The sequence below is a fragment of the Rhinolophus ferrumequinum genome, chromosome 17, assembly GCF_004115265.2.
Source record: "Rhinolophus ferrumequinum isolate MPI-CBG mRhiFer1 chromosome 17, mRhiFer1_v1.p, whole genome shotgun sequence".
Lineage (NCBI taxonomy): Eukaryota > Metazoa > Chordata > Mammalia > Chiroptera > Rhinolophidae > Rhinolophus > Rhinolophus ferrumequinum.
Window position 1 is genome coordinate 10,716,877 of NC_046300.1, and position 60,948 is coordinate 10,777,824.

The window sequence follows — 60,948 nt, forward strand, 5'->3', positions numbered from 1 at the left end:
ACTAATCTCATCCTATAGTTGGTGCCATGGGGTTCTGAGTAATTCAGAATATTGGGGTACTTTACTATCTGGAGTTGTTGGGACCTTCCTGATTTATGAGAATTTGGCATTTCTCAAAAATTGAACCACTTTGCTTTTGTTGGCTTAGTAAAAATTTACAGCACTAGGGCTATTAGATTACATTGAACCAGCACGGCTCCAACTGTAAGTATGAAAAATACAATTCCAGAGAGGGCAGAGGCCTCAGAAATAATGGACCAACAAAATGTTGGCAGCTTCTGGAGCCACTGGTGCACAGGGTCAGTAAGGCCTCTGAGGCCAGCAAAAGCTAAAGATAGAAGGGCTTAAAAGGACGCAGCTTTAGAGAGGTGAGCAGAAATGGTTTCCAGTCAGGATATTGACTACAACCTATATTTGGTTTTCATCTCAGCTAAGTTTGGGGCCTCATTCTCTAAAAGCAGTACAAATACCACTTTGGTGTTTGGTTTTCCTGCATTGGTTAATTCCTGCTGACATTTCCACAGTAAAGTGAAATATCCAGATTGCGGCATGTGGCCACCGCAGGCTGATGGTAAGTAAGTACAGTCATGATGCAAGCATGTCTTTCAGCAAGACAGGCCTGCACCCAGCCACGTCGCCAGCTTGTACAAAAACAACACTAGAAAACACTAATCCAGCAGTTCCACTTCTAGGATAGCCGTGGAAGACCCTACTGGGGACAACCCACCCACTGGTAACAATTATAAACTGGACAGTATCAAGAACAACCACCCGAAGGCACTTAGAGGATGAACAAAAGCAGAGTCAGGAAGGGGCTTGGGAAGTCAGCTGGGATAAAAGGAGTACGGGGTTTCCACAGCTCATAGCCTGAGAGAAGGCCATGACTCGGCCATAAGGTGAAAAGGGGACCAGGACACTGGTAGAAAACCAGCAGTCTTTCTGGCTTCAAGAACCAGAGGGCAGAATTTAAGGCAAGTACAGCCACTGCAAAATGCCGAGGGGCGAGTCCTGAAAAGGAGAGAGCCAGGGAGGGGCACCTCAAAGTCTGAGGATAATCTGTGAAGTTTCTGGCTGGCTGTATGGAGCAGACTAAAAGCTAAGGATAAAATAATTGAACTGAGATTTCAGCTGCCACTAAAAAATAACATTTGTAGCTTGAGTCCAACCAAATTAACTGTTTGATGCACCAAGCTAAAAATGGAGCCCTATGTCAAATGTGTTGGCCGGAGTGGGGTGGGGCAGTGCCTGTTGAAAATGTCCAGGCCCCGCCCACAGGTCGGCAGAATCAGACTCTCTCAGTGTAGGGCCTCAACGTTGCATTTGTTGACAAGCGACCTTGATGACTGACATGCTGGTGTTTGATGCCTGCTGCTCTGACAATTGGCATAGAGAACATCTCAGGCCCACAGTTTGCTGAAACAGGCTACGCTTGAGGGCACGGTGTCTGTCTTGGGCTGCCAAGGAAGATATGTCAGCTGCCCACATCTTTGGTGCGGCCACGCGAAGCTGAGGTCATTCAGAGTGAGGCACAAAGCAGATGCTTCACTCCGGAGGATCATCACCGGAAATGTTTTGACATCGCAGGAGGCCACTGGGAGACCCGACAGCTGTCCGTCAATAGTCCCTCCTCTGCCATCTGTCACTCTTCATATCCCCTAGCCCTGGTATCCCTCCCACCCCGCGGAAAGCAGCATTTCAAGCCTCACATAGAGACATGTTCAAGATCTGCTGGAGTTTCACCCATCCGCAGAAATACAGCAAGCTGATGGGCTGAAGGTGAAATACCAGTCCTTCCTGTCTGGCGTCTTGGTGTCACCATTTGTTTCCATTGCTATAACTTCTAATTATAAAAAACACTTACAGGTAAAACTAGGAAACAGCTCAGCTGAACGTGCCAAACAGCAGGTTGTAATGGACTTGTGCCCCCACCTTTGTCACTGTGACTCACACGTCCCCCCATTATCAAGGAGGAAATGGGCCCAGTCCTTTAGCTTTCAGACCTGTCTTGAGTCACAACGTGGCAAACCTGATTTAGAACCCTCAGCCTTTGCATCTGTGAGCCAAGTGACCCCGCTCTCAAAATAAATGCAATGTTCAATAAGGAGAAAGTAAGCTTGGGTTAGTCTGAATTTTCAAACAATTAATGGGCATTTCATGGAAACCTTTTAAGCCTTGAGTACAGAGAACATATTTTTAAGGATTCAAATATTTGGTGCAATAAAATTTCTTACCCATTCATTTAGAAAACTACTTGCTAACAATGTTTTCCTATTTTAAATCTAGGAGCTAATCTAATTAAGTGATGCTGAAGCCAGGCCACAGCCAGAAAACAGACAAATTTAACCAGTTCTAATTTAATATAACATTAATTTTTTTTTTTCTCCTAAGGAGAGTTTTTAGAGGAAATAGCAGGAGAGATATGGTGATGCATTTGAGATGGGGAGAGAAAGAACAGAGGTAGAGCTTAATAGATATAGAAAAATATATATTCTAATTCAGGTGCCCGTTTCAACAAGTTTAAGCAAAAGAAGACAAATGAAGAGGGCAGTTTTGTTACGGGTCTGTGTTTGTTAGAACAGAGCCAGACCAGTTATAACTCTACAGCACAAGTCTGATAAGTAGATTACCGAGGCTTACAGACTTCTTACTCTGAACAACTGCCCTTCTTCCCCCAGCCCGGGTCTGCACGTCCACAGATACCACCACAGCTGGCAAGTCCCTTTAGTTCCTTTCGTACCTATTTCGTATTAACCAAGATTCTGTCCTGTCTTTTACATGGTTTCCATTAAAACGTAATGAACGCACAAGGATCCAAACTTGACAAAAGCATATACAACAGAATTGTCTCTCTTCAAAACTAACCGGTTAACACTCATGCAAATGGTTATCCACCCTAAAATATCTATTTGTATGCACGTGCCTATCTTTATATAACTCCACACACACACATACACAAAACTCTGTATGTATTTATATATGTATGGGTATATACATATATGTGTGTGCATATATATATGAAGTACTATTCTGAATTTCGCTTTAGTTTTTTTTTTTTCATTAAAGATATTTTGGAAATTTTTCGTATTGTCACTCACTTATAGATCTACTTCTTTTCCCAGCTTTATTTATTGACATGTAACATCAGTAAGTTTAAGGTGTAGAATGTGATGATTTAATCTACATCTGTATTGACATGTATCTCATTTTTAAAGCTGCATAATACTCCAATGTATGGATGTACTGGAATTTAATCAGATATGTTGTTGGGTTCCAGACTTTCATTATTTCCATCTTATACATGTCTCTGCACATTAGTGTGGGTGTTTGTGGGACTGAAAACTGGAAACAAAACCGCTGTGTCAAACGGTGCAAAGCACTTACCATTTTACCATCTATTGTAAATCCCAGGGGTAACAACTGTTGCCATTCCCACCAATAGTACACGAGATTTCCCATTTGCCCTTAGCCTTGCTAATACATCACCCCAGCCATTCTCTTGCATCATCACCATTTCCCCCTTCTCTGCTGGGTTATTCCTAAGGATCCCCCTCCAGCTACTATTAGCCACTTGTTTGCTTCTTCTTTACTCCCCGCCAAAGCTTGTCCCTACCGGCAGCCTCCAGTCACTCCCCCTTTTCTTTCATCTTTAAATTCCTATTATGGAAATTCTTCAGCATGCATAAAAGTAGGGAAATAAAATAATAAGCCCCTACGTATCTATCACTCAGCTGCAACATAACAACCCAAGTCTGTTCATTTTATCTATTTCTTGCCCCCTGCCTTTTTTATTCCTGGAATATTTTCAGGTAAATCCCAGTCATAATTTCAACCGTGAATACTTTAGTATGTATCTCTAACAGGTAAGAGCTTTACACAAACAACAAATGTAGTCATTATACCATTATTTCGCCCAACAAAATTATTAATTCCTTGGTATCATCTGATACTCAATGCGTCTTAAATTTTTCTCCAATCGTCTCAAAAAATTGTCTAAGTTGGTTTTCTTCAAATCAGGATCCAAACAAGTCATTTAAGTTTTTCCAATCTTTAACTCCCAGCATCACTGTCCTTATTTTACACCTTCCATGTGTTGAAGAAACTGATTTCTGTGTCCTATGGAACTTCCCACATCCTGGCTTCAGCATGTTAACGTGTTCCTCAACTTCCTGTGTTTTCACAAAGTGATCATTGGATGTAGAGGCCTGACTCGATTCGGGTTCAATTTTGTTTGTTTGGGGCAGTAATTCATCATGGCTGGTGTTGGGGTCTTGCTACCATAACACGTCAGAGGCACGGAACTTCGGGTTGGTTCTTTTTCAGTAACGCTGAGATTGATCAGAGTTAGGTGTTAACTTTAACCATCCAATAAGACATTTCCCATCAACTTTTCACCTAATAGATCCATCATTTGAGCAGCCTAGATCCATTATTTCACCCCAAGTGACAAAATTGGAATTTCTGAATCCTATCATTTCTCTGGCATTTCACTGTGACTCTTAAGTGAAGAACTTTCAACTATCAGGTGAACTTGATACACAAAGTAGTCAGAATAAATGCCTCAATTTTTCAGTTAGAAATTTTCAAAATAATGGGTTGGTGCTCTAGTAACTTCCAAAAGAGACCGATAGCTGTTTTCTTTTAAAGTGTCAGCATGACCTCATGGATTTTTATATATTTCATGTTTCAATCCACTATTCTTTTTGGTGATCAAATTGTTCCATCTTTGGCTGATGGGAGTCCCTTCTAGATGCCTCCTGGGTCCTTCTGACATGACACAACTCTGATTGCTTCCTTGCTTTCAGACACAAGATGGTCCAGCCTCATGTTGTCCTCTTTCTGCCCCTTCCAGTGGGACAGTCTTGGTACCTGGGTGGGCCTTACCACCCGGTTGAGACTGCTTATAGGCCTTTGCGATGGACAAAGCTATGCAATATGTGTCTTTCAGACAGAGAAATATAGATTACTGGTATTTCCCATTGAAATACACAATTACAGCATTTTTACTTGGTTTTAGTCTTTTATCTCTTTTGTGCTAAAAGTCTTGGCTCTGAATTCCACTAACATAATAAATATTTGCTTTATCATATATAAATACAGTTTCAAAATGATAACACTCATATATCATTGCCAAAAATAAAAATACCAAGTGCAGTTTAAGATTTCTTTATAATTTTTTGGTTTGTAAGATATAGTTCATTAGAAGAGGTCAGACAAAATGCTGGGCTTTAAAGTCACTTGAAGTATTAATAATTCTTCTAAGTTTGGTTATACCCCAACTTGATAGGCAGTTAAGTTTTAGAGATTTTAGGGTTTTTTTAATAGAAAACACTGACAGAGTCTCAAAGTATAAAGTATAAGATACAGACCTAGTTGCCATCCCTGTCCAGCTCCCTACCACCACTCCCAAGGGAACTGATTTATTAGTTATTGGTATAACTAATCCTTCCATTGCATTTTTAAAAAATAGAAGAAGATGCGTATTTGTTTTTTTCATTTGTCTCCTTTCTTACACAATAGGGAGCGCACCATAAAGCCTATTCTTTACTTCCTCTCTCTGGAGGTAACTCCAGAACAGTACACAGAAAGTCTTCACGTCTTTTTACAGCGAGGCAGTATTCCATTGTATGGATGTACCAGTTTCTTCCATCAATCACTTTTCAATGGAGATTTGGGTGGCGTCCCATCTTTAGCTGTTATACTCGTAAATAGTGCTGTGATGAAGATCTTTGTGCATACACCATTTCATATTTTTGCCAGTGCTTCTCAGATAGATTCTTACAAGTGAGACTGCCTGGCTGAAGGATAACTCATATTTAATTTTGCTAATTATTAACAAATTCCATCCATAGGAATTTGTACTTTTTAGAGTACCCCACTGTCTCACCAACAATAAAGTGGCAGATTTTTCCCAATCTGACAGGTAAGAAATGATGTCTCAAGAGTTTAAATCTGCATTTATCTTATGCATATCCTCATATGTTTAAGGGCAATCTGCATTTTATTTTCTATGTACTGTCTTTACTTTTTAACTTTGCTTTTTCGGTCACCCAAAACTCTTATTTTCAGTTAAAGATATAAATGTTTCTTTTATTACTTCTGGATTTCCAGTCACAGGAAAGTTTTCCCCACTCTGAGTTTATAAAGGAATTCTCCTCTGTTTTCTTCTAGTTATTTAGGTTTCATTTTTACAATTGGATCTCTGATCCATTCAGATTTTATCCTTGCGTACAGTGTAAGAAATTGATTCGACTTTTTCTTCCAGATAGTTAAAAAATGATGTTGGGACAAATATGGTTAAGTCTTTTCCTCCATTATTAATAAGGTGCTTCCTTTATCGTATATTAAATTCCTGGACTTTCTCGATATTGTTTATAGTAAGTTATAATATTTAGTAGGGTTATCCCTCCTTCCCTAACTGTTCTTTCCTAGGGTTCTTCTGACTATTGTTGTTTATTCTTTCCAATACCTTTATACAGGAAAAAAAATATCTTGTTTTATTGCATCTAGTATGCCCTTCAAATATAAACATAAATATATTAAAAATATATATTTAAATGGCAACAGTCCAAAAGTGTTTCCTTGATAAGATTCTGAAACCAAATCTAGACAGAAATTTTTTTTTTTTAATTAAGTTTCAGAAGAAAACAGAAATCGTACTAAGGGATATGTGGACACAGATAAAGCCATGTATGACGGTCACGGCCCCTCTGAATGCCAACCAGTGTTACTGAACACTCACTGGGTCCATGGTCCTACAACTAGCATAAACAGACCGGGCCATACTTAAAACTCAAGAAAATATACAGCAGCTGTCTTTTTGCAACTATCACAGTAAAATTTATTCTGTAAAATCAAGTCAAAGTACATTGTGCATAATTTAGCAAAGATCAAATACTGTAATAGATTAAAAAAAACATTTAGCACCCACTGTATTTTGAGGAATTTGAGGATTGTAACTTTCTCTGCTAGCTCCGTCTTCACAAAATTACATATACTATAGGCCAAGGTAAAATTTAACTTTTAAAAACCCTCCTGTACAAGTGAAAACTGTCATTAGTCCAGCAAAGAATAATTAAGAGAGACTGGACAACCTGTCACACAAAAATCTGACCCAAATTACCTGTATAGAGTTTGAATCTGGCCACCCAAAACACTAAAAAATAAAGGCTTCTTTTGTTCTTAAGGTAGAGAAATCTGACAACACAGAAATCTGACAACGCCTTGGCTCTCATGTTTCCTTCTGCACTGACCTACTTCATCTGACAAGTGAGACATTCATTGGGAAGCTATCTGTCATGCTTCAGTGTAATTTGTATAATCTGCCTATTCGTCTGTAGGGGAGATGTTGAAAATAGAACATTCGGTATTTTTGGCAGTTAGTCAACAGTAATACAACCTTACATCTCTTAACCACTAGAAATTCCCTGATTAACCATTTTTAAAATGCAGCAGTCAAAACCAGTAAACCATTATTGCTCTAGGTTCACTTTTTTTTTTTATTTACATAACCACCTTTCTCCTAGACAAGCAACATTAGCAAAACACAAGGCAAAAATGCCTTATTGGTGACAATCCCATTCAATTTTCAGAGGGTCTTTTCAGCAGCCAGTTACCACATAGAACTTATTCACATTTTCGAAGTTTACCTCATTTTAAAATAGCAAAAAAGTACTACACTGATGGTAGTCATTGTCTAATAGTTCAGTCAACCTTATAGAATTTTTGTAGTATGACTTCAACTACGTATATTATTTAATCAACATAAACCTCTTAAAAAAACCCCAAAAAACCCAAGTGTTAGCTCATTTCTGGTGCCATGAGACGTAATAGCACAAGCTATTTTTATATTTTAGTGGTTAAAATATAATCCATATTTAGCACCCATCTACAAGTTAGATGTTAATGAAAATATATGATTTGGCTTATTAGAAGGTAACAGTCTTCAGTGAGGAAATCTATTCCTTTTGCTGCATCCTGGCTCATAGAAAAGAATATACTAATGGGGGGAGGGGAAGGACAGACTTTTAGTTAAGGCTTTTCAGTACCTGAATCACTTAAGTATTAATACCACATTTCACTAGAAGTGTAGAATTATATCACACCAGAAGGTTCCAAGGAGCTATGCTGCTGCAGATATGTCAGGATGGATCACATTTAAAATGCTGAACATGGCTTTGCAGCCTTAAGCAGAGAACAGAGGAAAATCAGAAAAATTAGTGCTAGTGATCAATTCCTATCTTTTTAACCAAAACGCTGTCTCCCCGCTCCATTTCAAAAATGAAGTAAAGTATGCTAAACAAGCGACAAATTTTTACATAAAAACAGTGAATTTTGATGCCCTGTATCAGTTATTAGACAAGGTAAATACAGGCAGACAAAGAAAATAAAGTGCACCTTTACAGTATATAAAATAATAGACTCAGAAGTCACTTTTTAAAATAGGCAATATAGACTGAAACATAAAAGTACCTGACATAGCAAAGTTAGATAGTAATTTAAAAAATTCAGTTGAAAAATTACCATGTTTCAGTACAGCAGAGGGACAAACCACCTTTTATTAAAGCTATTAGATTTGGAGACTCTTGCATGTTTCGACTTTGTGTAGGAGAAAAGAAAGGCATTGCTCTAGAAAGCACTAACTGGTTTAAATGTGCAAGCAGCTTCACAAAGAAAACATGTGCAAAGTGCAGTCAAGGACACTGCCTGCTTCTCTCGTATTCCTTACTCTTCACCGCAGACTGAATTATTTTATGGCCGAGGAATTTGTCAGACAGCAGGTTTTCTCACGTCCCCTTCAGTCCACAGAGTCACAGATCTCCTTCACTTTCTGGTTGAAGTCTTCCGGTTGATCTGCGTACACATAATGCCCTGCCCCGAGAATGGCCTGGGGAAGGAAAAGCAGTCAGGTGGTGGGTGAGTAAAGGCCTTTAATACAACACAATGACAGAAGCAAAGACACTTGGCAATGAAAGTGAGAACAGCTGTATAGAAATAAAACATAAAAGAATAAGCAACACTCTTTTGTAGTAACTAGCTATTAGATATTTCCATCAAATGAAAAATCTGAGAACAAAGAAACTATCTATTGGACCTTACTAAAATTTTAACATGCAAAAAAATAAAGAAACCATTCTAAACTGAGCACTAATGACAGGGCCAGCAGATGAACTGAACAGAGTGAGAATGTGCTGCTTTGTGAGGTGGGAGTCCACCGCGGTGCTCTCGGGCCTGCCCCTCTGTCAGTCTCTCCCACCTCGAAGATGCTATCGCTCCAGGGACAGGTGAGGCCCCTAAGGAAGGCAATTCATTGTGTGGACACGAAGATTTGTGTGGGTCAAACCCTACCACCATCACAAGTCACATCAGATTTCTGACTGAGGCTGCAGGTACAGCTCAGTCAGGGATGTGAAAACACAGGGATGACATGAAATCTCACTGAAGACACAGTAACAGAACAGACTTGATCTACAACCCAAAAGAAGCCACACACTTACTATCGTCTTCACGTATGAATGCGGTCGTAACGACTGGATGCTGGTGCCAGAATTGCCATCTATGCAGGACCGGGCACCATAGATGACTGAAACTGGAATGTCAGGATGCATTTTACCAATCCGCTGGAGCATTGGCCTTTTTGCCCATCCATAAGGAATAGTCATATTTTTGAACGCTGTCTCCCCGCTTTAAGGAAAAGGGGGAAATCACCTGTAAGACTTCTGGGGGTATGTACCACATTCCCACCTCTATTAAAACAGACTCATATTTAGCTTCTCTCCCAGGTAAGTAAAACCTCAGCTTAAACAGGAAATAATTTACAGACCCCACAGAAGATATATACTTGTGATATACCCTACAGAAGACACAGGCTTTTGTTAGGTAAATAAACAAGGATGCTCAAAACTCAAGCTGATTTTTTAAAAAGTCCTCTTCTAAATGAAAACATGCAACCCTAACTCCCTATCATTAGATGACTAAATTTCCTGTGGAGATAGTTAAAATATGGTTTTTCACTGCTTTTTCACAGGAGGTTCATGGCACTAGCTTTTTACCTACTATGGCAAAGCCAATACCTAGATAAGAAGAAATTCAGATTAAGACTTCTTTGTGTATTGTTTATATTTTTTTTATTTTCTGCATATTATGATGTTTGACATCTTAAAAAAGCCTTTCTGGCTGGAGAGAGACTGACTCCTGGAGCTAGCCAATTCTTAGAGATGGCAAAGGACTCAACCAGAAGCATGCCTTTGATGTGGAAGCCAACCAATCCCGAGCCTGTAACTGGCCCACACTTCCCAGGAGGCACCAGTCCTGTGCCTTGGTCATCCCAGGGCCAGGTACCAGGCAGAAAGAGACAACCCGGTATCTTCGAGCCCACAAAAATTATTCTACTAGCCAATCCCACACTGTTCACCCTGCCTGGCCTTTCCTGCAGATCCCAATAAAGGTGCTGATCTAGACTTTGCCCTAGCCCCCGTGTCCTGCCACCTGCCCAAATCTGGCACTTCCTGTGTGACCCCTTGGCATTCAGTGACCACCCTTCTCTAGGACCTATGACTATAGTAAACTGTTGTTTTGAGCCTGTCCCGTGTCTTCTCTTGTGGCCACATCGACTGACCATCACATAAAAGAACAGAGAACACTGTGCAAGCTCCCAGGATGGGTCCACTGTGCTGTTGTTTCTTCTTCCCTTGCAGCCCTGGCCATAATTCTGAATTGCCTTTTATGAAAACTTCAAGTTCCAACACAAGAAAGGCTACCCGGGCACAAGTCATCATGAAATGTGAGTAAGTGAAGAATAAGACCATGTGGTACCTGGGACAGACCAGTAACAACTGCTGGAACAAGTCAATAAAGTGTGTAGACCTGATCCACCAGACCCAACTGCCTATGAGTCACAAAGCTTCAGTCTCCTGAGGATCCCAGAGCTTTCCAGCCTCCCTCACCCTTGACAGAGAGCCTCTAACATACTTTATGAAAAAGACTGAGGCTACAGCTACACCTCCACAGCTTCCATGGCCTCAATCTTTAATAAAGCAGGTGTACATATTCTCTGCCAAAAGTGGGAGGGCAGGGGAAGAACGTTAGGGAGGCTGCTTCTTTATCTAACCTCTCAGCCTTTCACCCAAGTCTGGGTCTTAGGAAGGATGAGGTACCACTTCTATGTTTTAAAGTGTGGGCCATGGTCCCCCTATATTAGAATCATCTGAAGCATTTGGTATAGATGCAGCCCAGAACTGCGAAATCAAGTCTTAGAAACAGGGCTCAAGAACCACATTTTTGACAAGCTCCTCCAGTAATTCTGGTACAGAAAGAAGCATGAGAACTGGTGTCCTAACCTTCATACTCCCTTCTTGATCCTCTCCCTAGCAACTCGAGGGGGTTGCCTTTCAGGCTCCTCCTAGCTCCCCACCGTCTCCAGGCTCTGTTTTCTCCACTGGTTCCTTACACACAACATCCGTAAGTCATATTTAGAAAAAAGAAAGAAAGGAAAGAAAGAAAGGGAAGGAAGGAAGGAAGGAAGGAAGGAAAGAAGGAAGGAAGGAAGGAAGGAAAGACTTATCTCTCAACTCTCTCTACCTCCTAGAGATGCCCAAGGCCAATACTTCCTCAACTCACCCATAAGCACTTTAGGGGAAGAAAATAGGTCGTGTTTTTTAATCTCCCATCAGAATCCAGTACAATGTTTTACACAGTAGGTACTCCATGAATAGATGAGTAAATTAAGAAGTATTAGTTAATTACCTACTTGTCCTTTTAAATTTAGTCATTTAACTAGTGATAAAAATCTATTTCACGTATTTTCAGAAAAGAAAAGCCTAAAACAAAAGCACCGTCAATGCCGAAGGACAACCTTACCTCGGAGTCTGCACATTACAGTGGTAGATGTATTCCGTGACAGTATCGTCTTCAAACATGGAAGCATACTTCCGTTTGAAATCAGGTCTTAAACGCTGTACTAGACTTAAACCTATTTAACAGAGAGTGAATGTTGGAAATTACACGTATGTTTTAAATGATAATGAACTTATAGACTAATATAGAAAGTTTTAGTGTTTGCTTATATAATGAGTATTATGTGCATACATATACACAGGTATTCAAATACATATGTCTTTTAGGTGGAAAACAGCACATATCCCAGAAGCTGCTCTTCTCAAGTTCCCCAAGGAAAGCTTAAAATAAGAATTAAAGAGTGTCTCACACTGACTTACAGATGTGCTTTAGTTAAAAAACATGTAAGTTAGTTTTCTAAGAAAATAAATTCTTTTAAACATGGCAGGTAAAGAGAGCAGCTCGAACATAAAATTAACTTATTAACTTGTATTTCTCCCACAATTAAAACACATTACCATCTAAGGAAAGTATTGAGATGTATGTATTTCTGTGAAAACTTAGTTCAGAGTTTCTGCGTGGGCCCCCGGCAGTACTCCCTGCTGAGCAATCCACCGTGGTTCCTATGGTCACAGGGGCGAGAGGCAGGCGCGAGGCCCCCAAAGGAGAGGATGAAGAGCAGGAGCCACGGTCTGGTCACTCTTTTCCTTTCTGGGGCCCCAGGCCTGGCCAGTTTCCCTTTCTGCTATCACTGCCTCCTGTTCTAGCAAGGTCTCATCTCAATAGTGGCCTTCCTTCCTGTTTCTGAAGGGTCTATACAGCTCCATCAAGACTTTCTGTGATGCAGTTGATATTCTACGTTACTCCCCCCCCACCACATGCCAGCAATAATGGCAGGTATACCGCCTCCACCACCACCGTCTCCTAATTCCTTTTCATACTTCCTTTTCCCCCTAATTGGTACTTGTGTAACTGCGGTCAAGTAAAATCCATTTATATTTCAGGACTATACAGACTAAATAAAGCTCTTAAATAGTTCAAAGGAAGTCCAGGCACCTAAGAAAGAATGGCTCTACTCTGGCGGGGTGAAAAGACGGGGGTAGGAGAAGACTATCTATGGGAGCGTGGAGGGAGTGCCGTGTGTCACCAGTTCAAGCCCTGTGCCCTCTTCTGATTCCTCCCGTCCCACTGTCTCCATCCCAAAGGAGGGCATTAGGGCAAGGAAAGGCCAGGCCCGGGCAGAGGGGAGCGAAATCACGGTCACCTATGCAGCAGTCACTGCCAGCCGCTCACCCACCCTCCAAGCCTCTCTTCTTCTCTTGTTAACAGAACCTGACTCTGGTGTATCAATTAGGCGGCAGTGTGCCCAGGAAAGCAGTCCCCTCACTCCAGCCACTGGAAACAACCCAGGACTAGCAGTCACAGAAACTTATACTTTTGCTGGTGGAAGAACTAGGGGTGGGCAGAGAGATAAGGGGAGGCCTCTGGGACCTTCGGAGAAGACTTCCTTCCCTGACAAAGAGCACTGTGAAGAGAAGACCATTCTCTGTACTTGTCCTTGTTGCTCAGAGTGCTGCTTTGGGAGATGATGCTTCATGTTATAGCAGCCATGAAACAACTGTGAGGAAAAAGGTCAAGAGAATCGCAGTTCCGGGCCCAAACCCTAACACCAATGAACTAGCTACCGGGACAAACGCTGAAACCACCCGCCTCCAGACTGCCGGTGAAGGAAATGATAACGTGCCCTATGGTTTAAAGCACTTCGGTTTTCAGTTCCTTGCAGCTAAAAGCAGGGCTAACTGATGAGGTTATAAGAGGACAGGCAGAGGTTCAGACCATCCCCATCGATGACAATGAGGGAAGGGAACTCCCGCGGCTTTGGGTCTGAAACAGAGGAGTGGAAAGTCAAGTGAACTTAAATCAGAGACCAAACACTGGTCCCTGAAAATATGACTAGAAAGACAAATCAGGGGTCCCCAGAATCACTGTGGAAGAGGACGAATTTATCTTCTTAACACTCTGACATTATGGGGCCAGAAAGGAAATCTGTGAGTGTGATGGCGCGTGCTACCCCCGCCGCCGGCCAAGTCAGGCCCTGGGATCTGCAGCTGGATGCCATCCACTGGACAAACGCCCTCTAATGCTCACCAACAGGTCAGCTTGGCACTTCTGCCCAGGCCCTGGCTGACTGATCTCATCCTCAGTATTTCCCGCCTTCTCAGCTTTGCTAACTACCTGTCATGTTTACAACAGGAAGACTCCTCTCTGAGGAGAAGAGCCTGGTTTCATTCATCTTATGCACGGACTGGTACTTTTTAGAGGAGGAGGAGAAAAACTAAGGTTCAGTTTTTTTGGTTTTTTTTAAGGTTCAGTTTTTTGTTGAAGATTTTGATGAACAATGGTGGATCAGTCAACACTCCTTGACTGTTACTCTAGAAACATTTTGCTTTCCAAAGACACAGATGTAAGCACTCACCAAAGGGCCCTGCAATCCTGAGGCCAGCTAACGGGTTGAAGGGAGTCAGTGCTGCCCCCAAGGCTCTGATCCAAACTGGAATTGGTCTGTCTTGATCAGCAAGGTCTGGTCGCTCAGGAAAACCCCAAGGCTCCACTAAAATGAGATGATTAACCCTATCGGGCAAAGAAAAGATTTAAGTTCATTTGGCAGATTCACCCTAGGACTCTCAAGAATTAATACGATTTATAAAGTAAAGGTTGAATGAACCACCTTCCAAAACCTTCACATTAAAGAGCAGACTAATTGCTGAACAGGTCACATCATGCTCGTATCACAACTTTTGAGATAACTTTTGAGATCTGGCAGGATTTCAGAGATGTATGGTGGATAAAGGGCTTCATTTTTATTATATCTAAGGGAACCTGTAACTGTGTGACCATTCTTGAGAAATGGCATTTGCTGTCGTTGTTTAAGCTGCACTCTGGCAGACGATATAGATCACTGACCACCCAGAAAAATCGAATGGCTCCATCTATCTCAAGGCTGACACTGCAGAAGCGACTGAAGATTAATATTACACTCGTAAAATAGCTTCAGACACCAACAATAGTTATCTTCTATGAACCAATCATTCTAAAACTTTAAGAGATGTTAGGACTTTAGATGGGTTCAAAAGGACTTTAAATGAACTTTGTACAAACGTAAGGATAGTGTAGTAATACGGGCTGAAACCTGCCCCCGAGTTTGATTCGAGCGTGGAACAGGAACACAGCTACTCTGCCCTCGACAGCATGTTAAATCGGCTTTAGACGCTTCCTAATCCTTTCCTAATTGTCTTCCTGACTGAGCGAAGAGATAGAAAAGCTTCAGTCCAACCTCATATAAAACTGTTTCCTATCACTAATAGTTTTAATTTTTCCATCTTACGAACCCACTTCCTGGTAAGGGAAAGCCAGAACCATCAGCAGTGTTTCTATGGGGCTGCATCCCAGTATTACACATCATACAGATCCTGAACAGGGAAGAAAGGGTCTCCTGACACAAGACGATATTCAACCCAAACAGCCAACAAATGCCAGCAAAAGTCTCCGATGGGAGATCTGACAATGATTCTCAAGTCCTTTTCCTAAGTCATAATTGAAACAGAAAGGTGAAGAAACCAGAACATGGGCATAAGTGACTATTATTCCGGATATAAGATGTTGCATTATTTTTGCCAGCAACCGTAAGGCTGCGTTAGTAACAGCCCTTTGCTTTGCCTGCATTTCCTCAAACAGAGCTCCAAAGGCCCTTGAGGAAGGCTCAGTCCACTCTTTCACCTCCCAGATGAGAAGGAAGCTGAGCTGCCCTAGGTGACCTGCTCCAGGACGTAAAGCTAGTTAACGGAGACTAGGGCTAAAACCCGTATTTCCTGATTCCAGTACACCACAGTAACCGATGCCAAGCCACTCGGCAGAAGGCCCTCTCTCCTAAGAACAGGCCAAGCAACAGAAAACAAGTTTAACTTTAGTAAAACTTGTAAATTAGTAAAGTTTAAACAATTAGTAAAGTTTAACTCTCATCAACTCTAGGCCAGTCCCAAGGCTATACTCTAGATTTCACGGCACTGAGGAGATTTGTAGAATGTAACTATGAATCCGTGTGGAGATACGTGATACAGGAGATTTTCATAGACTTAGAGTGCCTTCACTGCTTAAAAGGTTTTTGTTTTTTAATTAAAGTTTATCGGGGTGACAATGGTTAGTAAAGTTATAGGTTTCAGGTGTACAATTCTGTAATACATCATCTATGTATCACATTGTACTTTCACCACCCAGAGTCAGTTCTCCTTCCATCACCATACATTTGATCCCTTTTACCCTCATTGATCAGCCCCCCGCCTTACCCGCAGGTACCCACTATGAGACTGTTTTCTAATAGTGTATGGATGGGAAGGAGGACGGAAATGAGTTTGTTTTGTCTGGAATGGCGGAGACGCTCTCTATATTTTGATTTCCTCCTGAATTGCTCTTATTACAGCGCACATTGAGATGTGAGGAAGGGGGAAGGAGAGGCGTGTCAGAGGTATGAGTAGAATCTATGAAACAGCCACCTAGTTGAAAACAGCAAAGACTCACGTCAGGAAACAGCTAGTGTTATTCACTATTGACTTACTTCCTAAAGAGAAAAATGAATTCCTTATTACAACATACTCTACCATAAAAGACGATTACATTTTTGTTATACATTTGTTATGGGATCTTGCCCGGTCTGCTCTAGGCTCTTACTGACCTGCTAACCCACGAAGGGGAAGGACAAAGGACGACTTGAGAGGGAGGAAAACTGTCCTGTATCTCTAGTTGAGTGATTATTTTGTTTTTGCCTTAGTTTTGGCTTGCCTTGTTTAATATGGATCTTCAAAATATTGTCCCTAGGTAAAAATGCCAATTTAACAAGTTATACAAAATATATACACTAGAGCAGATGACCTTTTTCTTTTTGAAAGAGTAAATTGCCCCACCAACTGTCCAATCCTGTGTCTTCATCCTAGCATGGAGCGTAACACCTGGCAGATGCTCAGTAAACATTTGGAGTGCTGTTTTTCCACGCGTCCTTTGTCTATAAGGATGTGAAATTTTACAAAGTATAATCATAGGGTAAGCAAAGGAGTCAGTCCAGTCTGGATTTTCAGGTCCCCAAAATGGCATTAGGACACCACAGTTATTTCTTATATTAATCTTGCAGGTCATTACTCAGTAGTGGTAATAAAATCCATTCAGAGTAAGAGTCAGTCTGATTTTTGAAAAATAAAACTATAATTTGGAATAGAAAAATATGTAACAAGCATGAGTATCATTCTACAAATCTGTTTCTCTCTCACACACACATACACCCACAGGAACACACACAATTATTACTGAGGGTTACGGTCAAAAACTTCTGAAACAATTTTTTAGAAGCTCTGCAACAACGTCTAAACTGTAGTTATATATCACCTGCTTCTACTACATGTGAAAGACCTCAGAAAATAATGTTAATTTGGTTGTAAGGATTTTAAATGAGATAGACCGCGCAAAGCACTTTGGTTGGTGGCTATTAAATAATAAATATCAAGTAAATGTTAGCTAGTTATAGTAGTAAAAATAAGAAGATGACTAGAGAAGAATTTACTCCAGGGAGCCTATGAAAGACAGCAGCTGGAACCATGTGAGCAGTGAGTAATTTAACGTTTACTCTTTAGGAAAGCCTGATCACAGGTTTTAGTTATTTAGTTATAATTTTGCACCAGACCAAGCTCCCTATCGTCTCACCTCCTTTTCTAGTGAAAAGATTATCTCCTCATTTGATAGAAGTTATTTGCTTTTAATGTACATCTAAACTATTCCAGTAACTCAGACCCTCCCCTCTACCATTGCACAGAGGACGGCCGGAAGGGATTGCTCACGTCTAGGGTTAAGGAATAGGCCTAGCCAGACAGCATGTGAGTCATCCTATCAGACGTCTTCGTCAAGAATCAGAGACTGATTCAAACTACAGGAAAAACAAAGAACCAATAGAGCTGGAACAAGAGAACAGCACATCAGCTGTGACACACACAGAGGCAGTCTTGTCCCGGTCAGCCATTCGCGTCGGTCTTGAGATGGGAGCAGCCTGCCGCGCAAAGGGCAAAGCGGCGGACGACACAACAGCTCTAACACGCTGAGACAGCGGAATCTGAATGCTAACGAGGACATGTACACCTGATTTTCATATGAGTTTTAAGTTCAGCCACCAGCCAGATATAACAAAACAAGAGTGATCAGACCAGAACCAAAGTGCACAAAGGAATTACAGGACCCACCATGGAACAAGGAAAGGAACAACAAAGGACCAGAAAGAACTCTACGTGTGCACAAACGAGCTATTCTCAAGATGAAGTGAACACCAGGTATTTCCAGTTGGGTCCAAGCCACTCGGGGAGAACGGGGCAGGTCCAGAGAACAAACTAAATACCTCCAACTTCAGATCAGTACAACAGCCTTTCTTCTCAGGAGGGGCTAACAAGAAATGCTCAGCTGAGCTCTGCATAGTCAGGGGACAGAGGCAGGCAAGGTCAAAGGTCAGATGATCTGAAAACCTTTCAGTGGAGAAGACAAGTGTCACCTAGTTTACTGTAACTTGGAATGGGTTCTCTTTGCTAAACACTTTCTAAGTTGATACAAGTTTCTTAGGGTCCCTTTCCTGAGTTTCTAACAAATACCTACAAAACACAGAGAGTCTTTGTGTGGGGACCTGAGCAGCCAAGGCCAGAAGGAAAGGAACACTAAAAGAAAAAACTGAGCACACAGATAAAAGAAAGGAGAGGGCATCTTCGGCTATTATTGCTGGCTTCCTCTGCTCTCCCTGCATTCCCACCTTAAGGTGATCAGACACTGCTTGATGGAGAAGGTTTTACAGAATGGCAGCCCGAGACACCTCACACAGTGAGTGGCCCGACTGTTTGTGACACAGTGTGCTAATCTGCAAGTGAAATTACAGGTGGCATCTCTAATTATTACACGTGTGCTAAGAGAACTGAGTGAACTATGGTCATTTTGGGGGAAGGAACACAGGAGGGGTTGTGCCCCCGGGTGGAGTAATCTATTAACCAGCTCCTAACGTCTCTGCCCACCAGCCAATGGCTTCTCCAGAACGGCCGGGCAGCCAGCCAGCAGAGGGCCTTTGCAGTTCCTGTCCCCACTGCCCAGAATGCTCTCCTGCTACTCCCCTTGCGACTCAACCTCAACTCACATTGCACTGCTTTACTACCGTACTGGACCCCAAGACTGGGTCAGGTCCTCATCAAGAGTTCTCACAGCACTGCCCACCTCCTTCACAGCCCTCGTCACCGCCGTCATGCTACTCATGGGACTGTTTAATTGGTGTCTCTTCCCCCAATGCACTGTGAGCCTAAGGGCACACAGTCACTCAACATTATTTAAACACAACCAATCTGCTGGAATTTAACGTGAGAGTATTTCATTCATCACAATATTTCAATAAAAGAATTATCTAGATACTTTCACATAAAGTATCATAATTGCTAAATACTCAGTTTTTCATCAGTATCAAGAATCTGGGGAAAATATGGGGTCACTGCCACAAGTTAGGCTAGAGAACGACTTTCATGGACAGAGGTACTCTGCTGCTTGTCGAGATAAAGCGCCCAGGCCGACCTAATGTATCAGAATTTAGAGAAAAATTGATCAATTTTAATTTGTTTTCTAGCAGAAGAATCCTTCTAAAACAAGTACATTAAACAAGGTACTTTCACTCTTCTCCTCAAAAATAAAATAATTCACGTCTTAAAAAATAAACAAAGAACAGAAGAATGGGGAGGCAGAGGAAGACAGAAATAGGTGTGGATTGGGACATTAAGTCTCAAGAAATAAAATGTTTCCCTCCATGCACTGAAACAACAGAAATTAAGAAGCTGTTGTTTTACTTAAGAAAAAAAAAAAAGAAGAAAAGAAGTGTTTGTTATACCTGAGGAGGCAAAGAAAAAAAGAACATTCTCAAAGTCCATTAAGAGAGGGAAAGAAAGAGGGAGGAGGGGGGGGGGAAGGAGGGAGGGAGGGAGAGGAGACAAGACACACGGGGAGGAGAGGAGATTCGTGGAATCTCCCTCGGCATCTGTCAGACCCTTTTCTCCATCCTCTCACCCCCGCTCCCTGCAAAATCTTTCTGAAATGCAACGATGTATGTTAGTCTCATGACAGAATAATAAAAATGGTACTTGTGGGGTAGGCTGTGGTAGGGGAAGGGGTTATAGGGAAATACTTAGACCCTCCTCTCAACTTTGCTGTAAACCCGAAACTACCCTAAAAAATAAAAATCTTTTTAAAACAAGGGTGCTTGGAGCAAGTGAAAGCTGGATAAGAGACATTCAGAGTGGTAGTTCCACACTTGCTTAGTTGATACCAGTAAAAGATCACCTGAAGCATATTTAAAATGTTAGGAGTTTGAGCACAAGTCGACTGGCAGCAGGCAGCACCAAACCAGAAGTGGTTGGGAGTGCTCCACACACAGGAGCCGGGAAAGACCGGCTGCATGCGACTGGCTGTCCTTGGGTTTGGATTTCATAACCGTGAGGCATTCACAGGCTTAGATTGGGGTTTGCTCATGCAGGAGAGCCACGGCAGGCTAGTGGCCTCCTGGTTTCATTCATTTAACACTGGGCACCCACCATGTGCCAAGCAGTGTTCCAACCGAACTTCATTTATGATATGGGATATCTGAGAGTCCAGAGAACCTCTTTATTTCAAAATTAACTTTTGTTTAATAATCTCCGTCATGCAGTTAAGAATATAAGCTTGACCATCCAACAAGCTCTGTAGATTTCCACTCAGTATTTGGTAGCAATCGGCCAATTTAAACATGCAAATTATTTCAAGCGTTCGCATATCCATTGATTGCTAATACTTAGTGGTTCTTGGTCCTGACACATTACTTTAATTTCTAGCATTAGGCACAAACATTCATAAATCACTTTCTATAAATGTAGTCAGTCAAAGGCAGGGATCACTTGCTTTGTTTTAGATACTGTGTTTCCCCGAAAATAAGACCTAGCCAGACCGTCAGCTCTGATGCGACTTTTGGAGCAAAAATTAATATAAGACCCGGTATAATATAATATAATACTGGGTCTTATATTATATTAAAATAAGACTGGGTCTTATATTAATTTTTGGTCCAAAAGATGCATCAGGCCTGATGGTCCGGCTAGGCCTTATTTTGGGGGAAACATGGTACCTGTTCTGCCTCCCGTATCATTCAAAATATGTTGCTATTCTCTTTCATAGATGATTTTGAAGTGGTCATTCCCTTCTGAATCAACTAAACCCTTTATTTCTTTAACTATTTCACAACTGTGACATCTCCAAGGGATAAATACCACACGATACACATACCAAACAGCTGGTAAGAAACAAAGGCAGCCCAACCTCCCTGGTGTCTTATACCAGAAAAGTCTCCACTTCTTTCTCTTACTTGGTAGGTGTCGGTCATTGAGAGGAGGACACAATTAAAGCCAGGAGTCCCAAAAAGCCAACGAGGAGAAGAAAATTTGGATTTCTTTTGAAAGAACAGTTGACAAGAGTATTACCCTCTAGCATAGACAGGAGTATGAACTCTCCAGAAAACTCACGTGCAAATGCTGAAGTTTAGATAAAGAATCTATAAGGAAAAAGTGGGCTGTTCCAGAGGAAGGAAATCTCAGGGACACAGGCCTGCTGCTCCACATGTCAAATTCTGTCCCAACGGCCCACCTAGAGTTACGCAAAGGGCCGCCTCATGGTGTGTGACGCTCTCTGAAAACGACCACCCTCCCTGGTCTCGGCCACAGACCTCAATGTCACAGGTGGTTGTAATTGTGGATTTAGAAATTAGTCCAATAGAAAAATACATTGGCAACATGAATGTGCTGATCTTTTTTGTTTTCCTCCAAAAGATGAACAAAACAAAAATGAGGTTTTCTATTTTCTTAGCACTGTAATGTGACCTCTTCTCAAAGTAGCAACATAATAATAAGAAGAAATAGCACAAGAAAAGGTAAAGAAAGGGGTAGATCCTACCAAGATTCTGAAGCAAACAACCACCAGTTCAATGACTCTGAAAAAGAGTTCTGTAACAATGAGGTTAGGGCACGGCGTAATCAAAAACCCTACAGGATACACTATGCAGATGCATTTTCTGTGGTTTAGAGATGAAGAAACTAAAGCTTAGAGGTTAAGCCAAAAGATAGCACTAGCACTTAGGTCTTCTCATTTCCAACCTGCGTTTCCTATCACAGCTTAGTATAACCTGGAAAAGGTTAGGAAAAACCTGCTGAATCAGAGATCTAATGACAATAGTAGTAAGCAATACCTCCACAACAGTTTTTACTTGTGGCTTAAATTGTATGCATTCTAAGTTTAACAGACTAGAAAGTCCTTTTTCAGGCTTTCTATCCATGTATAATAGGAAAATGCGTAATACTAGGAAAATCTGACTGCATTATTTCCGCTACTAAATTGGCCATCAGTTGTGACTATTTGGTCAATAGGGTCCTTTAGGAGAATCTTTCTTGTAAGGCTCAGATGGGGAGCTAGAGAGTAGCACGTGGGTGCCTGTTTTCTGTCACGAGCACTTACCTTGATGGGTACTTCAGTGAGTAAGCAGCAGCCAAGAACCCACCCAGGTTGTGTCCAAGCAGGATCACTTTGTCCAGGCCGAGGGCGCACCTCCACTCTTCAATGGATTCCACGAACTGATTCTCCACTTCTTCGGCGTCACTGTCAAACCTGGGCCTGCTACTTCGCCCAAAGCCCAGCAGGTCAAAAGCATAGACGGGTCTATCGGTGCAAAGGTCTCCAAAATTCAGTGCCCAGAGTCCAAGACCTCCTCCAAAACCGTGGAGGAGGACAAGTGGAGTCTTATGGGGAATATCGTGAGAGAACTTCAGTGTCCATATTTTATTTCCATTAGATATACGAACAGGTTCTTTTTTGTATGCACAGGGGACACCTAATAAAAACATAAAAGATAAATTCTGCTTAGCTTCACTACTTCTGAACAATCAGAAATTCTCAGAGCAATCAAAAATTAAGAATCTAGAAATAATCTGGTGTCTGTTCATATGATTTTAGCCTTTGTCATCCCTAAAACAAAAAAGTATATATTTCATTGAAGCAATTCTTAATTACCATATTTTACACTTAAGCGGGAAGATCCATCTCAGACAAGTCTCAAGTACCTGTGGCCAAGGTGTTCTGTCAAGTCATGTAAGCTCTTTGGACGTCTTTCCACATCTATCAAATGAGGGTACTACACTCCTAGAACTGGAGGGGAGCTCAGTGTTCACTGCATCCGTTATGTGCAGATCGCTGGCTTTGCAGACAAAAAAGAATGCCACCTTGACTTTGTCTAACACTTTAAGATTAAAGCATTGAAGACTGAAGTTCAGACTTAAAGAAAGATTTTTCTCTAAAAAGTAAATCATGAATCTAGGGAAGGATTAACAGTATCTGTATTGAACACATAACTGCAATCTTAAATCACTTCCAAGTTTACTAGAAGAAAGGAGGCAGAGTATGGATGAGACACCAGGTAGTGTCAGCTCAAGTCCAATAAGCTCCCTAGAAAATGCAAATAATCACAAGTTTGTAGACAAAAACTCTTACTTGCCTTCAATGCTGTGGGATTAAATACTTTAAATCTCACCCCCAAATACACTGAAGATGAAACTAATTTGAAATTCATTCACATCAGATGATTAACCAAAAGACTACACTGTAGATGTACCCCCTTCATTATTTGTACATAGTCACCTGCAGTCAACAAACACTGGCGAACTGGGAGTTTCTGCCTTTGAACAGAAGAAATAATCTCAGGTTTTGAACCCACATAGAGGCAGCAAAGACAAAACCCAGCATTCATGAGGAATATTAACAGAGCCCATGCCACCAAGTGGAGGGAAATGCCACCAGTTTAGAACAGGAGACGATCCAGCATTAGTGCGGAACCAAACCACGTCAGCATCCTGGACACAGATGTCTGCATATTCCCACAAAACCATCTGCGCCCTCCATTAGAGCGCTCACCCCACTGTATCTGTCACTTGCTTCCACATCTGACATTGGCCCAGGGGCCAATTCTCTCTCCTATTTGCATCCCTAGAACCAGCAGCAGGGAATCAATGCTTGTTAAATGCATGAACTGAGCATCTAGCACGCTTTTTCATCTCCTGACAAGAATTTGGTTGTTATTGAACTTTTAATGAGCAAAAAATACCAAGCTCAAACACACTGTGTGTTTACTGTGTCACTAGTCAAGGTTTGGGGATACAGATGACAGCATTAGCCAACAGGACATCCATAAACAAAGGTACACACGGTCACAGAATGAAAAAAAGTGAAGTCTCACTTTCCTCAGCAGCCAGCAGCATGCTGGGACCCCCGGCTGATGGGAAACAGACATCCAGACTCTGAGCGGTGCCCTCCGCCTTCCTCAGCAGGTTCTCATCACGCTCAAAGCTGAGTGGCCCTTTAGGCACCTAGATGCAGGGTATCAGCCCCTTCCAGTGCCATCCCTCCACCGAGGGGTAACACACGCCATGAATGAGAAGTTGGGGTTCAACTCCACAGCACTGATGCAGACCCCGCTGGCCTGGAGGCACAGGGAGGAGCCGTGCCCTCCACCCCCACACATTCGAGCTCAGCAGTTTGTCAGAATTTTATTTTAGCAAAGCACAATGACAACTTTCCCAGCTTTGTGAAGAACAAGACTACCCAAGGATATACAGTGAGTAGAAATTTATTTTCATCCTAAATCCATGTGAGATGACTAACTGTCCCTTCCTATGGATATATCCAGTTCTGATCACTTACTCCCGAATCATTCAAATCGCAAACCAGAAAGCTCATGTGTGGTAGAGGGCATGAAAACCAGCACCTGCACAGACACACAATAATCAGGTATGCCAGCTGCCCCTCTTAACCCTCTCCTCTGAATTGTTTCAGCACACTCAAACCGCACAATAAACACTGTTGCTTAGAAGTATACCCACAGACACCTGGAACACCCTGACACTACTAGTTTGGCTAAATTTCAGTGCCCATTACAAACAAACAAGAGACAAGGTTTCCACACCACTACAAATGCAGAATTCGAGAATCCAAGAATACTAGAACCAGAAGGAATTCATCACCCTCCCTCCACGCTTTACAGGTAAAATACAGGAAGCCGAGAGAAGTACCGTGCCCAAGATCCTGTACCCACCTGACGGCAGATCTGGGCCTAGACCAGGTTACCTTGTCCTGGTCCAGTATCTGTCCCACTCTACAAAGGCTACCTGCCCTGGAACACCTAGAACCTGTTCTCAAAGAGTAGTCTAGGGACTTCTGGGAAGCCCTGAACCCTTTTAGTAGTACTACAAGGTCAAAACTATTTTTATAATACTAAGACTTTATTTGCCTTTTCACTCTCATTCTTTGATGAGTATACAGCAGAATCTTCCAGGGATCACATAATAGGTGACTGATTACCAACCGTCTAAATGCGGAAGCAGGTATGAGAATCCAGCTGCTTTATATTAAGCCACACATTAAAGAGATTTGTAAACATGTAAACAATGCTACTCTTCTCACTACATTTCTGTTTGGAAACTAGTTACTTTCAGAAAACATGACATGTATTTTAACCTGTAATGGGTTTATTACTATTATTTTAAAATAAATTAACACATTTTAAATGATTCAGTTTTAATTTGGAACATGGTAAATACTGACAGCTATAACCTATTCACAAAGCTCTTTAGGGTTCTTACTAATTTACGCGTAGAAGAGGGCCCCAAGACCAAAAAGTCTGAGGGCCCTGCCTCCCCACATTTATGCACTGGCAGATGACATAGAAAAGAAGTTCTTTTGCTAACGACTAATACGACCGACTAAGAGCGACACAGATTCTTATCTTCAGTCTCAGGACAATGAGAATATTGGACCTAGTTTAGCAAACAGCTCAGTTAACTTACAAGAAGAAAGCCTTACATTTTAAAATGTTCTCTTCAGCTTCTTTAAGGTGTGATGTGGACGTGGGGCACCACGTGGGAAGCCAACCCGTTAGCCATCCTGACCTAGGGCATCAAAAACAAAACACAAACAGGTAAGGCAATGCTCTTCTCCACTCCCACCGGTTACATAGAGAGAAGAAAGGCAGAACAGGAAACACTGTGATGGTGAAGCGCTAAGTGGCAACATTCACCTAACAGGTACGAAACACTGGTCAAGCACTGGGATATTCGGCGTCAGCCTGTGAACCTGCAGGCAGATGGCAAAGCCCATCTTATCTTCAGGGATAGGCAGATTCCAAATACTCAAGCGGAGATTACAAACGGGCAGAACAAGAACAGACAAAGTAGGCATTCCCCAGCCCCCTGCCAGACAGCCTCTCATCAGGGCGGAAGTGCAAAAAGTTAAGACCGTGAGTAGGTTCATAGCAGGTATAAAACGGGCCCGCTCTGAGGGTTGAAATCTTATTAAAATATGAGATCAATACTTATCAAAAGACTTCAAGTCTCACGGTTATGAGCAGGACATACCCCTAACACAAATGCAGGGGACTGGCCCATGTACTATCTGCCTAGGGTGAATTGGTTAACAGTTAATGGAAAAGCTTTGGGTTCTAGCAAACAGTAGATAAAAAGAATGACCCAGATACCTGGCAGAAGACAGCTGAGCAAAGAGAAAGAGAAAGCAGGCCAAGGACAAGTGAGGAAAGGTGTGCAGAGGCTGGAACTGACATGCTTTGCTAGTAGCTAACCAAGGCGAGGACGGGCCTTCGCCTCCTGGCCTGGCATTAGCACCACAGACTTACTGTGACAATTTGGATAAAGCAGAGCTGTGGCAGCCATCTGACCGTGAGCAAGGGCTCAGCACATCACCAGTATTATTTAAAGTGAGAACTCTCAGTTGAAAGAGAAAAAGATGTAGAAGAAGAGAGACCAACTGCTGCCGCTTCCAGATGAGAGGTCTGGGCCTGAACCAAGGCTTTGGCAATAGAAATGGAGACAAGAAGAGGAGGCCGAGGAATATTTAAAATAAAACAGGCTGAAGGGTACGAACTTAAAACTAGAAGATGAATAAGTTCTGGAGAGCTAATGCACAGCAGTGATCATAGTCAACAAACTTCTGTTGTTTTAAGTCACCAAGTCTGTGGCAATTTGTTACAGCAGCCACAGAAACAATGCAATTGTTAACCTCAGAGCACACATCATGCACCTCCCACGTGCAAGGACACATGCCCTTTCCTTCCCTGGAAGCGCTGAACTGCCATATAATTCCGTATTTTACACTTCAAAGTCGCTGAGACGAGATCTTAAATGTTCTCGTCACAAAAAGGACACTATATGTGATATGAGAGAAGTGTCAGCTAGAGTCATGGCTGGTAACCATACTGCAATATGTAAGTGGATCAAAGGAACACGTTGCACACCTTAAACTTACAGTGTTGTATGCAATTGTATCTCGGCTAAAAAATAAGAAAAGAAAAAATCTAATAGAGGAAACAACAGGTGACTCAACAATGGTAATACATGACAGAAGTAATTCACTCCACAAGTATTTATTGAGCACTTACTATGAGGAACTATTCGAATCACTTGGGACATCCCAGCGACCAGAGAGAGTGATTACTTCTTTTTGAGGGGATCAGGAAGTTGCTTTTGAGCTTGCTCTTCATAGATGAATAGGATTATTTCAAAGGGAGTGGTAGTTCAAACACTTCCAGGGCAGGGCATGAGTCCATATACATAGGAAGTGCACAATGTGTGCTCCGAGATAAGAAGAAGTGCACTGTTTCAGGGGCTGCTGTAACAAATTACCACAAACTTGGTGGCTTAAAACAACCGCAACTTATTCTGTCACAGTTCCAGAGACCAGAAGGCTGACGTTAAGGAGCCGGCAGGGCCCTGTTCCCAGTCGAGGCTCTAGGGGACAATCCATTCCTCGCTTCTGGGGGTGCTGGTGGCTGCTGGTCCTCCTGATCCTGCGGCAGGGCCACTGCAGTTATCCGCGTCCGTCACCACACTACCTTCTTTCTCTCTGCATGTGTCTTCTCTTCTATCTGTAACCTCCCTCTGCCTTTCACTTGTAAGAACACTAGTGAATGCGTGTAGGGCCCACTCAGATGAGCCAGGACCATCTCACAAGTTTTAACTCAGTTAAAAGTCCACAAAGCCTTTGCCATATGAAGTAACAGTCACAGGTTCCAAGGATTACAACACGGACATTATCATTGGAGACCATTATCTTTGGGGACCACTACCACAAATAAATACATAACATGGAGTGCACTCCAAAATAATGTATGTAGAAACATTCAATAAGTGGTAGTTGACATTACACTGATGACGACAATAATTCACTACAATGATGTGGAATTAACTAGGAAGTAATTTGTAAAATGGGAGTTTTAACTAAGGTGTAGAGGGAATTCAAAGACAGGAACTGACAAAGAATTGTCCGTCACTTTGCATCGCTCCTTGCCTCAAAAAGGCGACTTCCAGATGACCTACAATGGAACACTCAGCTTTTCTCCGCCTTTCACTTTTGACACTCTGGAATCATTTTGGTCAGTTCTCATTTCCTTTTTGTTCAAGCCATACAATATTTCCTGTTCTCTTGATTCTTAGCTCTGAATATCCTTGGAATATGTATCTCCCCTTCTTTTCATGATTCATTACAGCTCTCACCAACCTCTAATTAGATCTCACTTTCCCTTTCATTTCATCCAGATGGCGGGATGGCGCCCTATACTCAGGCTCTATTTTCTTCTCAAGTTGTTACCAATTTCTTTTTTATTCATCAGTATTCTTATCCAACTGTAAGAACTTGAGGGTAAGGGCTTTGTGCTTACCAGTGCCTTCGCAGTTCCCATCCCAATACCTGGCATATTAATACACATTGATGAGATGAATGAAAAAAGTTATTGCTTCATCTGGAATGTATTGGTTGCAATGAATTACAAGCGGCTCACATGAGTAATGAGAGAATTTTCTGGAATGATAATGAAGTTTTCTATCTTAAGAGGTGATTGGATGACACAGATGTATGCATATGTCAAAATTCAACACATGAGCACTTTAAGCATTTCATAAAATTTTACAGCAAAAAAAGTAAAACAGGCTAAATTTGATAATCAGCTTAATATAAAGAAGGCATAATAGAGGATTCCTAGGTTTCTGTCTTAGGTGCCACTAATAACAGAGAAAGCATGAGTAATAGGTGTGAGGAGAGAAATGTGCTAAGTTTTAGACAGGCTGATCCAGCACCCAGCTTTTTCTAAGCTTTGTAGGCTCATCCTATTTCCCTTCCTGTAGAATTTCTCTGAGCATTATATATAACAGGCACTCAATAAATGTTTGCTGAATGGTTAAGTCACACACAATCCAGGGTATCCTCAGTTCAAGTCATCCCCATTTTATAGATGTGAAAACTGAGGTTCAGGAATGTTAAGCACCAGGTTCAAGAGTATACAGCTAGTAAATTAAGTGACACAAATAGAGATCAAAGCCCTTTTTTCTCAGGTGACGACCTTCCTAGAAATGTATGAGGAGCGGTCATCCCTGCAGGATAAAATCACATTCCTTAGACCTGCACAGAAGAGAAGATACATAACAGCCTACATTCCAATGAGGCTCTACTCTAGTGCTCTCTGCTGCCAGTTTCAAACCTTCTGCTTTAACAGGATAAGACCTATAGGCATCCCCCAAAATATTATATAATTTATCATCAAAGTATAATATAAACATAATATAAAACATTATCAAGATTAGCCTATTTGTAAATATATAAAACTATTTACAAATTATCAAGGAAAATCAATTCAAGGCTTCAGCAATAAATTTTTCAATTCATTCAACAAGTTTTCAATTGTTGGGGAAAAGCCATTAACAAGCAATTAAAAGAATTTCATGATCCTTAGAGCTTAAAATTTTAAAAGTTAACCATTATTAAGCTGGGCTCTTTTGTCCTTGACCAGAGATGGTCAAGTTCTACGTTTGGTCACAAAAATAAGAGCTAGTACCAAAAAGTTAGTTACAACTCAATCTCATCAATTTTCTTAAATAAGCCTCAAATCATAGCACAGTTCTTTGCCAGAGGGAATCAGAGGTCAGCACAAAAAAAAAAAAAAAAAGAAAATTAGAGTGAAATGAACTATAATCTACTATTGCTCCAATTGACATCATAGACATGTTGGGGAAAAGAAAACACAAACGCAATCTTTGTCCAGTCTTAGAAAAATTACATTCTCTGAACACCTACAATGTACAAGGCATTAGAGTTTAAAATGTTATATACCGGCCTGTAAAATAGGAATTATGTCTACAACTCATGACAAAACCATCTTTCAAAGGATAGGATGTCTTGTCCATGCATTCTCCCTCCTAGTGACGGGCATGACTCAAAGAGAAGAGGCAAAATAATGTCTGTACGTTTGAAGAGGCAAAATAATGTTTGTACGTTTGCAAGTCTAGACATTACATTAAAAATTAGGGCTCTTCAACCACAAGAGTCACTATGTAACACTCTTCAGATTTTCACAACAACCTTTTCTTCAAAGCAGACAATTTTTTCTAAAGTGGAATTTTTCTAAAGTATATTTAAACTGAAACATCTGTATTTAACAAAACATAGTAAAATATTTTATCTTCACTCTTAATGGAACTATAAAGATATATCTCTTCCCCTAAGTCCTGATGTTTCAGTTTTGCCTTTAAGCAGATGATAAAAGTATTTTATAGAAATGCATCTTCTACTTCTTTCTTAGAGATAATCTACAGGGTTGAGCACTATGCACATAACAGGCTCAATGGGACATCTGTAAAGAGTAAAAAGCAGGGGTCTATCTTTTCCATCCTTTAGCGGATTCCCTTTGTTCACAAGTTCCCACACTCTAGCTTGCCATCTTTATTGCTTCAACCCCCTAAAACACCCATCGAAACTCACCTCCTGTCTTTGGGGTAAATTAACCTCATCTTCAAAGAGGTGCTCTGCCCTTTCCACATGATCTGCCGTGTCAGTCAGTGTTGTTCTGCTTTTCTAGGCTCAGTATGTGTAAGACTAGAACTAAGGACACAAGACTGAAGCTTTATTCAGCCATTCTTCTGAGGTCACAAAATCCAAAGTGAAAATTAAATTAATGTGGCTCATCTATAAAACAGTAAACAAGATACAGGGATGCCTCCTCCTAGCTTTAGAAAATAAAAAGCGAAACTTAATTTCCCTATTTTATTTAAGCAGATAATCAATAAACACCATCATCCACTGCTGAGGCCCTAATTTCAGAAGTGGTCTCAGTGTCGGTCACAGTGTAAAGAAAAGCCATTCACTGGGAGAAGATATCTGCAAATCATATACCCAATAAGGGGTTAATATGTAAAATACATAAAGAACTCATACACCTTGGTAACAAAATTTCCAATTACAAAATGGGGAGAGGATCCGAACAGACATTTTTCCAAAGAAGACAAAAAGATGGCCAACAAGCATATGAAAGATGTTAATTGCAGAATTATTTACAATAGCCAAGGTACGGAAACAATCTATGTGTCCAAGGACAGATAGATAAAAAAGATGTGGCAGATATATCCAATGAAATAACTACACTCAGCCATAATAAACAAAGAATGAAATCTTGCCATTCACAACAATGTGGTAGAACCTTGAGGGTATTACGCTAAGTGAAATAAGTCAGAAATAGAAAGAAAAATACTGTATGATTTCACTTATATATGAAGTATAAAAAACAAAACAAACAAAACCAATCTTATACCATGTTTCCCTGAAAATAAGACCTAGCCAGACCATCAGCTGTAATGTGTCTTTTGGAGCAAAAATTAATACAAGACCCGGTATTATATTACATTATATTATATAATTATATTATATTATGTTATATGAGACTCTGTCTTATACTACATTAAAATAAGACCAGTTCGTGTATTAATTTTTGCTCCAAAAGACGCATTAGAGCTGATGGTCTGGCTAGGTCTTATTTTTGGGGAAACATGGTAGACACAGAGAATAGTTCGGTGGTTGCCAAAGGGGAGGAGAGTTGGGTGAAATGGGTGACGGGATCAAGAGGTACAAACTTCCAGTTATAAAAAAAAGTAAGTCATGAGAATGTAATGTACAATACATAGTAAATAATATTGTATTGCAATTTTTTTTTTTACAACATGAAAAAAATCACTGTAATGAAAAATCTAAAATGTAACATCTGGACATAACAACTGTTAGAATTTGGGTAATTTCTTAACAATTTGCTATCTAGGAATGTATTTCGCCATCATAGTTAAAATATGTTGTTTATACAAAATCTTTATAGTAATTCATTTTTTACATGTCATTGCATTATAAATTTATAAAACATAACTTTTAATGGCTGCATGGTTTTCCATCATTTGCAAGTACCTTAGTGTAGTTTCAAATAGTCCTTTGGTGCTGAAAATCAGACTGTTTTCATTGTCATAAATTATGTTACGATAATCATCGCTTCTCCTTGTGTCTTATTAACCAATCAAATGGTATGAACGTATTGTTTCAGATACATAAATTATTTTCTATAACGTATTGCAAATATGAAAGTTGCTAAGAAAGTAAATCTTAAAAGTCCTCATCACAAGAAAATAATTTTTTGTAACTATGTATGGTGACAGATAGTAAATAGACTTAGTGGTGACCATTTTACATGTATACAAATGTCAAATCAATATGTTGTACGCCTGAAACTAATATTATGTTGCATGTCAATTGTACTTCAAAAAAAGAAAGAAAGAAAGAGAAAGAAAAGCCACTCTCCACAGGGACTCTACCTGTCTACAACAGAAAGGCTTACCATTGTGCACCAAAAGCTTTTCTACACAATCCCATCAGTTGAGCGCTCATCTTATTAGAACAGTTGAGGATCCAAGCCCTAAAGCACCTAATCAAACATCCAAATAAAAGGAATCTTGCTTTATAATTTCTATAATAAATACAAAGAAAGGACCTTTCTAATGAGCAGACTTCTGAGCAAGAAAAGCTTTAAAAGCTTTTCTAGATACGGCAATTCTAGGGAAAGTCAAATAAGATGCGTATTAATACAGTTTATTAACTTAAGAATATGATTTTTAGTATCCTGAGTTTGAGAGACAAAACACCAAAAAATTTCCCTAAACTTTCTACCTAATCTTTTTTTTTTTTTTTAAAAGTATCAATAACATCGTACTTATGTCCTATGTCCTGTGCCATCAACATTTAAGTTTCCTGGTAATCCTTGTTTTCTCCCTAAGACATTTGACTATCTATAGTATTACTAAACCTGAATTGCACAATCTATAAATATTGTGAAACAGTGAAAGAGGTTTCAAAGTATTCTGAACAAAATATACAGAAATCTGGCCAATTTCCACACACTCTTGGCCACTCAACGTTTCTAATTAGGTTATAAGTAAAGAGGATTTCATTAAGTTACAATTTTGTTTAAAATGACCTCCATCCCTATAGTGGTACTGTCAAGGGAGAAAAATTGCGGTTATTACTGCTGTCTATAAGCTACTCTAAGCACAGTAATCTCTCAGAGAAACTATAAGATTTTGATTTTTATTATAAATATCCAAATTAATTAGAGGTATATTTCTCTGAAATAATTCCTCAACCAATGAATGACTGAAAACTTCCTAACTGGATATTATAACACTTGGGAAAATAAAAGCCTTCTTTCTTGGGAACTGACTTTCTAAATCCTACTCTAGGAAAAGAAAAAAAAGTCTCATACGACCATAATTTAAACGATTAAGATCCTGTTTTAAATAAATGATACTTAAATGATTCAAATTATCACTAATCATTAGATCAATGACAACGCAAGCCTTCTAATATATTTTAATATGTTAATTAACATTCTTTTAACTATTTTTCATTTCTGACCTGTAACTTTTAAAGACCCAGAGTTGCAAAATCAGTGTTTTAGACATAGCCATGTGCTGGTAATATTTTTTCCCCAATTGTTTCCTACCTTCTCTCATACAGTAAACAAAGCATCAAACATACTTAAAGAAAGCTACATGTGTAATTTTAGATTTACATTGTAATTTAAATTGCTTAACCAACCCAAATGACATTTCCTGTTAGTTCTAAAGTTCATCTACTAGATAAAGAAAATAAAAGCTAAAAATCCCAGTTCTCAAACTGAATATTTTTAAATAAAATCATCTTTCCACACAATTTTGTTTTGATTCACAATCAGGAGTGGAGAATTACAGAGCCATGAGGTTAGACTAAAAACCTAACAATATAATGTTTCTGAACCACTATTATACGTAATGTAAGTCAAATCTTTAAGGTCTCATTCAGAGATGTTTATAATTCTGATATGTATTATCTGGTGGTGTTTTTATTAAATGGACCATTAAATGAACCATCCCTGAAACTTTACAATCTTTTGTTAAGTTCTTTGTCACAGGACTGAAATCTGTACTTGCTGGTCTGTGATTGGCATTTTGGAGAACAGGTAATAAAACAGTGAAGCATGGGTTGGCTCATCCAAGGTCAACAAATAGAATCATATTCGCAGCCTCCCCAATATAATTTAAGTTCATGTCCTAACTGTTGTCCTACTCAAACTCAAACTTTGAATTTTTATAAATATTAACTTTTGATGTTCTTTGAATATCTTAGCATGAAAAAATTTAAGTCACACAGCTGCAAAATACATAATCAACTACTAGGTTTCTGATCTTAATGTTTGTGCCAGCATAAATTTACAATACTGAAATATTTAATTCAATAAAAATTCATTGACGCTTACTACTTATAAAGTTCCTTTAGATTCTACCAGACATTTGAGTAAAACGAAAGCTTTGTCCTCAATGAGATGACAAAACAAATATACAAATAACTATACTACAAAACATGGTAGAAGTGCCATAAAGAAAGTTTACAAAAATACCAAGGACCTTTAAAGAAGGGAGATCACTGTTTTGGGTCAGAGAAAAGAATGTGAACCAAGCCATAAGGAAATGGAGGTAGCAAGGAATGTTTAGGCAACAATAAAAGATGCAATTTGGCACCCTGTGCACAGAGAGGAAATAGGACTCCAAGGATAGATGGAAGCCACAAGGCCTGCAAAGGGGCTTTGAACTCAGGTTGAGAATATATCACAAAGCCACTGTGTGTAGCTGTGCTGAAAACAAGATTGTGCCTCTTGGGGACATAAAAATAACTAATGAAATAAGCTATGTTGAGAACAGTGTTACTAAAACCTGAAATAATCCAGAAAAGAGAATAAGGAGGGTCTGAAGCAGGTGGCTCCCAGGTGACAGTAGAAATTGAAAGGTGACATTGTTCTTAGAATCTATTGGACTTGGTAACAGATACGGTATTCAGGGAAATGAAGGGGGGAGTCAATAGATCATGCCACAGTTCTGAATCTGGATGACCAGAAGAACCCTACTGAAAATACCATAATAAAAACAGGGAAGTCAAAGGGAAGAATTGCGCTTTTCGTATTGTTTGGTTCAGGAGAAAGGTACAAATAAGATCCTGGTCTGGACATGCTACATTTGCGGAAATCAGGTGCAAACATCTGGCACACAAGAACTATAGTCAAACTCTAATGTAAATCCAGTAGGGGGCTGATAAACCCACTGGAGGGGAAGAGGAGAAAAAAATCTCTTAGTTACAGCATTTGATGATTTCCATGGTGTAAATACTACCATCATGGCTGATTTCCAGCTGCCAATGGGTGGCAAAATTCCTGAAAATTTAGTAATGGCTGTCAGTGCAAGCTAACTCCAGCACACCACAGCAACCCACCTGTTTTATGGCGTACTCTGCAACTGAGCAATTCTGGGACAGCTTTCCTCTATATTCAACTGATACTTAATTATTCTCTGCCACAACCTTGCAGCAATTCACAGAAGTCTACCCTACTCTTGTTACACTTAGCTTTCTCAACTGTATTGCAACTGAAAAGGGTCAGATGTTGAAAGCCAATGGCTCCCAGGCATGCCTGTCTTCACTGAGAGAATCACAAAGGAAAAGCGAAGAATCAGATGCTTCACAAAACCTTCCTCAGACTTTTCATAATTGTTTCCTTTGTTAGTGTCATCTCTCCATTTAAACCCGACATGTCTTAAGGATAGGGAACTTGATTCAAGAGTTCTGTTTTCCCACAATCCACTTGGCTGTTGGGCGAATTCAACTGTTGATTAACCAAAAACAATTTTTTTACAAGAGAGCTCTGTGTCAATGCAAGGATTAAATAAGAAAGTGTCAGCAGAGGAAGCTAAAGAAACAAGGACCAAACATCCCAAATGAGTTCCAATCCTAGTGAGACGCAGCAGAGATATGGGGAAAGCGCCTTAGACTAAATCCAGACACTTGGGGGCTCCAATTTAGCCCTGCTACTAACTAGTGGGGTGCTAGTCGCCTTCCAGTTGCAGGTCCAACTGAAAAATGGGAACAGCACATCCGGTCAACCATAGCTTTAATATGAGAATGTTTAGAGAACACTCAGCAGGAGCAGGTATTTGCTGTCCTGCTTGGTACAGTTCAGGGGCCACACGAGTTTGGACACAGGACCCTGCTCAAGTGTATTGCCAAGAGTACCAAGCAGGCCCACCTCTGTCATGGGGCTATGGCTAGCCAGCTGCTAAGAATTTTTTATAGTCTGTCTCCAGTGACCTCCAGCCATCACCCAAAGCCACAAATTCTTCAGTTATACATGGACTCTACAGCCCCACAACAATAGGGAGACCAAAGAGTCCACCTAAAAGCAGTCTCAGAAAGAGCCAAAAATGTTGTGACAAGCTAGACGGTAACAAGCTACCAGTCAGGTTCCCACTTGTGTCCACGTGACATTCAGCATCTCACCTCAACAAGGAAGTTTAAAAACAAACCAAAACAATGGACCCATTCATCATATCAACAAAACTCAAGGGATAATCTTGTTTTGTAAAATTTCACAGTCCTCCCACATCTTTCCAAATACCCCTGTCTTCCTGATACTCCGTATAATCTTTTAGAGTATGTTTCACATGCAAATTTATCCAGACATTTGAAGTAGAATTATTATCAAAATACCAAACATACATAGATGAAGACAAACGTTTATTTACTCTCCAATATAAATAACTAGCCTCGAGAAATTAGGGAATAATGTTCCTAGCAATTTAATTTTTCCACTTATTCACTATTATTTGTCTACTGACAAGGGCATGAACTTACGGGTAGAAAAGAATAATTGAAACTTAGTATATTTGTATATCAAAAAGCTTCACCTTCGACATCTGTCCTCCAACTTCCATCAACTTTTCTACATCTATGTGTCTTTTGAGGCACAAACTCATACACACCGTTTTCCAGTAATCCAGGACAGTTGAAAGCAAAGGGAGCTCTCCATTTGAAAGATTATTAATTCTGAACTTGTTATCCACAGCGTGTTAACTCTCCGTCTCTAAAGAATCTGTAGATTACAAATTTTCTGACACCCACAGAGCCACTCTCCAACCCCTTTCCTTCCCGACGGGCTGCTCCTTCCCCGGCCTCCCTGCCGCGTCCCGCGGCTGCAGGGTGAACCCGGGCTCCCCGTCTCCCAGCGCCCGCAGCAAGCGCCGCCCCTTCCTCCGGGCTCTGAGAGGCTCGGCCCAGGCGGCACTTTCGTTCCGGTCCCAGGCTGGACGGAGCGCAGCGCGGACCTGAAGACCGAAACCACGCTCGGAAGTGGACAAAGTGACGGACAAAGTGGCCGTTGCCCGTGACTCGAGTCAGGTGCAGGGACGGCGGTCACTAGCGCGGGGACAGGGTCCGGGGCCGCCGCTGCACCGAAAGAGACACTTGGCGGACGACGCGCCCGGCTCTGGGTGCCGGGCCACCCTCGCCGCCTCCCCGCGGAGACGCTTACACAACAGTGCGGCGACCCCTCCGCGCGGGGGTCAAGCGGCCTCTCGGTGCGGCCGGGGTCAGATTCAGACACCTCCTGCGCCCGGCGCCGACGAGCGTCCTCCCCGGACCGAGCGGGCCGGGGCTTCTCGGGGCGCCGCGCGAACCTGCGGCGGGGGCGGCCGAGGGAGCGGCCAGGGGGCTTACGAGTCCCCGGCGCCGCCCGCCGGGACCCAGACCTGGACCCTGCCCGCGTGGAAGGCGCGTGCCCGAGCCCAACGCAGTCCCGGCCGCACTCACCTTTCGCCAGTGTCCTCCTCCTCCGCCGCCATGGCCGCCGTGCTGCGCAAGCGCCGGGCTGTGCCTCGTAGCCGGCTGACAGGCCGACTGGGCCGCCTGGGCCGCCGCCGCCCTTAAGGCCGCGGCTGCCCGCGCATGCGTCACCCGCCCACTCGCACGACCCCGCAGCACGGCCGCGCGCTTGCGCGTGCCCGGTCAGTCTTACACACACACACACACCCCCCTCCAAGCCCAGCCACGCATGCGTCATCCGCGCGACCGCTCTTTTGTGGGCGCTGGGCGGGGCTGTCACCCTGGAGGAGCTGGTGAGACTCACCCGGCAGAGTTATGCAGTAACTGATTTCAGTAATGACTGCGTTAATGCATCATCCGCTGGGATTGACTCAGGTGCTGGGCACCGGGCAGGTACCTGCTAGTACCCTGGGACTGGGGCGCGACCTTGCCCTGGAAGAGCCAAGATAATATAGATGCTGCAATGGCGAATGGAAACGCCGAAATGGAGGTGATATATGGCCGTCCGCCCCCTGGGTAGCCAAGGGGAGAGGGCGACTCAGGAACCGTCATTCAATCGATATTCACTGCTCTAGACGCTGGGGTTACAGTAGTGGTCAAAACCAGCAACTTCCATCCACCGCGCGCTCTAGATACACGGGAGAGGTGTAAAGAGTCAGTGTTTAGGCACTTAAGAGTTCTTGAGGGGAGATCACTAATGTAAATGTCAACGTTTCTTGACCTATTTTGAAATCTTTTAGCCATCAGGTACCTCCTGCTTTTGTAATTATACCACTCCCTTACGTCCATCCATCTATTTACTGTATGCCTACTATTTGCCCACTCTGCTCCAGGCGCTGAGAAACAAAGGACTGAAATAGGAGTCGTGATTTTACGTACTATGCATTACTCTTTATTTTAAACGCAGTTCATTGCCCTCCTTCGCTAACTCTCCTCCCTCACTACACCCTCTGTCTCCTCTGAGCCTGGGTAATTCAGACTTCTCTTTATCACCCATCTGGCCCTCAGCTTCTCAGGCTTGTATAATTGTTATGGCTTTGTTGTTGTTATTGTTATGGCTTTTTTAATGGACGTTATTGAATATTCTTCCAACTACACCGGAAGTTCCTTGGGGATAGGGATGGTGATCTGTGATTTAGAGAAAAAAGCCACTCATGTAATCCCTTATGCGTAGTAATAACTAATAAATATTTTTATGGTATTTGATCCAACTTATAAGTATTTTAGGGAAGACTGGGGCATATAAAAACACTCAAGAAATTCATGGTGTTGCCAGAGACTTGTAGTATGTCTGCAGAAACTGACCCTCTACAGTCTCCACCTCTCAGATCATATCTATATTGAGGGCACCTCCTTCAGGCGGTTGTTGGGGACTCTACTGTTTGGGATACAGTCCAAACCCAGTGATACTGAAACGAAACCCAAGGATGTGGTGGCAAGTCCTTCAGCACATTCAGAAAGTTGGGCTGGCATGCATGCACCCCAGAGATCTTTGTGGAACTGGAGCTTGCTCTTAGAGATGCCTATGGCGACTGCACAGTGAGAGAGAGGGAGAAAGAGAGAAGGAAGAGCGAGTGTGAGGGAGGTAAGTAAGGGGAGAGAGAGAGAGAGATCAGTGCCCCATTTCCCAATCCACTTCCTTTTGGTGACCTAGTAACCAATTACCTTGAGTGAACAATACTTATGTTGGCAGATCACCAGAGACTACTCTGAACTCTCCAATAAGATAGTCAAGTGTGATACTGAACAAGGCAAATATATTATGTGCTCTGCCTCCTCTACCCCACGGCTGTGCAGTCCAGAGAACTGAATGTTCTGCCATTATCTCATCAAGATCAAGTGTACCATAGGTTGATGACTGGTGCTCCATTGGTTTCAAGGTTGGCTTTAATTTCTAGTCCCCCAACGGTGATTCCCCAGGGAAACTAATAAACAACACCACAGCCGTCACAGAGGTCTGGTTTATCACCAATCTGCCAAGGAAGAATTTGCAAACCAGATTGAGGGGAAGGGCACGGAGGGTTTTCTGAGGGTTTCGGTGGCGTGGCTGCCCTCTAAATGCTTATAAAGTGCTGTAATTCAAGTGAAAAAGAAAGTGTGGCAGCGAGGTAATACGAAGGACATGGTAGCTAGGTCAAGGGAAGGGCCTGGATGGACACTGTGGGGAGAGAGTCCCAGAGAGCAGTTTTCAGGCTCTCGGCCTCACGGGGAAAGGTGCTCGCTCGATTATTAGATGGCCATCAGCTGTAATCAGATGGCCATCCGCTGTGGCTGGGTGGCCATCAGCTGTTACCAGTTAGCCATTAGCCACTAGTATAACTGTCGTGGCTGTGCTGGGGGGTTCGTTGGTGGGTGGTTGGCAGAGAAGCGGATGGCGGGTTGTGAATCATGTGGATCCTACTTCCTGCGTCTCGCCTGGCTGTGCCAGGGAGACTGGGGCGCAGGAAGACCCCTTGTTGAGGTAATGGCAGATGTTTGCTTTTGTGTCTCTACCAGCCGCCACCCAGACTACAGTGGTATGGACCCCCCATTCATGGCTCCATTGGTGTTCCTTTTTGGCCTCACTATTTCGTGCGTTCTGGTGCGGGGAGCGGAAGCCGAGACCCTGCATAACAGACATCAATGACCTATATAACCTTGGGTCGGGGGGTGGAGGGAGGAAATACACGATTAGGGCTTCTCAGACTCTAATGTGCATGCAAACTTCTGGGGAGCTTGTTAAAGTGCAGATTCCAACCTGTCGTTTCTGAGGTTGGACCTGGTGCTCTGTTCATTAATAGAGATTCTCTCTTTCTAACCAGTTCCCAGTCAGCAGACCACCCTTTAAGTAAGAAAGCTCTAGAGCAGCCTTGTCCACTAGAACTTCCTGCAGTGATGGAAATATTCTAAATATAGTAGCCACGAACCATGTAGCTAAGGAGCGTTGGAAATTTGGCTAATGTGACTGAATTTTTAATTTTAAGTAACTTAAAAAACCCACACGTGGCTAATGGCTACCCATGTCGGACAGAAAGGTCTAGGGCTTGTCCTCCTTATCTGTGAAAATGAGAGTGTGAGACTAGATGATTTCCAACATTCTTTCTGGCATTCTGTGGTTCCAAGTTGTTCTTAAGGTGTGAACGCGGGGTGAGGGTAGGGGATTGACATGGGGACAGATTGTTAAAGTCTGGAGTGAAAAGCATGAAGGGTTGAACGCTCCACCATGGTGGGGTTGGGGAAGAAAAGCGTGGTCCCCTAGGGGCTGGATTCTAGAACTCAGTGGTGGAGTTGCCCTCTGGAGACAGGAGACTCCAAGTAGCCAGTGAGTGTCGATTAAACTCTCAGAATCAGATAAAAGGCCTTCTTCAGCAAGATACAAATTCCAGGCCATAAAGGAAAAGAAATTAATTTAACCAAGTCCAAATTGACAACATCTCTGTGGAAACAAGACACAAAAAAACACAATACAAAAATATGAAACAAACCAAGGTTTAATATCTTCAACATATAAAGAAAACTTGAATAAAAAAATAGAAAATAGATATAAAAAAATCCTTCTCAGAGGAGAAAAGTCTCACACCATAAACAGCCACAGGTGCTCACACTTATCTGTGATCAAGGGAATGCAAATTCAAACTATGATGACATAAGTGAGAAAATTCATGGCAGTAAAAATTGGCAAGAACCTGAATCGATGAGGACTGTTTCTCCCTAGTGGATGGGAATGCCAAGTGATACAGCCATTTGGAAACAGCTGGGGAGTCACCTATTTAAAAATGTAAAATTAATGTACTCTCTGGTCCAGCAATTTAACTTCTAGGAGTCTGGTCTTTCTCGTGTGCACAAAGAGACACATAAAAGAATGTCTCCTTCAGTATTCTAATAGCAAAAAGAAAAAAGAAAGAAAGGAAGGAAATCAATAAGAATGCCCATGAACAAATAAATTCTGGCATGCCCATAACATGAAATACTGTGGCAGCAATTAAGAAAAATGAGGTAAATCTATATGTACTAATATGGAAAGCCCTCCAGAGCATATTGATGTGTAGAAAAAGCAAATCCATAAAATATGAGCCAAAAGTTGATTCTTTGAGAGTAATAAAATTGACAGACTCCCAGCTAACTGATTAAAATAAAAAAGAGAAAAGAAAAGAAATTAAAAAAAGAAAGCACAAATGAACAATAACATGTTTGGAAAAGAGGATATCACTACAGAGCCTAACAACATTAGAATGATGATTTGGCAGTATTATAAACAGCTTTATGCAAATACATTTGACAACTTAGATAAAATAGACAAAATACTTAGAGCACACAACCTGCCCAAACTGACAAGATAAACAAGAAAACCTGAATAGCTCAATATCTATTTTAAAAAATTGATTATGTAATTAAAAAAAAAATACTACCCACAAAGGAAAGTATTTTTTCAAAGAGTTAATTAATCACCCCCTATAGTGCAGTAAGATGGCCACAGATTCTTTGTCACTTCTCCCATTGAGAGTTGGAGTCTATTTTTCCTCCCCTTCAGTCTGAGCTGTAATTTGTTTGGCCCAAGAGACTGTGACAGAGTGATATTGTGTGATTTCCAAGGCTGGAACTTAAGAGATCTGTAGCTTCCATGTTGACTAATTCATATACTTCCTCTTGAAAGTCAGCTGTCCTGGCAAGAACATGACACCACCATGCTGTGAGGAAGCTCTGGTCGCCACGTGGACGGAGAGGCCAGGTGGAGAGCACTGAAGCACCAGACTTGTGAATGAAGCCTTCTTAGAATTTCCAGGCCCACCTTCCCCCACCTGATTGAGTGAATGACACCAACCAACACCATGTGGATTAAAATCTACCCAGATGAGCTTAAATTCCTGACCCACAGAACTGGGAGAAAAGAAAGTGGTCATTGTTTTATGCCACTGTATTTTGAGGTAATTTGTTATGTAGCAGTAGATAATTTAATCACCCTCGTATCATATAGTGATAACCCTTTACCCCACCGATGTGTAATGCCACTATTTCATATAGTAAATTATGTAGCTGATTTATTGAGTTCAAGATTTTTTTCACAAATAGTTTTTACTGTAGCTTTTTATTTTGAGGTAATTACAAATTCACCTGTAGTTGTAAGAATAATATGGAGAGATCCTATGGATCCTTTACCAGTTTTCCACTGTGGTAACATTGTACAAAACTACATACAGCACAATATCACAACCAAAATATTAACATTGATAAAATAAAGAAGTAAAACATTTCCATCAGTGCAAGCCTCTATAGCCACACCCACTTCTTTCCTGCACACACAACCCCTCCATTCTTATTCTCTCACATACCTATCTTCCTACTGTTGGAACCACTACAAACTATGGTGACAGAGGAGGAGACATTATGCAACTCTCACTCTATGTCACTTGTGATCTTTCTTTTTCTCTGATGCACCTACCTTCTTCCATCTCTTATATACCTACCTTCCAGCTTACTTTCCTCTTTTGCGGTGGTGTGTTGTGAGAGTAGACTTTCTGATGAAAGTTTTCATTAGAAAACGTGGTTGTGACTGACTCCTTTAATAGCAATCTCCCCCATCAACATAAGATCAAAAGTCAGATAGTCATAACAGTGAAATCATCCCCAAGCTTGTACCAGTTGCCATTCTGATGTCCTAATACTTTTCATAACTCCTTAGGAAATCCAGACTTAGAGAAGAAAGTTGTAGAAATGATGGTCCAATTTCAAGCTCAAATGCCAGTGGAACTGGGGACAGAAGAGAGAGGAAAGGAAGCGGTCAGAGGGCTAGCATTTAGTTGCCAGTCATGTCCGCTGGCCCCTGAAAATTTGAAGTCATGATGATTTGGGGAGAGAATTTTTACGGTGTCCCTTTTCTCCACCTCATATTTCATTTGATTACAATAGAAGAGAACTGGATTTTTATTTTCAGTAGAATCAGTGTTTTTAAAAAGGATATTTCCCACCATATTTCAGCTCTTTTAACTTTTTTTGCTCCTTCTGGTTGTTTTCGTCTGATCAGTGCATGCTGAAATAATAACCAGCTTCATAGATCAGGAAAAGTACTGCCCTCCAAAATGTTGACATTGAAAATGTCAGTTGCCTTTCTGTGTTTGAACTTCCAAGAGCAAAACCCATCTATATAGTCATTATTTATATCACTGAACATTTGTAGCAGGTGCAGGTTTATACAGTAGCAGACAAAAAGTGTTCATACCCATAATTCCCTCTGACATTAATGTCGACTGTTTATTCACCCCCTCACCATTTTGAAAATGCATCCTTCAGTTTAATACAGCTTATTGAATATCCGTTCTGTTTAGTCTGCACTTGTGGCAGAAAATAAACAGCAATTGGTGCCTTGGCTCTATAACATTTTCTGACAAGTGGGAAATATCTGTTTGTGATGCAATACATACTTGGTTCTAAGTAATTCAGCAAATTGGCTTATTTAGCTTTAGCCGTACAGGGATGCACAGAAGGAACAATTTTCACCCATCATTGATTCCACACTGAAATATGTTATGAGTGTCTGTGCCTGCAGCTGGAAGAACTTTGTGGTGGTAAAAGTGAATGAGCAGTTAGTGAAAAGGCTGTTGTAAATTGGTGCAAAACTAGCAATGATCTTGTTGCTTATGTCTGTGGCTGGAGCTGGCTCTTCTAATGAGAGTCTGTTGTTAAATATTCAAGAATTTTGTGAGCTGGATGTTAAACCTTGGAACTTGGCCATTGGGAGTATTTACACTACAGAAATTGACCATCACTTCTCATCAGGGATTCTTTCTTTTGAGAGCTGGTTTGCCAACACACCATTGCCTACTCTACCTCAGAGTAGGAGAGTTACAAAGGAGATGGCAGGCAAAGAAATTAAAGTTTCCTAGGGAAAAGTGAATAAACATAAGTAAACTAAAATTACACAAAGAAATGGACGACAGAGATATAACAGCTTTCTGTACAGGTACCCAGGTATATAGATAAGCACATTGAAGCATTTGAAAGATAGAGACCTGGTTATTAGATAAGTAAATATGGTAATAATTCATGAAAGTTAGTCTCAAATAAGGCTTGTTTTCTTTTAAGTTGAAGTATGCAGCATAAATCATAATGGTGATCATACAGTAAACATACCCACATAAGCCCAATTCAGATTACAAAACAAATTTTCTAGAAGCAAAAGGGACATTCTGGTAGAAAGTAATAGAGAGGGCAATTCAGGCAGACGTGGTACAGACAATAGGACTTGCAGGTCTGTAACACAGTCTGAGCTTCAAGAATGTCAGTTGGACATAACCTGCTCCGGATTTTTATTTTACTTTAGTAGATGCTGCACAAATCAGTTTATGAAGACTTTTTTTCTTCATTTTTTGATGAATATACACTTAATAGCTAAATGTAGGGTTTTTCTCCTTTGAAATTTGAAGGTGTTGCTTAGCGACTAGTCTTCTTAATGTAATCTCTGATTTAATGTAATTTCTTCAGCTGCCGGTGGGGGAAGTAAGCTGTGATTATGTATCTCTCGGGTTCAGTAGCTTGTGCAGTATGTATATTGCTACCGTGTTTCCCTGAAAATAAAACCTACCCCAAAAATAAGCCCCAGTTAAGATCTCAGCCAAACGGATGCATTTAGTACATTATGACGATGTTCCAGAAGATGACATGAATGTATTTGAATAAATGTAGATTGTTGTACATGAATAAATAGGACATCCCCTGAAAATACACCCGAGTGGAGCAAAAATTAATATGGGACCCGGTCTTATTGTCAGGGAAACACAGTATCTGCTACTTTTGTATTGTAACTCATCAGTGTCATTTAGACCATCATTTATGTACAGGTGAATATTCTTTTCTTGGGGAAATGGATGGAAACAAAAGTGACAATTTTAGTGATAATTAACATATCGCTAGATTGAATCTATCATTTTTTTGTCATAAAAGTTTATTTTTTCAGTATAATAAAACCTTTCCAGTAAAAATTACATAGTAGCATGAGATGACGCAAAAATGATTTACCAAAATAATTAAACTCTCAGTAGTGAACTCATCCGATAAGCCTAGTTCTCCTTCCTTGCCTCTAGCAGATCTTCCCTCTCACCATCTCTGAATCTGGTCATGGACCATTCGAGGAACATCAGCATCCTTGCCAGTGGCTACCGTTGGTTATATTTTTGTTAGTATGCTGGGTTGTTCGTCCTATCTCACCTGGAATATAATGATTCCTTGAGAGCAGAGCTGTGTCCTCTACTTCCTTTATGAATCCCAGAAGTCCTTAGGACTATATTGTAATCTATATATTGCGGGAACCAAATAAACCCTTTTTATTGACTGAGCTCCAGCTCAGGTTTAAATAATACCTGCAAAGAATTAAAAATGCTACGTGATTAAGCCAATTGATCTTTCCATCACTCTTAACAGTTGATGTTATTTTCATCATACAAATAGCAAATAGGGAATAGAGAGGTTCTATTGCTTGCCAAGAATTCTACAGAGAGATGGTAGCGAGAACGAAGAGGACCTTTTTCTGTTTCTTTTATCTTGCGCCCCAGCCTGGTGGTGGCTGTGATAGTGGATTGATAAAACACTATCCCACCCCCTACCCCCCACTGTTAAGGCATTCTCTTGGAGTTGTGTTTCTAACAGTAGTGACAGATTTGCATCTATTGTAGGGTATTTGAAAGGAGTTAGCAATGTGGCTGGCTGTGAACCTGACAAGGCTGGTTTGGTTAGCCTTCTTAGCATGGAGCAATAACCACCGAGCTACCAGCCAAAGGCAAACTTTGAGCCATAATGCAATTCTCACCAGCTGGAGGCTCTCTTCCTATTGCCAATCAGCCTATGCAGATAATGTTGTAACCAGTAAATTAGAGTGACTGAGACCTCAGCTATCATTTACATTTGTAAATCAGTTATACACCATTGGGCCATTGAACTGTAAGAATGCTGAATCCACTTTTTTTGCCCAGTTTCACTTCTGAGGATTATAGCAGATGGATTATTTTTCACTCTAATTGAAAACTTGGAAATCAAGTTGGTCCAGTCATATAAACATTATGTAAAAATACCACCAATCTGCTAAAAAAATGTACATTCTTAATCATAAATTTCCCAACCTATTAGGGAATTAGGAAAGATCTCCAGATTTAGGCCATAGAATTTCATTTCAAAATAAACTAAAAATTTGCTTTGATTATGATAGATAGATAAAGAGATATATAGAGATAGCATATTTTTTTTCCCTCCTCTTGAGTATCTTGTCAGCATAACTTTAATTATCTTTATCTGGTTGAAAACAAATGAAAACAATTATCACTGTAGATAAAATATGTAGAATACTGGCTAAATTCCAAAGCAAGAGAAAATGTAGGTCTCATATTAATTTTAACCATTTAACAATTTACAGAAGAGTGATTGCCAGGTTTAGTTAACAATTCAGTCCCCCAAATCCAGAATCAGATGTTTCATTCTTCATATAACTGCACTTCTTAATCTCTTCTTTTCCAAGTATTTAAATTATCACTGCAATTTAGCCTTTATTCCAGCGGAATACTTCTTTTTCCTCTTGAGAGAAAGAAAACAATGAGACATTAAATACTTCTTTTTGAATTATTCTTTAGCATTTGAAATGTAGGTTTAATTCCAAAACCAAAGTTTGCACTTCAAACAGCATACAAATCAAGATTTGAATTAAAAACCCTGAAGCTATGACAGAATTATAGTAGTGTTTTAAATTACAATGTTTTTAACATATAAATGAATTAAGTTACATTAATATAATTTTTTGTCATCTATGCACGCTCTTGCTTCTTTGGAGTTATTAGAATAAAAATGTATTGAAAACAAACAAACAAACAAACAAAAAACAATAAATATCTAACACTAAAAGCCCATGCTAGAACCTCTTGATAATTGTATAATTAAATCCCTCCTAGTTGGAAAATATGAAAGTAAACATTTCATATAGCAATCGGTTCCCCATCACTGTACCATGTTGTAGACTTTATAAACATGTACACTTAGGTACAGTAAATTTATTTAAAACTATTTTTCTTTCTTCAATAATTAACCTTTGCATACTGAACTTTTTTACTTTATAAACTTTAAAATTTTTTTAACTTTCAACTCTTATAATAACACTTATCTTAAAACACAAACACATTGTTCAGCTGTACAAAAACATTTCTTCATATCCTTATTCTATAAGCTTTTCGCTATTAATTTTTTTTTTTTTTTTGCCTTTTAAAATCTTTTTGTTAAAAACTAGGACCCAGACACACACTTTTGCCTTGACCTACACAGGGTCAGGATCACCAGTTTCACTGTCTCCACCTCCACCTCTTGTCCCTCTGGAAGGTCATGTGGGCAGTAACACCATGGAGCCGTCATTATCTAGGTAACAATACCTTCTTCTGGAACACCTCCTGAAGGACCTGCCCAGGGCTCTTGAGGAGGTGTCACTCTTTCAGAAGTAAGTCCTTGGTGGTTTGCTTGGTTTGCTTCTCTTTTTCATCACAGATTTGCTTGGAAGCAGATAATGCACCATGGACATTCCTCTCTACTAATGAAAACCTTTCGTTGTTGGGATCCATGTTTTCAAACATTTTAAGGAGCTTGTTGTGATCTGCAAAAGCTTCTGCTAACCCCTTCCCTATGAATTTCTTTGGGGGTTCTTCTTTTTCTCCTCCTGCAGTTTCCTTTTCCCTGCCTCTCCTTCAGCTATGTATTCCTGCTCCAGTTCCAACACCCCCTCCCTAGTCAGTTCCTCAGGAACCCCCGCTAGGAGCTCCTCAGTGTCATCCCATCCACACCCAGGTTCAAGTTGTTAGCCATCTCAACCACAGCCTTGCTGATTTTTGCAACCTCCTCATCCTTGGCAAACCCTTTGAAGTCATGGCCAAACCTCTTGAGTGCCTTCTTCCAGATGCTATTCACACACTCCTTGGTGACATCACCCCAAGCCCAAGCCAGGTTCTTGATGCAGCCATAGATGTTGTAATCCTTCCAGAATTACATCAATGTTTTCCTCAGTTGCAGCAATAGCCTGGGCAAAGGTCCTCAGATAGCAGGTCTTAAAAACTGCTATAATTCCTCGTTCCATGGGGTGGACCAAAAAAGTAATGTTTGGAGGGAGAAACACCACTTTGGTATTGGGATGAAGATCGCCAATAAAAGGAGGATAGCCAGAAGCATTATCAATAATCAGCAAAATCTAGAAAGGTATTATTCTCCAAATAGTACTTCTCCATTTCGTTGGCGTTGCAATTCAGAAGACCATTTTGGAGGAGGAGCTAGGTCGTCCATGACTTCTTATTGTTTCTATAATCCACTGGCAGTAAGTACTTATGGATATGCTTGAAAGCCCTGGGGTTCTTCCTGTGCCAGATCACAAAGGATTTCAATCTATAGGCTGCAACATTGCCCCCAAGCAAGACTGTTGTCCTGTCCTTAGAAGCCTTGAAACCTGGCACTGACTTGGCCTCCTTACGGATGAAAGTCCTTTCACACATCCATTTTCAGAATAGGGAATTTTTATTTATATTGAATATTTGCTCTGGCAAGTAATTTTCCTTCATAATCAGCTTATCTAGCGTTTCCAAAAATTCTTCAGCTGCCTTCACATCAGCACTCACAGACTCATCACTCACTTTCACATTATGTCATGAATAATAATTCTTGAATCATTTAAACCACCCAGAGCTAGCAGGAAATGCAATATCGTCATCAGGTGCAGCCTTTTCTTTCAACATTGTAAACAGACTTTTTGCTTTGGCCATGATTTTCATGATGCTGAGAGCGATATGCTTCTGTGTCTGGTCTTCAGTCCAGGTCATTAGAAGTCTCTCCATGTGTGATATTAGAAACTTTTCTAATTTAAATAATGTTACAGAGTCTGTGATCACTACGCCTCATGGAATTAATCTGAAGCTTATACTTTGTTTCCTGAAAAAGATACAAAAGTCAGTGACCAAAGTAACATCCTTTATTTCTGGTGCCTCAGGCTGTTAACTCACTTAATTCTTTTGTCTAGCGCAAACCGATATTTGTGAACGTAACTCACACAACGAAAAAAATCCAGGGGCTATGGCCCATGGAGTGACATCAGAGGTAGGGCTAGTTGTTTATGGCAGGTATGGATTCTGACGAGTCACTGCCTGTTCCAGCAGTGGGAAGTAAATGCGCATGAACGTCTTCTGGCTCTTCCGTAGTCAGAGCAGGGATAGGAAAGAGTAAAGGAAAAGAGCAAAGAGCTTTTCGCCACGCTGGTATCATTTGTGTCACTAGTTCTCATTTGACTGACACTGGCTGGCTGTCATGCCTTCCATTGTGGCAAGCATCCAATCCCAGCTCTTTCATGAGGAACATTTGTAGTTCACTGGTGTCTTCAACCCAGGGGGCCACCATCACAACATTTTCTGATGTAGGTAATGGTAACTTTCAGTTAGAGGTCAGTGAAAATAAAAATGTAATTCTTTTTCCCATTCAAGCTTTCACCCTCTGAATTCTATCCCCATTCAAAAAACTACAATGTCTGCCCAAATGTCGTCCATGGGTGGGGAAAGGAAACCCAACAGAATATTTTAAAGACAAAGGAAGACAATTAAAGCCATTTTCTATTTGTACTCCCCTCCCCCTTTTTTTTTGCAGGGGCAGGGGGTGGTAGAGTAAACCTACCTGTGGTGGTTAATTCTAGAAAACCCCTTTCAATCCTGCTGAAATAATAATGAAAGTTATAGGTTTATAGCTTTGAGTCCAGAAGAAGAGGGGTTTGGGGCTGGCTAAATCTGGTGACGCTGGCTTCATTTCCCTGTAATCCTCTTTTTTTCTGCCCTTCCCTGGGGTCAGCTTGAGATATATTGGAGATGGATGTGAAGGTCTGGGCCTCATATCCAGATGTGGCAAAGGCCAGAGAAAAGAAATGATACTTCTAGAAACTGCTCAAAAGCCCACAGCAAACTGTTCTTTGTATCTCATTGACCCATATTAAGTATCATGCTTATCTACGAACCAACTTCTATCTGAGGAGATGGGGGATCAGCTTTTCTGGAGTTCTTGGACTTTAAAAATAATTCACAATCAAGTATATAAATCATTTTTTGTTATAATTTTACCTCGCTGACATGCTTAGAAAGGCCTTTGACTGTAGAGTATATAAATATCCAACTCTATTTTTTTTCTAGTAACTCATTTAAATCCTTTTTAAGTCATCTTATTGAGATATGATTCACAAACCATAAAATCTACCCATTTAAAGAGTAGTATCCAATGGTTTTTTGTGTATTCGTGCGGTTGTATAACCATCATCATTATCTACTTTTAGAATATTTGCATCACCCCCAAATGATTACATTTAAATCTACGCTTCATTTTGAGTTAATTTTTATATATGGTGTTAGGTCAGGGTCCAACTTCATTCTTTTGCTTGTGAATATCCCATTGTCTGAGTACCATTTATTAAAAAGACTGTTCTTTTCCCCCATTGAATTGTCTTGGAATTCACATCAATTGACTGTAACTGTAATGGTTTGCTTCTGGACTCTCGATTCTATTCCATTGATCTGTAAGTCTATCTTTGTGTCAGTATCACACTTTCTTGAATACTGTATTTGCAGGAAGTTTAGCAATCAGGAAGTGTGAGCCCTCCAACTCTGTTCTTCTTTGGCATGATAATTGGCTATTATGAATCCCTTGCATTTCCATATGAATTTTAGGATCAACTTATCAGTTTCTGCAAAAAAAAAAAAAAAAAAAAAAAAGGCAGTTGGGATTCTGACAGTGATTACATTGAGTCTATAGATCAATTTGGGGATGTTGCCATCTTAACAGTATTAAATCTTTAGACCCAAGAACATGGGATGTCTCTCCATTAACTTAGATCTTCTTTAAAAAGGAAGCCTGTTCTGTAAGAAATGCCACCTTCCTTTATCCCTCCTGGCCTGCTTCCGACTTCCAACGGAGGAGTAGAACCAGAAGACATACGATGCAATCTTGCAGCAGCCAGCTAGCTGTAGGCTGTGCGGTGGAAGGGAAGAAGTGATTTGAGTCGGTGTGACATTAGGTTTTGAACTGGATTGGACTAAGTATTAATCACTAAAAGGGACTGGAACGAGATAGACCCTGCCCCTGAGGTTAAGGATCAGGCAAGGAAGACCCGACATAGAATGCTTGAAGCATGATTGAACAAAGTAAAATAATGTTTTCCTGTTTATAACTCAGTTATAACTCTTATAACGTAAGACTTCAGTAAGCCTGTTTGCATAAAGCTGAGTAAGAGAAAAGCTCTGTTCTCAAGGAGTTCATCACCTGGCCTGCACCAAATGGCTTTGCTCACGCTGCCTCTAGTCCCAGTGGCTTCTCTGCTAGTTAGAAGAAACACCCACTTCTTTCTTAAGACACTTTACTCCCATCTTCCAAAAAATTGTAATAAATTACCAATCTACCGTTGCCATCACGTGAAAGGTGCCCCTTTCGGCATGATGTAGACACACGCTTCACAATTGAACACCACCGTTGTTCTTAGGGTGGGAATTGTGTAAAGTTTTGCATCACCTCTTTATGGCATATGCTCATGTACCCTTTTGTTCTTTTAATCCTCTTGTGTAAGTTTTTCTGCTGTGCAAGAGTTTAAGTTCTGTGAAAGTGAGGACAGAGCGGGACACATAGTGTTTTTCATTCTTTATTTGTAGACTTGGATTGGCTAGAGTTGAATAAAATCTTTGAAAGGTGTTATGAGTAGTGTTTCTATCTTAAACGTCGTCCAAATTTTGCATCCATGATTCCATCTAATTTTACTGCCCTCCAAAAGTACATTTACTGGCAAATGGTTTTGTACAAGTAATAGAATATTAATTGAAAGGGATTCGCACTTGCTGGTACATCAGAGGGATACGAAATAAATGATGTGGTGAGCACTAAATTATTCACTTTATCAAAAGGTGCTGCTTCAAGGAAGACGCTATTGTATTCCTTGTGAAAGGAGATTAACACAGGTGTCCGTTATTATAAATACACTTTCATAGTACATTTGAGGCTGTTGGCTCCTTTCGGAGATAGTACATTGCTCATTTATTATATTAATGTTAATACACACAACTTAATGCACATACCTTATCAGACAGGAAGTAAAAGAAGCTGAAGTAACGCAGCACACAGCGGACTTACGATAATTATTTCTTGCATGTGTACTTTTCCCTAAGTCCTGCCCTGATCATTAACCAGAAACCTTTTGATGCCAGTCTTACTTTTTACTGAAGTCGTTTTTTAACTTCTTCAAAATAATTTCTGATTATGTGTTTTCCTGTGATTCTTTATGATTTACAAAAGAAGTTTAAGTTACTGCAGCTAGTTTTTTAAGTTTGATTTCCTGTTGCTTCTTTTGATAACCACTCCAAAAAGACACCAGACTTGATGTCCTTGATGATTTTGCTCAGTAACTGTATGGTTTTTCTCAATTTACAAAGCAGTTTCCCTTCAACACGCTGTTATTTTTCTTATCTTACACTCATTAATGTCCTTTTACCTACCTATGGTATTCCTGACGCCTCCCTGCCTCTTACTCAGGTTCTATTGCACTTGGTGAATTCTACATCCTCTCACCTGTCAACTGCACTACTCTTGTGATATTCTTTATTCTCATGTGGGTGTACGTGTGTTAGTCACAGAATGCTGTGTATCTATATGGGTGAAAGGGCCCTTGATATGGTATGTGTGTGTGCAACACATAACAGGGTTCACACCTAACTCAATGGAGTGGATGAGGGACTAGTCTTATGGGAAGCCATCAGCATCAGATACTGTAATATGGAGTGTGCATTCTTCTTTTAAAAGAGATTTATTAGCAGATGATCTACATGCCATAAACTTCATCCTTTAAAAGTATCCAAGTCAATGATGTTTAGTGTAGTCACCGTGTTATGAGTCTATCACTACTCCTAATTTCAGAACATTTTCATCATCTCCAAAAGAAACCATTAGGAATACTCCCTCCTACCACCTTAGTCAACCACTAATCTTTTTTTTTTTTTTTTTTTTTTGTCTCTATAGATGTACCTTTTCAGGATATTTCCTTTAAATGCAATCACACAATATTTGGCCTTTTGTGTCTGTCTTCCTTAACTTAGTATTTATCCATTTTGTATCATGTATTAATACTTGACTCCTTTTTATGGCTAAATAATATCTCATTGTATGGACATACAACATTTTATTTATCCGTTTGACAGATGGTGGACATTTCGGTTGTATTTTTTTCTTTTTCTTTTTTTTTTGGCTATGATGAATAATGCAGCCATGAACACTCATGTACACATTTTTATGTAGATGTATGCTTTCAGTTCTCTTGGGTATATACTTAGGAGTGGAATTTCTGGGTCACATAGTAACTCTGTGTTGAACATTTTGAAGAATAGCAAAACGCATTCTCCAAAGCAGGCACAGTATTTTATTTACATTCCCCACCAGAATTTCAGGGGGGGTTCCAGTTTCTCCACATCCTTGGAAACACGTGTTATTGACCTTCTTTTTCATTATAGCCACCTTGCTGGATGTGAAATAGTATCTCATAATGGTATTGATTAGTGTTTTTCTAAGTAGTAATGATATTGAGCATGTTTTCATGTGCTCATTAGCTCTTTGTATAACTTCTGTGAAGAAATGTCTGTTCAAATTCTTTGTCTAATTTTAAATTGAGCTATTTGTCTTTTTTATGTTGATTTGCAAGAGTTCTTTATAAATTCTGGATGTAAGTCTCTTACCAGATAAATGACTTGCAAATTCTCCATTCTGGATGAGAGCTTTGTTGATGATATCATTTGCAGCCAAAAATATTTTAATTTTTATTAATACCCATTTGTCTATATTTTCTTTGGTTGCTTGTGCTTTTGGTGTCATACCGAGGAAACTATTTGTAATCCAAGATCATAAAACTTTAGTCTTACTCGTATGTCTCTAAGAATTTCGTTATTGTAGCTCTTACATTATGTCTTTGGTCCATTTTTGGTTCATTTTTGTATATAGTATGAGGTAGGGGTCCATCTTCATTATTTTTCATATATCTAGTTGTCCCAGCACCATTTGTTGAAAAAACTGTTCTTTCCCCATTGGCTCCTGTGCCAAAAATCAGTTGACCATAAACGTAAGGGTATATCTCTAGATTCTCCTATGCCATTGATCTGTCTATCCTTTTGCCAGTACCACACTATCTTGATTACTACAGCTTTGTAGTAAATTTTGAAATGCAGAAATATGAGTCTTTCAACTTTGTTGAAAGTAGTCATTGAGGCCACAGCTATGCTAGTCACTGTTCATGTATTAAGCTTGTTTAATCCCTGAGTTCTGAGCTGTTATTATCCCCAATTATGAATGAAGAACCTGAGACCCAGAAAAGTTAAGTCTATGCACATGTCACATTGCTGGTAAGTGATTGCATCAGAATCCAAAATTCTGTTCTGTCTCCTTCCAGAGCCCAAGGGGAGATAGCTGAAAAGTAATTTGGAATTAGACAGTAGAGGAGTTTGACTATGTTAGAATGCTGCCTAGTCCAGTCTCCTGGACTGGGCCCAAAAGTTGAAGGAATGATGCTCTAATGGCAGAATTCTAGACTTTGACAATTGGAAGGTGAGGAAGAATTTTCTCCTTTGGGAAGGGAGAGTACTTTCCCTCTTTCCCACCTTTCAGACAGTCTCTACCTCCCAGACATTGTACGCCCGGGGGGTAACTCTGCAATACTTGAGACCAGGTACCAATTTCCCCTTTCAGAGCTGAGCTGGAAGTAAAGACTCTAACCTGTTCATACTGGAAACCTCTAACTCAGCATGGCCATGGCTCTCTGAACATCTTTATAGAGGTACAGCTTCCTCCCTGTAAAATATGGAGGCCAGATTAGATGACTTTTAATGCCCCTTCCACCATGACATTGTTATATTAATCCTTTAACTCAAAGATAGATTCCAAATCAGACACTTGCTGTAAGATGAGATCATAAAAGGAACAGGACAGGTACCAGGCAGGAATGCATTCTGTCTGCTCTCTCCCACTCTCCGTCACTGCTGCTCAAAACAGGGCACTGGGTAGAGTCCCCCTTATAAAATGGGAAATAGAGCCTTTCATTTTTACATTATATCATAATGAGACAGCTAAGATTTATTCACGGAAACAAAGCTAAGTCGTAACTCTGAACATGACACAGCAGTAGAATAATAAACCTCCAATGGAAGTTTCCCACTGGTCAACTAAGCAACTTATAACAACAGGTCGAGGTACTTAGATAACTTCGCTAGAGACTTTTAAAAGCTAAGTATAGAAATATTAGAGTAAAGAAATATACCCAAGAAGTAACACTCCGGGCTTGGCTGTAAGAAATGGGAATAGTGTTTTTGTTTTTTAAGCCAACAGACCAGAGTCTGCACGTGCTGGTGTCTGACTTCAAAGCAATGCCAGCTTACAACATTTCAGGAATGCTGTCAGTGGAATTGTCTTTGGAGGCAGGGAACTCGATCTTTGATGTGCTAGAAAGATTTCAACTTTAAACCTTTGAGGATGGGCTTGATTTGTGAAAACAATCACAAATGACACTAGAGCTTTGCATAGTGACTAAGGGAGATAATCAAGAGAAATAACACCACTCTGGATTTCTAGGTGAGGTGTGACCTCATTGACTGTTTTTTTTTGTTTTTTCTTTTTCTTTTTGTTTTTTGTTTTTCTGGTTTTTTTGGCTTTCCTCTGTAAACTCTCTAATTTGGGGTAGGGCCTTGTTGCCCACCTTTTTGCTCATAGATTGATATATGATTGAAATTCTGTTGGTGTCAGGCAAGCTCTGGCAGGACACACATGGCACACTCGAAAGCCAAAAGGGCATAAAAGAAAAAGGTTTAGGAAGGCCTTTTACGGGGATATAGGTGGGACCGAGGAAGCAGCTGGGCAGGACAAAGCCTGGATGTGGAGAGGCCAGTGAGGGACAGTGCATATACACTGTTCTCAGCATTGTTCCTCTCTATTCCAAATTATGAAGGAGTGGGTGTGTTCCACAGCAGAGTAAAAGTGTCTATTTGTGGATCTCATTTCTCCCCAGATGGTTAGTTGTTCCTTAGTTTCTGTATGTTGCATTATAGCAAGTCAGTGTCTAAAACTAAATCAGGTTATTTCTGTCTGAGAGAAAAAAAGGGCTTTTAATAATAAGCGGTGTTGTGACAAATAGAAAGTCACTTGGAAAAGGGTGAAACTGAATCTAAATCTCACATTGAAATAAACTCCAAGTGGATCAGAGACCCAAATGTAAAGTGTGAAACCAAAGAAGTATTGCACAGGTAAATTACTTTATAACCTGGAAGTGAAGAAAGCCTCTCAAAATCCAGGAATAAAACTGGAAGAACATTGATAAATTTTACCCCCTAAAAATAAACAAACAAAATGAAATACCATATGCAAGTCAAAAAGACAAATGACAAATGGGGAGAGAACATTTGCAAGTTATCTTACACATAAAAACTTACACAAAATGAGCCCCCAAACTGGATAGAAATATGGACAAGAGTCATGAACAGAGAGAACTGTGAGAACAGAGAAAAAGAAACATAAGTTGCCCCTCACACATGTGAAATGATGCTCACTTTCCCTTTTAATAAGAGAAATGCAAATTAAAACTCTCCTGAATCTAAAAGTTTGATAAAATACCCTGGAATATTAAGACTGAGAGTGGAACCACAAAAATAGGACAGACTCTGTGCAAGAGCATTTGGAAAAATTTAGCAAAATTATGTATAACCCAGCAATCCCACTGTTAAGAATCCACCCTGAACATACATCCCCAAAAATTCACACAAGTGTGTGCAACACGACATTGTTTGTAGTAGCTAAAGATTAAAAACAACCTAAATGTCCACCAACAGCAAAGCGAGCAAATAAACTGTAGTATATACACGAATTAGAGACTGGAAAGTCATAAAAAAACCAAAGTAAAATGTCTGTGAACTGAAATCATCTCTAGAATATACATTTAGATTTTTTTTTTTATAAAAGCTAGTATATAGCAGTACATACAGTATGCAGTATTTTGTGTTTAAGAAAAAAAGACATAATGTATTTAGGTATTTGCTTTTATTTTCAAAAAGAAGCAATGAAAATCGTTACCTGTAGGAGGCGGGGGAACGAAGTGAAGGAAGAGGGATGGAAGTGAAAGTTCTGTGAGTTCGGTTACCTTTCCCTACAGTTTTTACTTTGGGATCATGTAAATGTTTTACCTATTCAAAAAGTTAAAATCAAGACAAAAATAACCTCCTAAAATGGAAAATAAATTGGGACAAACGGATTTATTTTATTTCAAATGTGGTAACATAGCTACACAGAGAACAGAATCAGTATTCTCATTTTACATCCTTTGCGGAATATGATCTAAGGATAAATGAATAGAAAGACATCTTAAACTTATTGTTAATATAATAATTCTGAACCAGAAGAACACAAATATGTAATTCTGGATTAGGAAAAAAATATTATATTACTACAAACTAAGATTATGGGTGTAAGAGGAAAGACATACAAAAACAAATATTAAATCAAAGAAATTAAAACACTGGGAGATTATATTTGAATTGAGAATATCCATATGAACTCATCTGTTAAAAATATATATGTCTTTCCTAGATCTGTCCACTGAAAGGGCCTAGAACCAACGTGTCACCCTAGTATGAGTGGACACACCTTGCCCCCCATCTTGGTTTCTAAATATAATTTCTCACCAGTTACGAAAATGTCCTTGCTTATTCATAGGAGATGCATGTTGAAATATTTAGGGATGTAATGGCATGAGTCTCCTATTTATTTTCAAATGCTTCAGCTGTGTATATACATGTGTATGTGGGTTGGTGGGTTGGTAGGTGAGTTGGAAGGATTTAATTATTGCACCAAATAATCGCCTTTCCTGCACCTGTCATAACCTTGAAAGAGTTGGCTCCAGCTGCCCACACTCTCTTGTGGACGTGGCCTCCATGCCGAAGATGAACCAAAGCCTGGAGGAGCACTCATGAAAAGATCTAAATTACTAAATCGTATATCCCCAATGCTTCAGATCCTAAAGACAGTGCCATGTGTGCTTTAAGTTTCTGCTTATAGCTACTTAAAGCCTCTCAGTGCAGATATTTAAAATAGAACACATGGTAGTTCCACCTTACTAGTCAATTGCGTTTATCAGAATACCATTTCCCAGTGCTTGTTTTCAGTTTCTTTGGCCGTGATAGGTAAGAGCTTTCGTTAGAAGTTACTAGCTTTCGTGCAGCTTTCCTTGGAATTGGGAAATACAGATTCTCACTGGGGCTCTCTAACTTGCTATCTAGGTTTGGGCAAGTCATATCATCTTTCGGGATCTTAGTGTTTCAACTGCCAAATACAGGGATTGGACATGATTTGTTTCCACTGTAAGTTTTTGTGATTTTGAGTTTTCTCCAAATAGGGCTTTGCATCTAAGAATAACAGGAGCAGAAAGAGAAAGCGACAGGAGTAAGGCTTCACTGAGATATGAGGTGGCACCTGGAAGAGGATAATTTTTGACATCTATCTTGTGTTCTTTAAGCATGTTAGAATGGACAACAGCCAAATAGTTCCTCAAGTTTAAGAACAATATTTCAGAATATCATTTTATTTATAATTGTCCTTAATTCCAACAATTATTTTCTTTTGAATCGTGAAGGAGAAGGATGGGTTCTGAGTAGTTCCAGCTATCCAACAGCTCCCTGTGGCTGCAGCTCATGTGGCAGCATGCTTGTCTAGCCTGGGGTTGGATAAGGATTTGCAACACAACTCAGATTTTGGTTTAATATGCTCCCAAATAACTTAACCATGGCAGGACCATTGAAAGATAGCAAATCCTCTGTTTACTCACGTGACTGGGGCATTAGACAATCAACTGTGACCATCCATCGAAAGTGTTAGAATACAAAATGCATTAAGCATGAAATCCTATTGAAAACCATTTCATTCTCTTAATTATTCATTAGGTTTCTCAGAATCTGATAGACCTTCAAGGTCACTATTGTGAACATGAATTATCATTGTAATGTGGCAACGGAAAAGTGTGTTTTCAAAGAATTCCGTTTAGTAGAATACTGAGTTTAAAAAGTCACGCTTTTATTTGGGTGTGTTTGAATCCACCCTTCTGCTACATGGTAAGAAAATGGGAATGTAGGAAGCAAACCTTCCAGAGTCTTTTTGGTGGCTGGGATAGGTGCCCACTCTCGATGGACACCGTAAGCAGAGGGCTGGAAGGAGAGGGCATGCTGATTGGGGTGGTGGGGGAGGTGGAATGAACCGTGCCAGGCAGAGACGGCAAGTTCTCTACTGGCCAGGGGGGAAGCTTTGCCTCATGGCCAGATTTTTTTTTTTTTAATTCAGCCAACATTGATCAGATGCTTTATCTTTACTATGTTTTGTGCTGGTTTGGAATGTCATGAGAATGGAGTTGGTTGAGTGGAACAGCTTGAAGTAAACTCATTCCACAGTATAAGCTGGGAGTATACTTTTCCACCATGTCTCCCCCACCCCCTCAAAACACACAACCAATAGTGACAGTTACTATGACATATAAACCCATTGAATATAAATATGTCTAATGACGGATAGGTTTAAATATCAGTTCTTCAAGAAAAGTGTTGAAAAGTGATTCATTTTGGAGTGACTGTCCTGAATCACTGTTTACAGGCCCCCCTCAGTATCCTCCCCTCCTGGTCACCCCAATATACACTTCTATAGCCCCATCTCTCAGGACTGGGATTGCTCAGGCTCGGGACACTCCTATGAGTTCAGTTGGTTGTGTTGCTATAGCTAAACAATGCTGGAGAAGTTCTCTGAATAAACAAGGCTGCTATCCAAACGGGCTCAATGTACTAACATGTCAGATCCTACTTTCTGGAGAAGCAGAATTGTCTATACTTCCATCACACTTTGATTCCTCCGCTTACTGTAGATGTACAGGATTAGGGTCTG

At 40.5% G+C, this 60,948-nt stretch overlaps 1 protein-coding gene across 3 annotated transcripts; it reads right to left on the minus strand.

Annotated features, from left to right (window-relative positions):
* Positions 1–6,817: 6,817 nt before the first annotated feature.
* On the minus strand, positions 6,818–38,254 carry ABHD5 (abhydrolase domain containing 5, lysophosphatidic acid acyltransferase). Of its 3 annotated transcripts, none has more exons than XM_033132111.1 (7): positions 37,990–38,142; positions 25,813–25,898; positions 22,420–22,792; positions 14,309–14,463; positions 11,857–11,968; positions 9,495–9,681; positions 6,818–8,884 (listed from the first exon to the last, which is right to left on the minus strand). In XM_033132111.1, exons 1-7 carry the CDS (start codon positions 38,019–38,021, stop codon positions 8,795–8,797), a joined length of 1,035 nt encoding a protein of 344 aa, XP_032988002.1. In that variant the 5' UTR covers positions 38,022–38,142; the 3' UTR covers positions 6,818–8,794. The 3 variants fall into 3 exon arrangements, with proteins under 3 accessions (XP_032988002.1, XP_032988001.1, XP_032988000.1); XM_033132110.1 differs by lacking the exon at positions 37,990–38,142 and adding an exon at positions 37,164–37,282; XM_033132109.1 differs by lacking the exon at positions 25,813–25,898 and having other exon boundaries at positions 37,990–38,254.
* Positions 38,255–60,948: the final 22,694 nt, after the last annotated feature.

Coding starts and splice junctions, on each gene's coding strand:
- ABHD5 (XM_033132109.1), bottom strand. CDS start 38,239: ATGACGCATGCGTGGCTGGGCTTGGAGGGGGGTGTGTGTGTGTGTGTA. Junction 11,969..14,308: donor CAGGATTGCAGGGCCCTTTG/GTGAGTGCTTAC, acceptor TCTGTTAAATAG/GTTTAAGTCTAGTACAGCGT. Junction 8,885..9,494: donor ATTCATACGTGAAGACGATA/GTAAGTGTGTGG, acceptor TTCCTTCCCCAG/GCCATTCTCGGGGCAGGGCA.